General features: G+C 35.7%; 17 protein-coding genes across 22 annotated transcripts; 13 read left to right on the forward strand and 4 right to left on the reverse strand.

Annotated features, from left to right (window-relative positions):
* The first annotated feature begins 366 nt into the window (after positions 1–366).
* On the forward strand, positions 367–11,332 carry LOC148181764 (uncharacterized). Of its 4 annotated transcripts, none has more exons than XM_088035971.1 (4): positions 367–485; positions 3,628–3,866; positions 3,929–4,862; positions 11,029–11,332. In XM_088035971.1, the coding sequence occupies exons 2-4, from the start codon at positions 3,658–3,660 to the stop codon at positions 11,230–11,232; spliced, it is 1,347 nt and encodes a 448-aa protein (XP_087892097.1). In that variant the 5' UTR covers positions 367–485; positions 3,628–3,657; the 3' UTR covers positions 11,233–11,332. The 4 variants fall into 4 exon arrangements, with proteins under 4 accessions (XP_087892097.1, XP_087892079.1, XP_087892088.1 ...); XM_088035953.1 differs by having other exon boundaries at positions 451–588; XM_088035962.1 differs by having other exon boundaries at positions 451–588; positions 3,628–3,812.
* Positions 11,333–14,297: 2,965 nt separating this feature from the next.
* Positions 14,298–14,875, forward strand: LOC148181765 (uncharacterized). Its single transcript, XM_088037312.1, has 2 exons — positions 14,298–14,502; positions 14,552–14,875. Exons 1-2 carry the CDS (start codon positions 14,321–14,323, stop codon positions 14,781–14,783), a joined length of 414 nt encoding a protein of 137 aa, XP_087893438.1. The 5' UTR covers positions 14,298–14,320; the 3' UTR covers positions 14,784–14,875.
* A 1,035-nt stretch (positions 14,876–15,910) lies between these two features.
* LOC148181766 (uncharacterized) lies at positions 15,911–16,547 on the forward strand. Its single transcript, XM_088037323.1, has 2 exons — positions 15,911–16,169; positions 16,220–16,547. Exons 1-2 carry the CDS (start codon positions 16,000–16,002, stop codon positions 16,449–16,451), a joined length of 402 nt encoding a protein of 133 aa, XP_087893449.1. The 5' UTR covers positions 15,911–15,999; the 3' UTR covers positions 16,452–16,547.
* A 3,833-nt stretch (positions 16,548–20,380) lies between these two features.
* On the forward strand, positions 20,381–20,880 carry LOC148181767 (uncharacterized). The gene is made up of 2 exons (XM_088049648.1): positions 20,381–20,603; positions 20,655–20,880. Exons 1-2 carry the CDS (start codon positions 20,428–20,430, stop codon positions 20,878–20,880), a joined length of 402 nt encoding a protein of 133 aa, XP_087905774.1. The 5' UTR covers positions 20,381–20,427.
* A 649-nt stretch (positions 20,881–21,529) lies between these two features.
* LOC148181768 (uncharacterized) lies at positions 21,530–22,241 on the forward strand. The gene is made up of 2 exons (XM_088048477.1): positions 21,530–21,885; positions 21,941–22,241. Exons 1-2 carry the CDS (start codon positions 21,590–21,592, stop codon positions 22,170–22,172), a joined length of 528 nt encoding a protein of 175 aa, XP_087904603.1. The 5' UTR covers positions 21,530–21,589; the 3' UTR covers positions 22,173–22,241.
* Positions 22,242–22,262: 21 nt separating this feature from the next.
* On the forward strand, positions 22,263–23,286 carry LOC148181769 (uncharacterized). The gene is made up of 4 exons (XM_088050368.1): positions 22,263–22,326; positions 22,378–22,404; positions 22,444–22,867; positions 22,921–23,286. Exons 1-4 carry the CDS (start codon positions 22,263–22,265, stop codon positions 23,150–23,152), a joined length of 747 nt encoding a protein of 248 aa, XP_087906494.1. The 3' UTR covers positions 23,153–23,286.
* A 745-nt stretch (positions 23,287–24,031) lies between these two features.
* Positions 24,032–24,644, forward strand: LOC148181770 (uncharacterized). Its single transcript, XM_088039778.1, has 2 exons — positions 24,032–24,299; positions 24,351–24,644. Exons 1-2 carry the CDS (start codon positions 24,094–24,096, stop codon positions 24,580–24,582), a joined length of 438 nt encoding a protein of 145 aa, XP_087895904.1. The 5' UTR covers positions 24,032–24,093; the 3' UTR covers positions 24,583–24,644.
* Positions 24,645–24,650: 6 nt separating this feature from the next.
* On the forward strand, positions 24,651–25,395 carry LOC148181771 (uncharacterized). The gene is made up of 3 exons (XM_088039789.1): positions 24,651–24,776; positions 24,830–25,034; positions 25,085–25,395. The coding sequence occupies exons 2-3, from the start codon at positions 24,847–24,849 to the stop codon at positions 25,314–25,316; spliced, it is 420 nt and encodes a 139-aa protein (XP_087895915.1). The 5' UTR covers positions 24,651–24,776; positions 24,830–24,846; the 3' UTR covers positions 25,317–25,395.
* Positions 25,396–25,432: 37 nt separating this feature from the next.
* LOC148181772 (uncharacterized) lies at positions 25,433–25,978 on the reverse strand. Its single transcript, XM_088039798.1, has 2 exons — positions 25,803–25,978; positions 25,433–25,750 (listed from the first exon to the last, which is right to left on the reverse strand). Exons 1-2 carry the CDS (start codon positions 25,976–25,978, stop codon positions 25,486–25,488), a joined length of 441 nt encoding a protein of 146 aa, XP_087895924.1. The 3' UTR covers positions 25,433–25,485.
* A 496-nt stretch (positions 25,979–26,474) lies between these two features.
* On the forward strand, positions 26,475–27,195 carry LOC148181773 (uncharacterized). Its single transcript, XM_088047488.1, has 2 exons — positions 26,475–26,766; positions 26,823–27,195. The coding sequence occupies exons 1-2, from the start codon at positions 26,579–26,581 to the stop codon at positions 27,052–27,054; spliced, it is 420 nt and encodes a 139-aa protein (XP_087903614.1). The 5' UTR covers positions 26,475–26,578; the 3' UTR covers positions 27,055–27,195.
* A 298-nt stretch (positions 27,196–27,493) lies between these two features.
* LOC148181774 (uncharacterized) lies at positions 27,494–29,052 on the forward strand. 2 transcript variants are annotated; one of them, XM_088044144.1, is made up of 3 exons: positions 27,494–28,221; positions 28,274–28,499; positions 28,920–29,045. In XM_088044144.1, the coding sequence occupies exons 1-3, from the start codon at positions 28,040–28,042 to the stop codon at positions 29,001–29,003; spliced, it is 492 nt and encodes a 163-aa protein (XP_087900270.1). In that variant the 5' UTR covers positions 27,494–28,039; the 3' UTR covers positions 29,004–29,045. The 2 variants fall into 2 exon arrangements, with proteins under 2 accessions (XP_087900270.1, XP_087900272.1); XM_088044146.1 differs by having other exon boundaries at positions 27,496–28,221; positions 28,274–28,495; positions 28,920–29,052.
* A 14-nt stretch (positions 29,053–29,066) lies between these two features.
* On the forward strand, positions 29,067–29,907 carry LOC148181775 (uncharacterized). The gene is made up of 2 exons (XM_088044150.1): positions 29,067–29,427; positions 29,477–29,907. Exons 1-2 carry the CDS (start codon positions 29,243–29,245, stop codon positions 29,706–29,708), a joined length of 417 nt encoding a protein of 138 aa, XP_087900276.1. The 5' UTR covers positions 29,067–29,242; the 3' UTR covers positions 29,709–29,907.
* Positions 29,908–30,103: 196 nt separating this feature from the next.
* Positions 30,104–31,367, forward strand: LOC148181776 (beta/gamma crystallin domain-containing protein 3-like). The gene is made up of 3 exons (XM_088044138.1): positions 30,104–30,215; positions 30,267–30,636; positions 30,686–31,367. The coding sequence occupies exons 2-3, from the start codon at positions 30,371–30,373 to the stop codon at positions 30,915–30,917; spliced, it is 498 nt and encodes a 165-aa protein (XP_087900264.1). The 5' UTR covers positions 30,104–30,215; positions 30,267–30,370; the 3' UTR covers positions 30,918–31,367.
* A 310-nt stretch (positions 31,368–31,677) lies between these two features.
* Positions 31,678–35,003, forward strand: Fem-1 (protein fem-1 homolog B). Its single transcript, XM_088040429.1, has 8 exons — positions 31,678–31,930; positions 31,985–32,168; positions 32,336–32,547; positions 32,595–32,935; positions 33,388–33,853; positions 33,901–34,118; positions 34,170–34,396; positions 34,447–35,003. Exons 1-8 carry the CDS (start codon positions 31,805–31,807, stop codon positions 34,605–34,607), a joined length of 1,935 nt encoding a protein of 644 aa, XP_087896555.1. The 5' UTR covers positions 31,678–31,804; the 3' UTR covers positions 34,608–35,003.
* galla-1 (cytosolic iron-sulfur assembly component galla-1) lies at positions 34,940–35,946 on the reverse strand. Of its 2 annotated transcripts, XM_088040447.1 has the most exons (5): positions 35,716–35,946; positions 35,575–35,640; positions 35,449–35,528; positions 35,222–35,405; positions 34,940–35,174 (listed from the first exon to the last, which is right to left on the reverse strand). In XM_088040447.1, the coding sequence occupies exons 1-5, from the start codon at positions 35,735–35,737 to the stop codon at positions 35,077–35,079; spliced, it is 450 nt and encodes a 149-aa protein (XP_087896573.1). In that variant the 5' UTR covers positions 35,738–35,946; the 3' UTR covers positions 34,940–35,076. The 2 variants fall into 2 exon arrangements, with proteins under 2 accessions (XP_087896573.1, XP_087896565.1); XM_088040439.1 differs by having other exon boundaries at positions 35,575–35,946.
* Positions 35,947–36,182: 236 nt separating this feature from the next.
* LOC148181779 (uncharacterized) lies at positions 36,183–36,899 on the reverse strand. The gene is made up of 3 exons (XM_088050377.1): positions 36,766–36,899; positions 36,506–36,715; positions 36,183–36,461 (listed from the first exon to the last, which is right to left on the reverse strand). Exons 1-3 carry the CDS (start codon positions 36,897–36,899, stop codon positions 36,239–36,241), a joined length of 567 nt encoding a protein of 188 aa, XP_087906503.1. The 3' UTR covers positions 36,183–36,238.
* A 628-nt stretch (positions 36,900–37,527) lies between these two features.
* LOC148181780 (uncharacterized) lies at positions 37,528–38,454 on the reverse strand. Its single transcript, XM_088050389.1, has 5 exons — positions 38,386–38,454; positions 38,245–38,250; positions 37,984–38,195; positions 37,601–37,932; positions 37,528–37,541 (listed from the first exon to the last, which is right to left on the reverse strand). Exons 1-5 carry the CDS (start codon positions 38,452–38,454, stop codon positions 37,528–37,530), a joined length of 633 nt encoding a protein of 210 aa, XP_087906515.1.
* Between the last annotated feature and the right edge of the window lie 15,137 nt (positions 38,455–53,591).

The raw sequence follows: 53,591 nt of genomic DNA on the forward strand, positions 1-53,591 counted from the left end.
CACCAATTACAACAGTCTTATCACCGCGTTTTTATTGGCCCATTTTTATTCCCTCCCACAAATGATTGGGCCGCTAACAATTCGTGATTGATAGATAATGGACGTGACCACGCAAAAAACTCCAAAACTCGCTCGAATTACGTAAACTCCCTTTTCCTCTCGAATTGCCAATAGCAAATAAATTAAAATCAACAGCTAATATTTGCAGCCCGTCTATTCTTGTGCAAATCATCTCGAACAATGCACCATGCATAAAGTGCATCGTCTGCATTTTTTCCCGTTTATGCACCGGCATTCTGACGGATTACCACATGAACTCTGATAAAAGCACTCCCCACTCTTGGAGACTCCGGCCACTGACCACTTCGAGACTCCGGGCTCCACTTTCAGTTTCGTTGGCGGTTTGATGCCGTCCTCACGCGCGAGCTCTTCGCCGACGAACGAGTTATGTGTAAAGTGTTCGACAGAGGAGAGAGCTTTTGAGGGTAAATATCGTGCACACTTCGAGTGTTTATAATTTTATAATGACCCGACCATATGTGCTCATCACATCTGTGTGTAACGAAGCGATTTACTCGACGTTATTATGTAAGTGGCCCGATTTGAAGATTCATCAGTTTTGCAGATAAGACTATCTTTGTCCGCTTCCGTTGCGGGGCTTTTACAAGAAGTCGATGATAAATTGAGGATTGTGTGGTTTTTAATTGGTTAATTTTTTTGAATGGCAGTGGTATTAACAGTACAATAGAAGTGGAATTGCGATCAATACGAAGAGAAACTTATGGGTTTTGTGACGAGTTCATTAATAATAAATTTTTACATCATCACTGTCATAAATTAATTGCATATTTTAACTAGCTAATCACGTTTTTTTATCTGAGAATTTTGCTTGTCAAATATCACGAAGCTTCGGTGTTTTATTGACCTAATTACGTGCAGAAATATTATATAGGCGCATAGTTAAAAATAGATTGTTGTAGTTGAGTAGTGCAATAACTGTAAAACAACACAATTCGGTCTAAATTAAGCTTGAAATTGCAAAGTCATGGGTTGTGAGCTTTTTGTGAGAAAACAGAGCATTCAGTTCAAAAATTGATGCAATCAAAAATGGAAATTTTTCTATTAAATTACTTATCTAGATATCCTGGAAAATTTCAGTATAATTCTATTAACTGTTTAATTGGGTTTGATGAGAAAATTAAAAATTACATTACGAATTGGCAACTAATAATTATCATTCTCGAGTGTTTTAAAGAAAATTTTAAAAAGTCCCTAAAATAACGTAAAATTCTCAAATTTTAATTTTAAAGAAAATTTTTGTAAACGTTTTAAAAAGACTAAAAGACAATTCAATAAGATAAGTTTACTTAACGCTAACATTTTTTTTTATGTTGGTCTGACAAATTTTGAGAAAAGTAAAAAAAATTGACGCTATAAACAAGTCTGGCAGTTTCTTTAATAATTTTAATATTTAATTAAATAAATGACAAACCGATTTTAAAGAGACAATTTGTTGAGATAAATTTCTGAAATTTTAATTTAATTTAAAATTAAATCAAATGTAGCCAGTCAACAAATTCAGTTTTCTAAAGTCAATTCTAAAGTTTAAACTGTTTTTGTTGACATTTATCTAAAAACATGTTTACACATTTATTAAGAGACATTTAGAAAAAATAACAAAAAGGTTATAGATTTTTAATTTTAATTTTATTTTGAATTTAATTTTCAAATTGCATAGTTTGACTTTTTTTTTTAATTTTTGACATCAATTGCTATCATCAATTAAAATTAAACATCATTTTCAAATTTTTGGTGAACCGAATGAAGAATAACAAAAATGTCATTAAGAAGAAAAATTTCTGTAATTTTAAATTAAAAAAAAAATGAAAAATATAATTTTATTATTTTTGTTAAAAGTTAAAACAAAAGTCAACGTTTCTTAGTTTTTATGTCAAATTTTATTGTGATTTGTCATATTTTTAAACAATTATTTTATAAAAAAAATGTAAGAAGATTAAAAATTCTTATACATTAAAAAATATTAAATATCTGCAATTTTAAAAATACCAAAAAAATCGATTTGCTCAAACGGTCTTTACGAAACAAAATATAGAAAAAGCTGCGAATATAATTTATGAATGGTCAAGAAAAAAAAAACAAAATAAAACAGAATCAATCTGCAAAAAAAAAAACGTGGCGATGCAGTTTCTAATATCACAAACCAAAGAAGAAAATAATTCAAAGAAACATGGAAGTACCAATTGTTCGATAAACTGTCCAAGTAAAAGTTTTGATAAAAAGTCGAAAAAATATAATGAAATTGTTAGTCACTCCTGCGTTTAATGAAAAAGAGAACAAAACGACTACAAATCAGTTATTTAATTAAATAGTGTTCTAAACAAAACAAGATTAATTAAAACATCAATTGAATTCAATTAAAGAAATGCATAATTCATTGGCAAAAAGACTACAGAATTAGCGTACGACAATAAAAAAAGTTTGCGAAATACAACATAAACGTGGAAATGTGACCTAAACCGGAAATAAAAAAAAAACAAAATTTGAACGGTTATCACCGGTTAAATATGATCCCTCAGGCGCACCAATTCCGCCTCATTTCCAAATTAAAACCAAACTTACAACTTACTTAAAAACCAATTATGAAATTAGAAAACAACAAAATATAACATCGAAGCATGTAGAAATAAAAACGAATTTCGCCCGTTAATCGTCGACTCTCCAATTCTCGCAAGAAAAACCATAATCATATCCGTTCTTCGTGATAACAACAATCTCCATTACAAAGTCGTTGACTTTGGTACTTGAAATTCACGACCACGCGTAGATTTGTCCATTTTTAAAAAAATTGGAATTAGGAAAAACCTGAAGCAACGAAAGACAATAGGAAAATGTCACAATTGTGATGAAACGTCATACGTGTACCCACGTGGAGATTGCTATTGTGTTTTAATTAATTTAAATGGGATTTAAATATAATAAGAAGAGAGAGTAGTTGTTGGCGTAATGTTAATATTAATGTCTGTTTGGAAATTAGAATTGGAGAGAACTCGAAGATTCTTTAATTGGTATGCAAAGCATGGGAGCACAAGTACCGTTGATAGATACGCGGTTGGTGACCTCTGGATCGCCAGATTTAGCCCTGGGTGAGTTTTAAAAGACTTTCATTCCAATTAAAGAAATGAGATTGGTTTCTGCTCGTTAGAACTTAGAGTTTACGTAAAACGCAGTATCGTTTAAAGAAAACGGAAATTAGCTACTTGTTTTGACAGCAAACGCGTGCGGTATTGTCGAAACGCTCGATTTTTATTGAAGAGCAAACATTGCGCCAAGCGCGAATTAAGAACGCGATAAATTCCATGGTAAATCTTTCAAAATTGTCATTACGTCGCAACAACAATAGTCTGCGGATGTTGCGTCCTTTATCGGCAAAGGAGTGAAGAAACCCGAGCGACTCACCTCGCAGCAATGCATCTTTGTACATCAAAGCGGTGATATTTCTGTAATTAAGTGCAATTTAACGTGTGATGAAAACATAAGGTTAGCAATGTTTCGCAAGCGTTTACAATGCTTTCCATTTCGCAAAACGAAATCGTTCGATTTTTGCAGTCATGCTGGGAAGCTAAACCTCGCCCCGAAATGTTAAGATGGCTTGGACCGAGGAAGGCGACGATGCCGAACGACGGTCAAGCAGATCCCATACCGAGTATTCTACAAGACGAAGACGTCACCGACGACCCCCTCGCCACGCTGAACGCGCACCGGAAGGGACAGCAGATCTACTCTGTCAGCAGGTCAGTCTTCTTGCCCAGAGTCACCCTCAAGAACACTAACACTGACTGTCAAGGGTGAGTTTGGTGTAACATCCTTCAAGGTTGAAAGCGGACGTGACAACTAAACTCTTTTCTAGAGTCAACCCGCTGTTCCGCGAAGGCTCCCAGAAGCCCCAACGCAGCCCTGTGGAAAAATCCAGTTCTTCGGGTTACGGGAGCAGTTTATACGCCGACTCGAAGCTCCGTGATGATGTCGTCACCATCCTTGAGCAAAACCCTGCGTTTGTCAAGAGTATCAAAGTACCATCGAGGACCATCCGCAACAATCGATCTCTACCATCCTCAGGGTCGTCCGGCGCCGGGACGCTGACAACGATTCCAGAAGGTCGCGTGGATCTCCCTGTTCCAAAACCCATTTGGCCGGAAGGCAAACCCCACGATTCCCTCGTCGACGATGCTCTCCTCCTCTACACCAGCCTTAACAACAATCCTTCGGATTCTCTCTCTTTTGACCATCGCATGGAGCTCTCCGTCAGAGAAGTCCTAATGGAACTCCTCCACGGTATCAACTCTACCATGGACGGCAACGCGGATCTAACACCCGAAGAGATCCTCAAGATCGTCAACGAGAAGATCGCCGCAAGTATTGAAACTTTACGTTTAAGCACTGAGGACGAAATGAAGAGGTTGTGCGTGAATCTCAGCAACTGCAGAAAGATTAACTCGGTGTTGAGAGCGTTCAGTCCGGAGAGGACGATCAGTGACAACGATGAGTTCTATCAGACTCCTTCAGGGTCTTCGAGTAGTGGGTTCAGTGATTTGAATGCTCTTCCAGTGTTCATCCACGAGGATCTGGGGAGTGTGCCGAATGGTCTTCGGAACGCGATGATCTACGGGACGCTGTATCGAGGGAAAGCGGGAACCAAGCCCAAGGAAACTACACAGAAGAAGATGTCTTTGAGGGATGTCAACGACAACAAGCCGAGCGTGTGGGAGCAGTATTATGGCGTTAGGGCGGTGCAGGAAGGCCAGACGAAGTATGTGCCTAAACCAACAGACGTCCCACTTTTCGTAAGTCCTAATAACCGCAAGCATGTTTTTTCTTCTGTGAAAGTTATGAATGACGGCATCGCGGATTTTAATCCTTACGTAAAAACAATAAATTGGTCATAAAAATTGAACTACTGTCACTTCGCGTTCACCTTTCATGTACAGGGTGGTCAAAAATTTTGGCATTGGCGTAAACTCGTGACCTAGAAACTTGCCGATAAGTCCGTTTCCTATCTTCCCGCGGACAAGGTCGATGGATGCTGAGGATGTTCCTAAATTGGTAATTAGCAACGGTTAATGTCACGCAATGATGAAATATCACCGTGAAATTATATGATTTTATCGGATTTTCATTCAAATTTTATATTAATTAGTGGAATGTATTTAGCGGTTGTTTGACATTTTGGTAGCCGAGTATTTGAGATTTTATTTTACACACTTGTCACTACAAGGATCACCATAGAAAGTCATTTTTTCGCACACCCATGCTGATAAGACCGTTCTTGTAACCAAACATATGTAAATTCGGCCGTTTCTAATCTTCGTCCTCAAAATGAAACAATAGCTACAGTGTCACTACTTCCAATTTTTGCCTTTTTAATTTTCCTTTATTGTTTATTATAAAGTTCGACCCACTTTCTGGGCCCCAAATCCTCATTAGGTCAGAAAATTAACCATAATAGAACAATTAGCAGTTTAGTGCTTAATTGGGGGCTACTGTCTGTAATTTTTTCATAAAGAAAGGTCACCTGTCAAATTAAGAGATTTTTTTTGACAATTTCCGTTTCTTAAAATAGCATTATCTCAAAAACCATAAACCACAGAATTATGACTAAAAACAATCGATTCGAATCAGATTCGCCATGGCCCACTTAAAACCACTCACGCTCGAGTGGACAAGAAATTGGCGGGAAATAAAAAAAGTGTGAGAAACGCGAAGTGGTTGCTCTATGATTTCAATGAACAGATTTGTCCCATGGTTCGAATTGTTCCAATTTATAAATTTGACAAGTTTGAATGGAAATTTCCGAGTTTTATTCAATGTCATTTCGTTATCTTATCAGTGGTCAATTTCACATTGTCGAACCAGCTTTTTGTAATAAAATACAACCTTCATAGGCTCGCTTCGCTCGCCGTTTGATTAAAATTTAGATTTTTTGGTACTTTAATTAGAAGTTAGCGAGAATTAATTAAATTATTCCATACTCGGCGGCGGTAATAATTAGCAATTACAGTAATTGATTCTTACAGACTGTGATGACTTGGTGAAGAAACTAGAGTTTCTTAAGTTAATTTAAAATGAATGAAATGCAATCCTGCTCAAATTATCCATTGCTTAATTGCTTTGTCAGAATGTAAGAAAAAAGATAGCGAAGACCTCGTTACTCAAAGAAAGAGTCTTTTAAAGTGCATCTAAGGCATAAAATCTCGTCTTCCTGAAGAGAAACGGAAGATCTGATAACTCTTACAAAACCGCGAAACCTCCAGATCTACGTGCCGGCTAACAACTCGCAAATCTTCCGGAAGATCTAACCGGAAATCTTTTCATTTTAAGATGTCACATCTCCTTAGTCGTCGTAAATCAAAATCACTTTCTCCGAATTCAATGTCCAGTTAAATTTATGTACGTGCTAACGGGAGCAGTCCCGTGTAATTGAAAATTACCATTACCTAACAGTTAACCTCAAATTTGTAGCCGGTTAGAATGTGAATACCACATCGGTCTTAAACCAACACGGAAACGCTTCTCCTCTCTTTGCACTCACAGTCCAACGTTGCGCAACCCGTACTTCCCTTCCGAGGGTGTTCTTGCACAAGTGCTCCGAGTCATCTTCAACCTTTTGAACAATAAGTTGGGCGTGAAGAAGGCGCCACGACTCTCCCTCGAAGCCATCTTGCGCCATGGCAATTAACCAACGGCCTTCGAAGGCCGTCGACCAGTTTTTCGCTGACGATGACGACAGCTTTAGCACAATTCACACCCTCGGTGGGGCCTTACGTAAGTTGGCGAATTTTGGAGAAATTTCCAACTGGAGCTAACCTAAATTCCGAAGAGGCACTTTCCCTGGCACTTGGAGATGCGCGGACGTGATCGAGACGACGTTTTGGTTGTTTTGGAGTACGTGGTTTGTTTTATTTTCACTTTCAACGAGCGCTTGGCCTACTACCCTACATTGTTGGCTATAGCATCTGAATTGGAAAGTCGTTCACGTTGCAATATCTGTCTAGCGTATTAGCGGATTTTTTCGATGGTGGACCCTTTGCGCTGCTGCCAGTGCTAGAGTTAGATGGCCTCAATTGACGATTGCAAGACGTGGACGTTGGGCAATTTCTTGTTTGGTTGTGTTTGTTTTGGTTGGTGACGTCGAAGGATAATTGAGTTGTTATTGGGCTAATTTAGCGAGCGAAGTGAGCGCAGTAAAAGAAAAGGGCAAACAATAGACCCCTGAGGTGCTCACTTCGCGAAATGAGATTAGCGTATCCGGACAATTCGAACCGAGTTAACGATTGTAATTATCTTTTCTTAACAGCGTGTAAGCTGTCGAAATAGTGAAAATAAGGAAACTTAACGAGCATCCTCGGCGAAAATTCCATTCGTTTTCATCTTATTTACGGTCTGCCTGTGCTAAACGGTTGGAACAGGTCGATTTAAATTTATATCAAACATTTGCATATTTTTTACCCATTATGAAACCACTTAGCATTTATCTCCATATCGGCTCTTTATTTAATTTGTGTTGTTCAGATGTAAAAAGAAAGTGGATTAATAAAGTTCGTGTCGATTTCGACCTATTTATCTGAAATATAAACGTCATTAAATCAATCTCTGTCACCATTTAACTGTGTGAGAAAAACCCGCAAATGTTGGAATTTTTCGAAAGTGATGTTATTTTTTAATGTAAAGTTGTTTGAACTTTAAATACCGACAAAACTCAATTAACAATGCGTTACATAAGCAAAGAAAGTGACACGAAAATTTCTCTAAATCTGAAAATTCGCTATTTTCCACTCAAAGCGGCCTTGCTATTGTCGAAAATTTCGCAACACGAACCGGTTGGGCGAAAATTTTTTCGAGGATTAGCGATAAGATCTTGTCGAGTTTGATGGGTATTGGGTTTGTGCATTAGAGATGTTTGGATTTTTTTTAGAGGTGGGTTTTAAATCTCGGTCATCGGGTCAGTTGTTTTGCCTAAGGATTCTGTTATTATTTATAAATACAAACTACATCTGGTTTCGATTATTTCAAGGTTGATAAATAAATAAATTTTTGGGAAATGTTGCGACGGGGTGGGGGCCATGTTGGGTGGTTTCCAGCAATGGCACGATGAGTCATATGGCATCATTTTTGCAATCGGGCGGTCGTGGGCTCGATCAGTTTTCCTCATGTTGCTCAAATGACATTCACGCCAAACCGAACAGTAGAACCGATTTCAGAACTCCTACTCATCGGTTGATTTCTGGAGATTTACAAATTTTCAAAAATTTTGACGTCAAATCGAAATTTTTAGTCTCTTAACCTTGTCGTCATTTTTAAACTTGTTTGTTTGCCGTTCCTTAATTTTTGTTAGATTCTGAGTTTCTCGATTAAGAAATCGATTAAGAGAACCACAAACAGCTGCGATGACAGGCCATGACTTTGTTCCTAATTTTGGTACAACCAATATCTCGCTCAAATTCGCAAATTTTTCTTTGGTGCGGAGCCACGCATTGTCCACCTAATGAATCGTGACCCTTTTAGAGCCTCCAATTACGAAACGAAGTAAACAAACAATTGAAGAAAGTCCCATTGTGGCAAAGTTGACATTACCATTGCGCGAAATATTGTAATTGAACTCCGATACTTTCTCCAATCGTCATTACGTCACCGTGCGGCAAATCCTCACGCATTTCATACAAAATTGACGAAAAATCACGAACCGCACGTGCAAAATGCACAGAACTTTTCCGCTTTCTCTCGAGACCTTAAAATCTGGAACACTGGGAACATCCGTTTTTTGTGCGTTACGCAATAAAACAAAAAACTGTCGCCCAACCACGCATTGTGTGCATTTCGGCACTTTCTCCAGTGCGTAACGGTTAAATAATGGGCGGTGGAATGGCCCATTGTTCGCGGAATCCGGTTTTTAGGGCGGGGAAGGAAAACGACCCAGAGATGGCGCCAGAGGTTAGCGGTGACGCGAGGGATGAGTCCGGCTGAGGGTTAACTGCAGAGCACTCGACGTGGGAGTTAGTTCATGTAAATTTTTCCACAGCTCATTTTAAATTGAAGCGCATTGTGTCTTCACTTTCAATCACGCCAACGTCCAATTAACGAAGTGTAACAATCTCCGCTCATAATCCCATCATTATCATAATCTCTCTTACGCTCATCTCGATCTAATCGGGCAATCGCGTGAATTATCTCGATTTATTGTCCACATTTTTCACTTTCTCAAGGCCGCTTTTGTAATCCACTATTTGCAAGGAAGTGTCACGTCGGGTCGATCAAACATTTCGTCACTTATTCACGTCTTCCCGTCCAATTGCACCTGCAAATTGTTGGAAGATGCTCATTGCGACATTTGATCGATTGGCCAACGAGTTCAAGACTGCTAACATTTACCGCCCACCGAATCAAGAAATGTCAACACCTGTCAACGATCATTGTTCCTAATAGTCTATATTAGGATTTGATGTCATCGGTGGGAAATTGCGGAGAAAGTAAACCGACGCGAGATGGAACGAGACCACTCTCACTGCAACCGGTGGCCGTGAATTTTCGATTTGACCGTCACAGTTATGGATGATGGTGCAGGCAAGAACGGATGATTTATTCTCGATTATCTCTTTTCTAAACTAGGCGGAGCGCCTCAAGGGTCCTCATGCGGGCCCGTACTATTCCCAGAGTAATCAAAAATTAATTTAAAGTAGAGAGTCGGTATTAAAAGGATCTTATTTCATAAACCACACCATCCTTGGAACATTTTTCCATTTAAATTTCTCTTTGAAAGTTCCTTTCAGGTGGAGACCTCAAAACTACACCACCGCGTTGTAACTCCAGGAAAATGGTTATAAATTCAAAGCTAGCGTGCACATTGTTAATTCCTGGTTATAACACCCAGAAACAAAAATTTCCACTTTCTTCCTCCACTTTGCTTCTCTGTTTTAATTGCTTCCATGATCTTCGGCTTGTCATCGTCAGACAAAAAGCTTAAAACAAAAATTCCCATGTAAACATTGTCACGCTACGTCTTCATTTATAATTGTGGTCACGCTGATGGTTTTGTCATTTTCACGCCTTTTGATCGTGCCACGCTTCAGTAACGTTTGAAAAAATCCCGATCCGGAAAACTCCCGGAAAATCGACGTAACAAAACGACGCGTTCTGCACTAGTAACGTCAGTAATTTGTAATTTGTAGTCGTGACACATATTACGTTTGTTTAGGGTGTTACGAGGGCTCTTCTTGTAACGAGTGATAGTTACAAAATTACGGGCGTAGCGTGAATAATTGAACACGTTACATAAGATGGCATCGTTATTATTTATTGAGGACGATTGTTTAGTTATTACCGTTATTATCATATGAAATTGCGCTCGAATTATCTTGTTATCCAACAACGTGACAACACTGACGCTAATACGAGCAAAATACAAAAATCCGGAATTTGCGCCACCAAGTTCATCGTCCGGTGTGTTGTCGGTAGTAATTTAGACATCTCCATGTCTAGACGCTAATCATTACAAGTGTCATCATGATCATTTATGATTTCTCTTTGATTTCCTAAGACGATAACTCTTCCGTCATCAGATTCTGACACACCTGCACATCGTCCAAGTACCGACCTCAAAGGTCGATACAATTGCACAATGTTACCATACTAAGACGAGTAACGAGCTTTCTTCGCAAATATTGACGATTGTGAAGAAATGCGGGTCGATGGTTATGTTTACCGAGTTTCGGAAAATCGATTATGTAAGAGAAACGATGAAACATTAGGAAGCCACAGATAACATTTATTAAAGAGAAATCCTCGTGGTGAGAAAAATTGAAGAGGAACTGAGTACAGCTTATACGTGCGGAGAGTAGGCAGCCAACAATCCAATCCCAGTTCCTCCTAATCTTATCGTCAAAACTTCATATAGAATAAGACTGATCCTAAAGGAAACCTTTGCGGGACCCCTCACTGACGCATTTTCTGTTTTAGCCCGGCGGGCGCCCTGAGGCCGACTTCACCCTCGACGTCCCCAGGTCGGAGCTCCTGTCCAAACGAATGAAGCAAGACAAAAAGTGGCGTTGTCGATGCCGCCTCCTCACCTCTTTCCTCGGTCTCATCTTCTTTCTTCTGTCTGTGATGGCGGTGAGTTTGATGCTCACCAGAGGCAAGAGGATGTTTGGTTCGATGATGTGAACTCAGCCAAAAAGCAACGATTCGATATTCTTAAGCACCCAAAATACTGCCATAACATTGCTCATTCTTGCTGGTGCCAAATTTTAGTTACCACAATAATGCAGTATTGGTCCCCACGGACTGTAGTTGTGATAAAAACGATTGTGTCATTTTGAGATGTTGTGTCCGAAGGACGGTTTTGTTTACAAGGATAACTTATTGATTCAGGTATTTTTAGATGTAGAGTATTTAAGAGATGAGTGTAAGTTAATGAGTGAGTGTCTGGAGATGTATATATTGTATTAAATAAAGATTTAAATAAAACGTTGGAGGTTTTATTTTGACGATTTTAGTTACGAGAAAACTAAATGGAAATCCCGAACCTAAAGTTAGATAAGATAAGTAAATATAAATATCGAAACTATTATTGAACATTTTATAATAAAGGATTAGAGAAAAGATTAACAATAAGTGTAAGATTATCAGGAAGTAGTTGAAAATAATTAATCATAAAGAAAAACACTTGTATACTTTTAATTGGCCTACTTCAATAAATTTTATCCCGGCGCATCCACCATTTTCTACTTTTTTGATACCCGGTTTAATGACACTTTATCTATTTCTTAAGTAAAATAATTATTATCACTGCTATTCCTACAGATGTTTTAATTCAAATACCACGAATAGGCTTATCTGTATATTTGCAAACAGTAATTAAGCCTTTAAGTTATTTGGTGCCAAACCCACTTACGCCAAAATTTACACTGTAAACAAGATTAGATCCATTTAGATATCTAATATTAAGCAATTTAATAAGAAAAATTATTTCACATGTTATAATAAAAAAAAAATTAAAATTTAAATTTATTTTTAAATACTTAATTCAAAAAATTAATTAAATAGTGTAGCAACTATAAATTTTAGGTAAATATTTGGAGTATAGCTATTTTCGTGGTAAGCAATAAACGATGAATAATCCCTTTTATCTTTCCTTTATCGGCTGTCACAAAAACTATATAACCCGCGACCGCTTTGAAGTTATCACAACGTCTCGTCTATCACCCAGCAAAATGACTCAGTTTTTCAAAAACAAAAATGCCGTCATCCGGCACCAAGAAAGTGGTTTGGTCCTGGACGGAAGTGAAGACGCCGTGAAGTTTCAACATTTTACAGGATTTGCACCTCAGTTGTGGAAATTCGAGGAACACTCCACAGGAAAATACATTATCATCAATCAAGGGAGCAAGTAATGATCAAATTTTTACCTTTGATACACAAATAACTCTTTTTTATTAGGAAGGCACTGGATATCGAAGGCGGGATTGCGAATGGAAACAATTTGATTACTTTTAAGAAACACGGAGAGACGAATCAACAGTGGTATATCAATTCCGATGGGTCTATTATCAGTGCTGGTGGAAATTTCGGTGTGAATGCAAAATTTGGAAAATTCAAGGCAGGGAACAACGCTATCGCATATCAGACGCACGGGAAGGAAAATCAAATTTTTTATTTCCAGTTTCAATAAGAATATTTACTTATATTGACTTTTTTATAATTTAAAATTAAAATAAAGAAGTGTACTTCAAGCAATAATGTCTTTATTCTGCTTTATTAAATCTAATAATCATTTTATATTATTATTCATTAGTGCTAATTTTGAACATTTATCAATTGGAAGTTAAGAAAAATCCTTTATCGAAACATGAACATTAAGATGTATCTAATACGTTTCTATGCTTACATGTAAAGTACATCATAATAGTGATGATACAAATAATTCATAATAACATAGTTACTGTTTCATAATAGCATAGTTGCCGTTTCATAACAGCATAGTTGCTCTTAATCCATAATATTCAATGTGTTTTTGAAAATGAAAGCAACTGCGAAGACCAAAATCTGAAAATTTCCATTTATTTATATTAAATGTAACATAAAATATCTTAAAAATTGGAAATTTGCAGAACTGTTGGGTGGTAGCATTGCCTCATTCGTACATGTTTCGATAAAGCTTTGTATTTACTACGGATATTAACTAATTCATAAAAAAAACTCAGACGTTAACAAGTAACGTCCTCGTTCATTATGAATTACTTAATATCCTTCTCAAATAAATAGCTAATGATTCACATCAGGAGATAAGACAGATAAGAATAATGTTTTTATCAGTGTCATATTTATTCAGAAAGACCACAAATATTTATTATAAACAGTAAAAAACCGCTTTTTGTTGACATAAGTAGAAATATAAATAAATGCACATTTTCTTTTTTTTCCGTTTTAACACCTACATTTTGTAAAAAAAATTGTTGGAAAATTTTTAGTCAACAAACAAATAAACTCTTTATCAGATCAAATACGCCGCGAAAGTAAGGATAATAAAAGTCAAGTTGATACCTAAAAATATTGATTATAAATAGTTGTAAAATCCAAGAAACACTCAAAAAATAACGGAAAAACCTTATTTTACTGGTCAATAAATTAATTTTCCAACAGTCTTAAACATTTTCATTAAATTAAAGAATATTGAAGAAAATAAATCAATTCTCCAACACAATTTTATTAGAAAATTTGTAAAGTAATGTAATGTATCATAATTTTGGGCAGGGCTGTCATAATACTAAAATAAACAATCGATTTTGAAAATAGAAAATTCAATTTTAGAAAATAATTTTTACAGTGATTATTCAGATTTTATCACTTTGAAAATTTACAACTAAACTATTTATCTAATTTGAGTCACAGTTGATGACTTCTCAGACAAAACTTATTAAACTAAATTATTTTCTGTTAATCAACTTTAATTTAGACAACGTCGACTTGTAAATCCGTGAACATAAACTGGGAAATTTCGAATTAGTGACTCAGGTTTAAAGGTTTAAATCCTTCAAATTTTCCAAAACGAAAGAAGTTTCTTATCAGTGACCCTCAAATTCAAGTATTATAAAACATGGTAAATATATCATTAAAAGATTTCTGATAACATATAAGAAAGAGCTTGGTTTATACAACAGGAAAATCCGGAGTTAAATCATCACTTCCTCTTATCACATAGTATAAATTTGACTACTTCAATCAACTAAATTCAGTCTGCATCATTGCGAAAATGAGCCACCATCACTGCCACCAAGGCCGCAACGCCATCATCAGAAACCCAAGAAGTGGTTTAGTGCTTGATGCAAGCGACAACGTCGTAAAACTCCAACACTTCAACGGAGGACCGTCGCAATTATGGCAATTTGAAGAAATTACTCCAGGGAGATATTACATTGTCAATCAATGCAATAGGTAATGGATTTTATTTATATTGTACTTGATAATTATTATTTGTATACAGAAAAGTGATAGATGTAGAAGGGGGAGCAAGAAATGGACACAGCATCATTACTTATGAGAAACATGGAGGAGAGAACCAACAGTGGTTCATTAATTCTGATAGTACCATCGCTAGTGTTGGAGGAGGTTTGGTTCTGGATATTGTTAGCGAAAGGTATTGTGCTGGAAACAACTTGATAGCGTATAAAAAGCATGGCGGAGACAACCAAAAGTTTCATCTTGAATACATATAAACTTTTTATTTTCATAAAATAAGTATTACCGTACAACCATCACTTTTCAGATTTCCATTGTATTTCTACCAAGCAATAAAAATTAAATGTGCTTCATAATGTAGGTAACAATTATTTTTTTAAACCATGTCCACATCAAAGAAACACAAATTATCATGAGATACCACAATGTTGACATTTGTTGTTTGTTTTACTGGTCTATTGTTTTTTAATCTCATTAATAAAAATATGATAAAATGAAAATGAGAATAGTATATTATGAAACGCGTTTTGAGGTTATCGGAACGCAAGGGAGCCAAGAGAGCGAAGATGTTGATCATGATCATGATGGTTCTCTTGCATCCAAAGAGTTTTTTTCCGATGAATTATTAAGCCAAGTACAACAAGAAATAATAGTGTATTGATCGATTTATCATGGTTTATTAAAACCAAAATCTAAATTGTCAACGTTGATGGCAGGTTGACGGTTTGTCTGCTGCAAAAATATATGCTCCTGGACATATTAGCACGAGATTGGTCCATTACGATACCGAAATACGCTCAAACGCGTATCGAAATATCTTCATTATGAACGCGAAATAGAAAAAGTAGTGTAGTGTATCAGAATTTTTGGTTAGTCTGTCGTAATAATAAACAATCGAATTTTAAATTAGAAAATTTAATTTTAGAAAATAAGTTTTAAAGTAATTATTCAGATTTTTTCACTTTAAAAATTTCCAACTTAACTATTTAACTAATTTAAGTCACAATTAATGACTTCTCAGACAAAATTCATTAAACTGAATTATCTTCTCTTAATCAACTTTAATTTTGACAACGCCGACGTGTAAATCCGTGAACATAAACTGGGACATTTTGAATTAGGAGTCAATTTCAAGTTATTTAGCGACGTCTACCTTAGTAGTACCTTAGTTAGCAACGTCGCTAAATAGCAACGTCGCAAACAAACTTGAAATTGACCCCTTATGACCCAAGTTTAAAGGTTTAAACCCTTCAAATTTCCCAAAATAAAAGATGTATCTTATCAGTGACCCTCAAATTCAAGTATATCAAAACATGGTAAATATATACATAATATAAAGTTTCTGATAACATATAAGAAAGAGGTTGGTTTATACAAAAAGAAAATCTGTAGTAGGTACTTTCTTTTATCTTTATCACATACTATAAATTTGTATACTTCAAACAACCAAATTCAGTCTGCACCATCGCGAAAATGAGCCACCAAGACCGCAACGCCGTCATCAGAAACCCAAAAAGTGGTTTAGTGCTTGATGCAAGCGAGTATGTCGTAAAACTCCAACACTTCAACGGAGGACCGTCGCAATTATGGCAATTTGAGGAAATTACACCAGGGAGATATTACATTGTCAATCAATGCAATAGGTAATGGATTTTACTTCCTTTGTACTTAAATAATTATTATTATTATACAGAAAAGTGATAGATGTAGAAGGGGGAGCAAAAAATGAACACAACATCATCACGTATGGGAAACATGGAGGAGAGAACCAACAGTGGTTCATTAATTCTGATGGTACCATCGCTTGTGTTGGAGAAGGTTTGGTTCTGGATATTTTTAGCGGAAAGTATTGTGCTGGAAATAACTTGATCGCGTTTAAAAAGCATGGCGGAGACAACCAAAAGTTTCATCTTGAATATATATAAACTTTTTATTTTTATAAAATAAGTATGTAGGACTACAGTTCAACCATCACTTGTACTTGTACTTTAACCAAGCAATAAAAATAATAAGTACTTAAATGTAATAATAATAATGTAAAGATTATTTTTTGAGACCATGTCCACATATCAAAGTATCACAAATTATCGTGAGATATAGCAATGTTGACATTTGTTCTTTGTTTTACTTGTTTATTGTTTTTTAATCTAATGAATAGAAATATGATAAAATGACAAAGAAAAACAATTATGATCAGATCAATAATAAAAACCTTGACGTAGGTCAGCAAAATCGCAAAATGCGATGTAATTCAAGATCTAAAGAAGGTTTCGTTTAAAGCTTAAAATAGATAACTATAAAATGACGCAATTAAATAACACACTGTATGTGATCTTTCATCTCTCAATGTTTCTGTTTCCGGTCTTTCATGGCGTCATCGGCTTCGCCATTTAAAACAAGTAAACAATCCTCTGAACAATTAACAAAGAAAAATTCAAAAACAAAAAAGTCACGATCTTATCTGAATTTTTCAATAAATCATTTCATCTCACACTATAAATAAGTTTTAAAGCAAAACAACGAACAACTGAATTCAATTTAGATCTGCGAAAATAACCACAATCAAATTCATGTCGCCCGAAACCCGAAACATCATCATGATGAGAGAGAGTAGGTGGGGTATTCCATACCAAATCGACCAGTTTTAACCCCGACCCATTTCGATTTGACTGAAAGTTTTTCATCTTTTTCTACCCTATAAAGTTCTCAGATTTTTTTCAAATTTATGTTCCCAACCAAAAAAAAAAATTCTGAATTTTTCCTAAAATAGCTTTTATATTTTCAAATGGCTATAACTTTCTCAAAAATTAACTTATAGAAACGTTTTATCCTTCAAAATTTTTGTTTCAAAAAAAAAAGATTAAATAAAATTAAGATAATAAATCTAATTAAATTTGTGCCTTTTTTGAGCAAAACCGTTATCATCTCGAAGTTCGTCATTTTTAATTCAATTTTCTCAAAAAAAATTCATTAATTCTGCGATAATTCCCGCATATTCCAAAGACCAATTTATTTAATTTTAATTTAAAAAATAATAAATAATTTAAAGTTAATAAATAAAATAAAAACACTTATGCTTGTTAACAAATTAATATTGTCATATGTAACTTTACCTTTTTATTGCAATTGATAAGAAGAACAGATTATAATCAATAAAAACAAGTTAAACAAAGGAAACAGATTTAACTTGACATCAAAAATTAAAATATTCATTAAAAAATATCAATTAAAAAATCTAAACAAACAGCAACACTTTTGAAAACACTAAAAATATTCGTACCCTAAAATAGTTATTTATTATACAAGACGATAAAGGACCACTTTAACCATCGAGTGAAGACAGTTAATACACGAGTGGCGCAGCCACGAGTGGATTAACTTCACGAGATGGTTAAAGATCCTTTATCGTCGTGTATAATACACTATTTTTTCTATAGAGCAACTTTTAAAGAAAAACTAATATTAATTAAAAGAATGTATCATGATACCCAATGTTGGTTGTTATGGAACTGCTGCTGTAAACAAATTTTTCATTTTCAAAAATCGCGAAAACCATCATGTGCGAGATCGATTTAGAACTTCCTGCAGACGTAGAAGAAGAAGCTGCAACTGCTGTACGTAAGCTGCTGCCTGAAAAATCTCGCCTAATATACGAGAAAGAATACAACACTTTTGAAAGATGGAGAAGTGAAAAAAATATCAGTGGTGTTAGCGAGAAAGTGCTCCTCGCATATTTTTTTCAAAAGTCTAAAAAAGTCAAACCTTCAAGTTTATGGTCTTATTACTCAATGCTAAAAAGCACATTGTTGGTAAATGAAAACTGCGACATTTCAAGGTAAGAGGTTTTAAAAATAGTGTCAACGTAATGTCATAATAATTTTCAGATATAGCAAACTAATTTCACTATTAAAGAAGCAAAGTGAAGGCTATGAGCTCAAGAAATCCAAGATCTTTGAGCCAAACGAGATAATTAAATTCTTGGTAAATGCGTCAGATGATGACTATTTATTAGCAAAGGTAGGAGATTTATTGAATAGGATAATATGTAAAATTAGGTTTTAACTTACAGGTTGTTGCTGTAATGGCTTTGCACGGGGCTTGCAGATCAGATGAATTGTACAAGTTACAAGTTTCCAACATTGAGGATCGACAGACAGTAATTATTGTTTCACTTATTGACACTAAAACCAAGAAAGATCGATCGTTTTGTGTAACCGATAAAGAATGTGGAGTTAGTTTTTTGGAAATCGTACGAAAATATTCAAGCTTGCGTCCTAAAAACGTTCCTCACAGCAAATTCTTCGTCAACTACAGACCGAAAAAGTGTACCGTTCAGCCTGTAGGAATCAATACATTATACAAGATTCCGAAGATGATTGCCAATTTTCTAAAGCGGTCAGACCCTGAAGCATATACTGGCCATTGCTTTCGCCGTTCGGCCGCTACGATGTTAGCTAACAAGGGTGCTGATCTCATCACCGTTAAAAGAATCGGCGGATGGAAATCATCCTCGGTAGCAGAAAACTATATAGAAGAGTCCGTATCCAGAAAAATTGCAGTTTCAAATCAGATACTTTGCGAAGATTTGGTCACAAATTCAGCCACGACTTCGTCAGCTGTAGAGATAAATCACGACGAAGCCATGAATGCAAGTTGTGTTCCAAAAATAAACGTCTGTGGAAACGAGAATTGTACCATTAATGTTACCGTTACTTTAAAATAATGTGAAAATTAAATAAATAAAATTTAAAACACTTTATCTACCCTTGATGTTAAAGTAGCACTTTATCTACTCTTGATGTTAAAACGCAAGTTAGCCTTGCATTTTTTGAGAAATAAAGCACACTTTAAAAGCTACTATAGAAAAAAAGTCTTAAACTTCTGCAAAAAAATCAAAATTTACGAATTTTCATTTTTTCTTTACAAGCTAAGAATTTACAAGTTAATTAAAATTTTAGGTCACTAGAAAAGCAAAATTCTTATAAAAAGATTATAAAGGTTAAAAAAAATAATCATTAAAAAAACAATCACAACAATTATCAAAGAAAAAATCCAAAACGTGATAAAAAGCTCTCGAATTTATCTGCATTTTGATCAATTATCTCACGCTATAAATATGGAACAAAACTTTGAATAACCAGACAGTCTACATCTCTGCAAAAATGAACAACATTCAGATCCAGACCGGCAAAAACGTCATCATTAGAAATCCAACAGGTGGTTTGGTGCTTGACGCAAGCGAGTACCTCGTCAAAATCCAAAATTACAACAAAGGTGTTGCTGCTCAAATGTGGCAGCTTGAAGAATTCAGTCCTGGGAAGTACTACATCGTCAATCAAGCAAATGGGTAATATAAATACGTAGTTATTTTGTCTCTTTAGAAGTTAACAACTGTTTATTTAAACTACCTACAGGAAGATACTTGATATAGAGAATGGTGCAGTTTCTGAAAATAACATTATCACGTATCCCAACTATGGTACTGAGAACCAGCAATGGTCGTTTCATTCTAATGGTACCATTGTCAGTCTTGGAGGAAACTTAGTAGTGGATATTCTCAAAGGACAACTTAACGCTGGTAATAAAGTGATCGCTTATCCAAACAATGGCACTTTTAACCAGATATTTGAGATTGAATATGTATAAACATATTTGCATATTAACACGTGTTACTTTATTATTAGTACACTTATGATAAAAATTATGTAAAAAGCAATAAAAATAAAAAATGTTTCAATACCTATATATAGATGATTACATGTTTTTGAAATCATGTGGCAAATCATACTGTGGTACAGAAAAGTCAATTTATCTTATCTGTTCATTATCACCTGTCACAGAACCATATAAATCACGACCCGCTCTACATTAACAATAGCTTTAGTCTGTCATCCAAACAAAATGAACCAACTCTTCAAAAACAAGAACGCCATCATCAGACACCAAGAAAGTGGTCTGGTTCTTGATGGAAGTGAGGAGATTGTAAAATTACAACATTATACAGGATTTTCATCTCAGTTGTGGAAATTCGAGGAACACTCCACAGGAAAATACATTATCATCAACCAGGGGAGCAAGTAAGAGACAGTTTTACACCTTTGATGCATAAATAACTCTTTTTTAATAAGGAAGGCACTGGATATCGAAGGAGGGATCGCAAACGGAAACAACTTGATCACTTTTAAGAAACATGGAGGAGTGAATCAACAGTGGTATATCAACTCCGATGGGTCTATTATCAGTGCTGGTGCAAATTTGGGTGTGAACGCAAGAGAGTTTAAAGCAGGAAAAAATACGATCGCGTTTCAAGCGCAAGAGAATGAAAACCAAATTTTTCATTTTCAATATCAATAGGAATAGTTTTACGATTTGTCTTTTTATGATTTAATAATAAAATAAAAAATAATATTACATACAATGAAAATATTTATTTGAGTATCGTGTGGCCAATAAGCAGTCATTAGAAAACAAAGAAAAATTTGTATGTGCAACCTGTTATGCTTTTTAAACATCATTATGCGGTAAGATAACGACGTCTTTTTACTTTCGCTTTTTATTGTATTTGACGAAATACACGAAGATAAAAGAGAATGTTAATTGCATATTTACACAAAGTGGGAAAAGTACATAAAAGTCATCATTGCAAATAATAACATTAATCTTTTGAAAAGCAAAGAAAAAATATATCACAAATTAAATAAAACGCAATGAAAGCAAGTAACTTTTTATAAAAATTAATATTTATCAGTAAATTTAAAATCCAAGATGTATTAAAACTCAATCAATCTTTTTGGTACTTATAAAAAAAGTCGAGTACACAAAGCGAAAAATTTTACTCAAGTTACTTATCCCAAAAACAAATAACACGAAATACTTTTGTCAGAAATAAAGAAATCTATCTTTCCCATAAACTATAAAATTTCATAGGTGGATTACGTCGAAAGATATTTTTAATGCCTGTTTGTGAACTGAAAATCCCTCTTTAAATCTTCGTTTATCTATATTACTCGATTATCTCAAGCTATAAATTGTATCCACCAAGTTAGTTTACATCATCGCGAAAATGAGCCACCACCATCACCACGGTCCTCCTGGTCACCACCATGGCCCCCCTGGTCACCACCACGGTCCTCCGAGCCACCACGGCCCCCCTGGTCATCACGGGCCCCCGGGTCACCACGGCCCCCCCGGTCCCCACTGCCACCGAAGCGCCATCATCAGAAACCCAAGAAGTGGCCTAGTGCTTGATGCCCACGACTACACAGTAAAACTCCAACATTGCAATAAAAGTCCAGCTCAGTTATGGAAATTGGAAGCGGCTAGTCCGGGAAGGTACTTCATCGTCAATCAAGGCAATAGGTAATTGAATAATTTTATTTTCCTTGGCCGATAAACAACTGTTTTTATTATACAGCAAAGTGCTTGATATAAAAGGAGGTGCAAAAAGTGAACACGACTTGATCACGTTTCCGAAACACGGTGGAGAGAACCAACAGTGGTTCATCAACGCTGATGGTACCATCTCGAGTGTTGCTGGAGGTTTGGCTGTAGATATTTGCAAGGAACGATTTTCCGCTGGAAATCACCTGATAGCGTTTAGAAATCATGGAGGAGATAACCAGAAGTTTCATTTTGAGTACCTGTAGGGTGCGGTCGGTATGTTTCTCGTAATAGATATTTGAACCAGTCATTCTAAAAATAATAAAGTATACTTGTTTAAATACCTTGTTTTATCTATGACGCATTTTTTCGTTTTGAAGAATCAGAAGAGATTATCTTGTCGACTTGGGAAAATCCGAAGTATCAATAATAACTAATTTATTGGAATCTGTTGTAACAATAAAAAACTAGAAAAACATGTTTCTTTTCCAACTAATTGTTACCCTGGAAACTTTGGAATTGGGTACTTCAATTAAGTACCTGAAAAACAAACAAAAATTTTTTTTGCAGAACAAACAAACCACTTTCTTCGTCGAAAGAAGATTACGAAACATATTTCTAATCAATCAGTAATTCTGAAATTGTCAGAATCAAGTGCTTTTATCTGTATTATGTCAGACTATATAAATTCAGACCAAAAACAATCAATCACAGTTCACATCGCGAAAATGAGCCATCATCACCACCACGATCATCACGACCACCACGGCCACCACGGCGACCATCACCACCACCATCAACATGGCCGCAGCGCCATCATCAAAAACCCAAGAAGTAATTTAGTGCTTGATGCATGCGACTACGAAGTAAAACTCCAACATCACCATGGAGGTCCATCTCAATTATGGCAATTTGAAGAAGTTTGCCCTGGTAAATACATCGTCGTCAATCAAGGCAATGGGTAAGAAATTTGACTCCCTCAGTCAATAGAATAACTGTTTTTTTTTTTAACAGAAAGGTATTAGATATCCAAGGAGGTGTAAAGAGCGGACACAACGTGATCACATACGGAAAACATGGTGGAGAAAACCAGCAATGGTTCATCAATGCAGATAACACCATTTCGAGTGTTGGTGGAGGTTTGGCTATTGATATTTACGAAGAACATTATCACCCTGGAGCTCACTTAATCGCGTTTAAACATCATGGCGGAGATAACCAGAGGTTTCATGTTGAGTACCTGTAAGGTGTGGACCGAGTGTTTTTAGTAAAAGATTGACTATTACACCACTAGTGACGTAATATCTTTGAGGACAGCAACTAACAGAAATTTAGTTTTCTTTTGAGCTGTTGTAAAAATTAATAAAAAAGTCTCGAAAATTTTGTTTTTGTTCTTACAATTGTTTATTGTACATACGTACAAACACTTTTAATTTTTTTTTCTCATTTCAAATAATATAAGGTGAACTGGGGCAAGTTCGAATTTATTTTCGCAACAGAAAAAACAACAAAATATTAATTCTAACGCAAAGAACTTTCCAGTTGAATAGCAGTTAAGAGGGTAACTGCCAAAAACAATTTCAGATATGAACACCCCGCTACAACTCTGTTGCTGTCTGCATGTGGCTGCAACTAGCCTTGTTCGATCTTACCCCACGGTTGGACTTACCCCAAGTCACCTTAGCACAAATAAACTACACCTACCAATTAAATTATAAAATTTCAAAAGTTGACTACGACACCACGAAAGATATTTTTAATAAGTACACTTGAAATAATCATCAAATATGCTAAATTACATATTTTGAAAATTAAGGGCCGGTTTGCAGAAACTAAATTAAATCTTTATTTTCGATTCTTTACTTAACATCGACTTATTATGACAGGTGACCGTTTTTCCGCCAATCAAATGTCAGTAACTGTCAAATTAATTGCGTGATTGACTTAATTTCAATTAAATTATTGTGAAAACCGACCCCAAAGACATTCATTTCTATTTGACAATGATTGCTATTCGTTTATTAATTAATTATTATGGTTACTGTCAAGTCAGGATAACATGATAAAAATTATTATCTTATCCCATTTTTTAGAAACCCAATTGAAGATACTTTTATCTGTTTAATATCACCATACGCATTTTATATCAAAACATCAAACAATCGATTTCGGTCGACGTGAACGAAAATGAATCACCACCACCACCATCATTACTGCGACCATCACCATCAACATGGCCGAAGCGCCATCATAAAAAACCCACGAAGTGGTTTAGTGCTCGATGCAAGCGACGACAAAGTAAAACTCCAACATTACGACGGATGTCCAGCTCAATTATGGCAATTTGAAGAATTTACTCCAGGGAGATACATCATCTTAAATCAAGGCAATGGGTAAAAGATTTGTTTCACTTGGTACATAAGAAAACAATTTTTGTTGTACAGGAATGTGTTGGATATAAAAGGAGGTGCAAAAAGTGGACACAAGTTGATAACATTCAGGAGACACGGCGGGGAGAACCAACAATGGTTTATCAACGCCGATAATACCATTTCGAGCGTTGGTGGAGGTTTGGCTATTGATATTTGTAAAGAACATTATAAGCCTGGACATCACTTGATAGCCTTTAAAAATCATGGCGGAGATAACCAGAGATTTAATATCGAATACATCTAATGAGTCACTAATATTTTAGTTCTGTCATTCTAAAAATAATAAATTAGGATTGTTGATTTAGATTTGGAAGTATTAATTTATTATTCACCTACACGATTACTAATAATTGTGGTTATGAAAAAAATGGACTTATCTAGTAATTTTGGCACCCTCCTATCAACGTATAAAATTTCGAAAGTCTGATAACAGACGACGTTTGTACTCAATACTTTTATCAACCTTATCAGCTTATCACAACCCATTTCAGTCAACAAAATCGCGAAAATGAGACGACACCACCACCGGCCCCAACCCAGCCGAAACGCCATTATCCGAAACTTAAGAAGTGGTTTAGTGCTTGATGCAAGCGATTACGTTGTAAAAATCCAGCATTTCAATAGAACTCCATTTCAATTGTGGAAATTTGAAGAATTTAGCCCAGGGAGATACATCATCGTCAATCAAGGCAACGGGTAATTGATTTCTGTTCCTCGGTAGATAAATATCTGATATTGTTACACAGAAAAGTACTAGACATCGAAGAAGGTGCAAAAATAGGACACAAGCTAATCACGTTTCCGAGACATGGTAGAGAAAACCAGCAGTGGTTCTTCAATGCTGATAATACCATCTCGTGTGTTGGTGGAGGTTTAGCTGTGGATATTTGTAAGGAATATTATTCTCCCGGAAATCACTTGATCGCGTTTAGTAATCATGGCGGAGATAACCAGAAGTTTCGCGTTGAGTACTTATAAAATGATTCACTTTTAGATTTAGTTCTACCACTTTTGCATCTGTCATTCTAAAAATAAAAATTACTTTTTTTTAGTTTGATTTCTACAATTTTTAATCGCAATTTTACACATTTGGTACAATTAAAATAGGTAAGTAACAGTAGTATATTGCGGTAGTACCATAAAATATTTATTGCTTGACTTTGCTGATAGCGTTCTTATCAACATACTCGAACTCAAAAAGTTGGTTGGAAGTATTAGCTTGCTCATTAACAACCAACGGAGTACCAGGAGTAAACTCCGAACCATCTGCCTCAACAGTATAATAAGAGTCAGCATTGAGCATGCTTCCATCTGTATAAAACCGCCATTGTTGCGATGCTTCCCCATGTTTTATACCATATACGGTCACCCGAGCTCCCGGGCTCGCTCCATATTCCACATCAATTATAGATCTGACATACAAAGATTTATAAAAAATCATTCAAAAGTACAAGCAAAAATTACTTATTTCCAACATTGGTAATGACAAATTTACCACCATTAATACACTCCATCGTCCAATACTGGGTCGCATCGCCCGTGAATTTTTGAAGAGTTATTTGAAACTCGGAACCGTCAAAAACAAGACCACTTGCGGTGTTTTTGATCAAAAACTGGACTTGATGCTGTTCACAACTCATTTTTGCACTCAATAAATATTTTCAAAAAGTGTTTACCTTTTTATAGGTTTGTGGATAAAGGTTCATTAATTAATTAATTTTTTGAGAAGTGGTTAAAAATAAAAAACGATTAGATCTGGTCCTTTGTTCATTGCATTGTTGCACTTTACTTATCATTAATCTGCCACTTAGGCACCACCTAAATTGAAAAAGATCAAAAAACCTGTCTGATTTTGATCGTTGATGATAATGATAATAATAAAAATGAGTCAAACAAAAATAAATTTGAAGAAAATTAAAACATAAAGAAATACTTTCAGTAATAAGTAGAAGTACGGCTTTTTTACCATTTTTCAACACTGTTTTTAACCACTTATTATTATTATGTTTACAAAGATGATAAATTAAAACAAAAATTGAGATAAGAAATAGAAAAAAGATCTTGGAAATTTTCATGTGTATCGCTAATGTCATGACATTTGTCCTTAGTAATTTCATTTAAATAGATTTATATCGCTTGGACTTACCATCCCTATTTATGTCATTAATCGGCGTGTTATATAAAGCAAGACATTCGCTAAATTGATCAGATTCAGCTAAATTGACTTCTATCCTTCGAAAATGAGTTGTTGTTGTTGTTGTTGCACCAAAAGGAACAACTTCATTATTAGAAACCCAAAAAGTAATCTAGTTCTGGACGCTAAAGGTAATATTGTAAAATTACAACATTATAATGAATGTGCAACTCAGCTATGGCAGTTTGAAGAATTTGTTCCCGGAAAATACCTCATTGTTAATAAGAGTAACGGGTAAGAACTTTATAACCTTGGTGTATAAATAACTGTCATCGTTTTTTGTTATCCAGAGAAGCGCTAGATATAGAAGGAGGTTCTGGTCATGGAAAAACCTTGATCACTTATCCGAAACATGGTAGAATAAACCAACTATGGTGGATCCATGATGATAATACTATTGGCAATGTTGGTGGAAACCTCGTTGTGGATATTTTTGGCAAAATATATAATACTGGAAATCGCCTGATAGCGTTTGAGAAACATGGGAAAGATAACCAAAAGTTTTATATTCAGTGCACATAGTTATCGTACAATTATTAAATTACAAAGCCTGGTTACACTCTGATTCAGTCATTACAAATTTGAAATTTCAATTTTAGTTAAGTAGGTATACAAATGTGTTTTGGTATATTTTAATTATTAATAAACTCGCATTGATTTGAATGACTGTGTTTTCTAAAAATGCTAGTTTTGAATCGTCGTTTTAAATCACCTTTAGAATTCGTCCTCAAATGTCAAAAATTCGATAATAGTTATTTTCGCGAACAAAAAAAATCCGACTCAAACGAAGAAAATTTTTCAATTTTTGATTTTTGACCATAACTCGTAAACTATTTGTCTGATAGATCTCAAATTTGGCCACTAGATAGATTTTGAGCTCCTCTTTCGACTGATGTATCTATAATTCAATGCTATTAAACGTCGTTTTCATTTTGAAAACATTGATTGAAAATCACCCTAAAATGATGTTTTCAAAACAGTTTTGGCCAATACCTCGTTTTTTCATTAAGCAAACAAATTTGGGTCTCATTTTACGCAGAATTCAAAAACATGATACTTTTTTAACATTTGTCAATAAATAACCGAGTTATGGCCGTTTGAAATTTTGGATTGTCGCCAGAGGGTTTTTGACGGTTCAAAACAATTCGTGCTCGATATCTCGGAAACTATTTCAGATATTGAGATGCCGTGTACGCCGTCGTTTTTCTCGCGATTTTTTACATAAAAATATTTCTTTGATTTTTCTAAAACTATGCCAAACTTCCGATATCTCGCTTATTTTTTAGAGTAAACTTGCATAATTAAGGCTAATTTTACGCAAAAGTTTAGTTTCTATATACGGGCCCCAATTCCATGTACATATAAGGCTGTTTTAAAGAAGACCGTCCGTTTTCATTCGAAAAAACTTTAATAAAATTTGCAAAGTGAAATTACCTATGCAACCCAATATACAACATAAATCTGCACAAACTTTCTTCATGCTAAATTCAACATTAGCTCTCCAACAATGAGTTATTGTGGTTCTCCCAGAAGAAAAACCTTTGTTATTAGAAACCCAAAAACCAGTATGGTTCTTGATAGCAGTGACTATGTCGTAAAACTCCAACATTACAACGGACGCCCAACTCAATTTTGGCAACTGGAAGAAATGGCTCCCGGCAAATATTTCATTGTCAATCAGAGCAATGGGTAATCAATTGACCTTAGATGCACAAAAAACTGTCGTTTTTTTCTTTTTCAGGAATGTGCTAGATATAGAAGGAGGTGTAGGAAACGGACACAAGTTGATCACGTATCCGAAACATGGAGGAGAGAATCAACTGTGGTGGTTCGATCCTGATGGTACTATCAGTATTGCTAGCAGAAATCTAGTTGTGGACATCCACGCAGGAAAAATTTTTGTTGGAAACCACGTAATCGCGTATGAGAAACACGGCGGAGATAACCAGAAGTTTTGTGTTGAGTATGTGAGTCTAAAAAAAAATTATGTCAAGAAAGCTTTAATTTTTTTTTCATGTGGCTTAGCCTGTTGTCTATAGATTTTGACATTTGATGTATAAAAAAATGTTTTTCTGAGCAACCAGATTCTTGAAAATGTTAGATTTTGCCTGTTTTACCAGTGGCGGCTCATGATTTTGGGGGGCATACCCATCAGCCAGTATTGTATGTTTATTTATTAAGTAAAGTAGAATCACTTTCAACGTCTCTATACCCAGATAAACAGTGCGTCTGTAACATTAGATTTTTGTATCTTTTTGAAATGTATATTTTAGTAAATATAGGTATAACACAGCAATAAAAAAATGTAAAATCAATAATAAAATATTAATAATAATAAACTATTGCAGACATGCCTATCAAATGCATCCTCCATTAATTTTTTTCAGTGTACTTTCACCTTGGCTGCGGCGCCAATTGTAACGCCACTGCTTCCGGGCATCTGCGTATTGGACACAATATTAATTATCTAATTCATTACCACACACCACACGTAGCCTTCAACTTTAAATAGTAAAATACAAGTGTTTCCAAGTGCCTAAACTTCTATTTAACCCCCGAAATTCCACAAAAATCCACTTGCACTTTTGGCAAGTGCGCCAAATTCCAAGTCCCCTCCTTCAGCGAAAACCTTGAAATTGCGATTCACATAAAGATACAAATACACTAAACAAGGTCGTAGTGCCAGTTATAGTTACATAACACTACAACGATGAGCAACGCGTTCCATCATCAACCGGGAAGAAGAGCAACAATCAGAAATATCCGGACTGGAATGTGCTTGGATGGTTCCGGTGAAGACGTCACTTTGGAGTACTACACCGGCGCTCCGGCTCAGTTATGGACATTCGAACCAGTTGGAGGAAATAAGTATATGATAAAGAATTGTGATCACGGGTAAAGTCAATCTATTGGTAATTGAACTGTATTGATTGGTTGATTGCAGGGACGTGTTGGATATAGAAGGAGGAGCTGATTCTGGAGCTCCTATAATCACGTATGAAGCACATGGGGGTATCAACCAACAATGGCAAATTAATCCAGACCATACCATCACGAGTGCTGCTGGGAATATAGCGATCGATATTTTTGAAGGGAAAGTCTTTCCAGGGCAGGTTTTCATTGCGTATGAACGGCATGGACGCCACAACCAGCAATTCACGATTCAGTACCAGTAGATATTAGGAAGTTAATTGATATTTTCCTGCACTGTGCCTCACGTGGAAAGCATTAAATTTGTGCCTAGTCGCTTCCGGTGGTATTTAACTGTATATTTGATTTTTTATATTTTTATATTTACATGTAATTGTTAACACGTTTTGCTGCTAATATTTTTATTTTTGTATTTTACGCAATATATCCAGTTTTTAATATGTGCTTATTGCATTATTATTTGTCTATTCCCCAAACCATAAATAATAACATAAAACAATGGTTTTTGAATTATAATTTAGTTGGTAGCTCTGATAATTTATACTTGAGAGAGTTACCAACTTAAAATAATCCAAAGATATGCCTCTTTCAGCTCAAAAACTGGCTCGAATGGTTTCGAGACAGTTTTCAAACTGAATCCCTTCCACCGCCGCCACTGTCTCTGGACGTCTGCGTACTATTTATCACAGTTTAATTCGTCAACCACTTCCATTAGCCAAATTCCACATAATTGTTCCTAGACCAGTGTCCACGTAAGTAAACACGACGTCCTCCCTATTGCATAACAATAACTTTTTTTACAGCCACACCTACACCCCATTTTTACCAAAACCGTGCCTTATAGCCTGGCCTTGAAGTGTCGGTTAACCAAAAAACAAGGTCAATAGTGCCATTTTATTCCGTTAAAATGAACTACGGATTTCAACAGCCGCCGCCGTACCAACCGGGGGCTTTAGATGGTGGGTACCAACCATCTGCGCCGCCCCCGTACCATCCTCAGCAACCACCACCAGGGGGGCAGTGCGCTATTATAAGAAACGCCACAACTGGGCTGTGTATGGATGCGACTGAGTATGATGTTAAAGTACAGCAGTATAATGGGTCTCCTTGTCAGCAGTGGATTTTGGAGCCCATTGGAGGGAATAAGTTTATTTTGAGAAACAGAGGCAATGGGTAAGATGGTGGTTAATGAAGTGATGAGTCATTATTCTGTGGTTGTTAGAGCCGTGCTGGATATAGAGGGAGGCCCCGATTGTGGCGCCCATTTGATCACTTATGAGGGACATGGAGGTATCAATCAGCAGTGGTACATCAACCCAGACCGTACCATCACCAGTGCAGCTGGAGACTTAGCTATCGATATTAATGACGGGAATTGCTACCCTGGACAATTTCTAATAGCTTACGATAGACATGGGGGCCCTAACCAGCAGTTCACACTACAGTACCAATAAGGAGCAAGTACATCAAGTTGGCGTTCAAAGATTATTAATATTTGATATTAAATTTATACATGTTATAGCTAGGTTTGTGTCAAGTGGAAAATAATTAACTGCGTACTTACCGTTTGCTTTCCCGGGGCAGATTTCACTGTTTATTTCACTACTTTTCACATTTTTTCAACAATAGCACGCACTAATGTCATTTGTTTAAAATTCGCGTTCGCGTACTACCAACCTTTGGTGATTTTTTCATCGATTTCCCTAGATTTGACGCAAACCGTAGAGGAAGTTGCACTGATATGCCTTAAATACGCGTTTTTTGTAAGTCTATGTAAAGTGTTGCGCTATTAAATATTTTGTTATTGTTAGTTGTAAGGAAAACGCCGCCACCGGGGCTGTGGGCGGCTATATTTTTCCCTGTGTATTTGGGGATTTTCCATAATAAAGTGTTCAAATATTTTACACGTGGTTTAAATAAATCCCATCGTTAAATTGATTTATTGCCAAAAATTATTTAAATATACAAATGTGGCGGTCATGTGACTTTCTGCGTCGGAGCTTCAGATTCCACTGGACTTCTTCGTCAGTGAACGGCCGCTTCCCATTGGTGCAATTTTTTAAAATACTCCGGGAATAAATTTAGAAGCTTTTTCGCCAGAATTTAAAAGACGTTTCGCGGAAATACTCCAACATTTGATTTGAATACGGAAGCAGATAGAGGCACTTGACTGATTACGATAAGAAAACAAAACTTGTTTGCGATGCAAGTCAAGTGGGATCCGGAGTTTCACTCTCTCGTGAAGATAGCTGACAGCAGACCCGTGCTCCTACGTCAAACCCGAGTCGCAGTCTCGTCAGTTCAAAATAGAACTTCGCGAACAATGTGTTGAAAGTGTACAATGCAAGAACCTCGCGAACACATGAAAAATCGCGTTTATTTTGCCGCAAAGGACGGCATGCCCATTGTCCTCTACGCTCTTCTCGTGGGGGCCAACAAACAAGAAGTCGAAGAAATCCTGAATGAGGTAAACTTTCATAGTCTCCCCCATGGAAACTGGATAAATTTAACTCGTTTATAGAAATTCGTGGAGGACGACGGACAGGAGTGTACCCCCTTGATTGCGGCGGCCCGTCAGGGACAAGACAGGGTCTTACGGATGCTCCTCGCCAAGTTTCAACCCGACTTAGAAACAGAAGGAACTGTCAAGTTTGATGGATTTGTGATCGAGGGGGCGAGCGCTCTATGGTGCGCCGCGTGTGCAGGTAAAAAGGGCCCCCCATAGTTGTGTGCAAGTCATGGAGTCCAAAGAGCTGAGTTGAGTCTGATTCATTCATAACCTCAATCTTTGACAGTTCAAGTCATTGGCCAAAAATAGCTAAAATGGGGCGCCAGTCATGGTGTTGTTTATACAGTCATGTTTTCCATTTAGGTCACCTCAACGTGGTAAAAACACTGGTCAAAGCGGGGGCTGATGTCAACCACCCCACGAAATCGAATTCTACTCCCTTGCGCGCCGCCTGTTTCGACGGCCGTTTGGACATCGTCAAGTACCTGACTTTTCACCGCGCTGATATCAATATAGCTAATAAGTACAACAACACCTGTCTCATGATTGCCGCCTACAAAGGCCACCTGGACGTCGTAAGTCACTGGAGCCCCCTTTTCATAACCGTTCAGTGTGGTTTTAGGTGAGTTTCCTCCTCGAAAACGGTGCTAACCTCAACGAGAAAGCCTTATGCGGCGCCACCGCCCTCCACTTCGCCGCCGAGTGCGGCCACCTCCCCGTAGTCAAAGAATTACTCAAATACAACGCCGCCTTCACCACCAACGACGCGGGGATGACGCCCATCAAAGCCGCCGCCGAAAGAACCAGATGCGAAGTCGTTGAGTTCCTCGTAGAACAACCTGATATCAGTAAAGAAGAACAAATTGAAGCCCTGGAATTGTTGGGGGCGTCGTATGCCAACGATAAGGAGAATTACGACGTCGTCATGGCTTATAAGTATTTGCACAGATCTATGGCACTGAGGTGAGTCAAACAAAGAAAATTCCGCATCGGAAATAAAATTTATGAAATAAACAGAGCCGGCGCTATTTTTGGGACACAAGGTGAATGTTAGAGGTTTGAAAGAAATTGAGCGTTTTGCGTTTAATGGAATACTAAAAATAGGAATTTCGTATGGGTTAAAATAAGTGGGATAGTTTTGGCAGTGGCGTAACGGGAGAGTGGGCGGCGGGGTGGGAAACGATGAACCCGGAAGACCGAATATTTTGCGAATATTGACGCAGTACCATGTAAAAAAATAAAAAGGAATTTTCGCATTGTTGCGCCACTGGTGCCCCCTTGCCCCGATCGCTTTTTCATTACACGCGTCCCACGTGGCCACGTGTCCCCGCCGTTGTGCAATAAATTCCAAAAGTAGTATTGACATCCTGCCAATCTCCTTTCAATCGAAACTAAGAATATCTTTTCCTTTGCAGGTACAGTGACCCCGACAGCCCCATTAGGAAAAAACTCATCACCCCCATCCCAGCTTACGAGCATTGGGTCGAAACTCAAACCCTTTACGAGTTGGAGGCGATCCAGCACAACCACAACTCCATCCACATGGAAGCGTTGACTATAAGAGAAAGGATCTTAGGGGCGCAGAACCCCGAGGTCCCCCATCCTGTGATATACCGAGGGGCGGTGTTCGCCGACAACGCTCGCTTTGAAAGATGTCTAGAACTGTGGTTGCACGCCTTGCGACTCCGGCAAAAGAACCACATTTCGGTGGTTAAAGACTTGCTGAGATTCGCTCAGGTGTTTTCTCAGATGTTGCACGTAAATGTCAAGGTCACCTACGACCACGTGGTGCAGGTGTTGTCGGCGGCCATCACGGAGTTGGAGAGGAATAAGTTTAAGTTAACGAAACCGGGGCCGAAGGACGATCCAGAGACTGTGATGGTAAATACTGAGCTTTTGAAATGCAGAAACTATCAGTGACGTTTCAGGAAGAAATGGAGAGCAACTTGACCACCACGCTATATCTCATTACTATTCTAACAAAGTTTATTAAAGACTGCTCGGAAGAGGAACGTTTCAACGTGAATCGGATGGTGTTCACGCTGACTCAGCTCCAGGTCACTCTCAGAGACGGTCAAACGCTGCTTCATCTAGCGTGCAATGCCGAGACTCCAGTCGATGACTTCCACACCAACGACGTCTGCAAGTAAGCTGTGGAAACAAAACATTCCGACAGCCGTCACTTTAAAAATTTTAGATTTCCGTGTGCAGAGACGACTCGTCTCCTCATAAAATGTGGGGCCGACGTCAACGCCATGGATTATGACAGAAACACGCCCCTGCACGTAATTGTCAATTATCACAAATCAATCTCAGATTTCTTGACGATACACTCGATAATCACGGATCTGACAGAAGCAGGGGCGCACTTAGACTGTGTTAATAAGCGAGGCGAGACGCCGCTCGAGTCGTCCGCAACAGGTAGTAAGTGATCGTTGTTCACTTGTCTCCCAATCACTCATTGTTGCCAACAGGTGTAGCCGAAATCATCCTCAAGACTCAGATGAAACTAAGTCTGAAATGCATCGCTGCCAACGCCGTCAAACATCACAGACTCACTTATCAAGGACAAGTTCCCGAAGCGCTCGAATCGTTTATCGAGTTGCACGGGCCGGGGATTGTCAAAAAAGCCTAGTCATTTGTTTTGATGTTTAGTGTAAGGTCTTATTTACGAGTGGGCGTGAGTGATTTTCCACAGCCTAGCCGAATGTGGAAATTTTTCGTCCACTCAATAATTTTAAGCAAATTATTTTTGCGATTTGCCAATTGGTTTTTGAGACTGCTAAATAGGATTTTTTATGGGAGGGTCCAACCTCGAATTTGTTATTTTTGTAAGGAATTTAGCCGAACGTCTCTGCTTGCAATTTAACTAACTTTGTGATTTCTAAATTATGGCTCTCTGATTGAGAAATTGTATAATATTGTAGATACGACAAGATGGTGCATAATGGAGTAGAAAAAGAGATATTTATATTTTAAATTATGTATTTTTTCTATTTTTTAAATAAACGAAAGTGTGATAACTGTTTTACCGACCGTTTCAAGGCCGCCGTAGGCGGCATATTCAAAATCTATCTCCTGCTACTAAAATCAGTTTTTCGAATTCAGTCTTCTTCAGTAATACAAGTCTCGACCATCTCCTTCAAATTGGGGTTTTCCATGGCCGCTGCTATCCTCTCCTTGTCATTGATCTGTTTATTAACTACAACAGCCCTTTTTATCCCACGCCACCCCAATTTCTGACCTTACTTTCATGCTCTGTGGTGTGGGCCCCCTCTTTGATATAAATATCCAATTTAATTTGATACGGAATAGATCTCTCTAATTTTATCCTAATACAAAGTCCAATTAACGTAGCTAAAGAGCAATGGGGCACAGTTGGATTAAATTCGACCCGCACCACGCTAACATCCCCTGAAGTGCGTTCCCTAACCTAAAACACCCTCAAATTTTGTCTTTCAAACAGTAAAAGTCACCTCCACGCCGTCTTCATACACAACATTAAGCTCCTCCAAAGTGTTGGGCTTCTCTGGGTCTCTAATCGTACGAATTAAATCTAAAACTTTGAAATGACAATGGGGGTTATTTCGGACACGACCTACCATAAACAGTGTACTTTAACTCAGTGTCATCCTGACTCAGCTCTTTGGTTTCCCTCTTGGGACTGTCTGTTTGTTTTTTCCGGAAAAGTGATAAAAACATGTTAGGAACAAGAATTGTAGGTTAGGATCAGCTGTTCTAACCTTCATAATCCGGATTTGGCATTTCGATGGGGGCACCAGTAAAACCTTAATTTGTCACTGTTTTAATTACGAAATCACCTTTGATATGTGCGAGGTCATCGCTGCCAACAACGAAGTGTGCTATCAAGACTTTCTTTCATTTTGATAAATCTGAGAGTTTATCGATTTTTACGATAAGGGGACGAAAATTTTAGATGAGTAAATAAAAAATCTGTGTTATCTGTTGTTTTAAGAGTATGAAATTCGAAAAACAAAGTGTGCGGTTTTGGCGTTTGGAACAGGGTTGAAAGAAACCAGTAAATATTTCCAGGGTTGTATCTTAAACTATGGGGGCCCCACCTATCACAGGGAACGAAATTTGAAGAAAAAAAGATGTTTGGGCTATTTTAAAAAAATGCGCTCTTGTGGCGCCCTCTGTTGCTTTGATGCGCCTTGCCAAGCGCGCTATTTTCTAATAATCCACACTGTAATATCAAACAAATCTAATTTATTTACTCGAACACCCAAAATAAAACATTTTCTTCTAACGCCCGTAACAAAAACTACAACAGTGACAACTCAGTTGGAATTTTTCCTCTCCGCCTTCCTCCACCACGAGTCTTCTGTCCTCAGCACCGAGCGTCAAGTTTTTGGCACCACCAGCACTTACAATGGTCCCATCAGAGTTGATGTACCATTTATAGGTCGCATTTTTGCCAATGAACCTCGACACCGTGACATTGTGCCCTTCCTCCACCAAGAAACACCTGCAAAAAAGTTATATTTGGCAGACAGTAATATCGTTACTTGCCTATTAAAGGAGATTATGGAAAAAGTCCCATCGCAATGATGGTTGAGAGTCCAGAGCTGAGTTTCGCTTCGGGTGAAATTCTGCAGGACCACCTCTGTGTTGTTAACGGTGAGGGCCAAATCGGAAAACTTTACGACTGTGTAGGGGTTGTAACAATAGGAGGAGTAAGCTTGAGCGTATAACACTGCTCCGAGTGTTACGAAAAAGAAGCTGAAAGAGTTTTTTTCGGTTATGTAATAGAGAAGAATTGGAAAACTTACAAGAAAAGTGTGTTTGTACAAGTCATGGTGACAAATGTGGAGGCCAAGTCCTTGCAAGAGTCACATTTCAGAAAAATTGAGGCGATAAACTTGTTATTAATAAGTTTATCAATTTGAATTTGCGAAATTAGCATGTAAAAAGATCAAATAAGCAGATTGAGGCAGTTTGGAGTAGTAGCAAAGATTTTTGAAAAAACTGAGTTTGGTAGGCCTTGAATTTAACCACATGTTGGTAGTCTTGTAATAATGACATCACTGATTAACCTCAAAGTGTTAAAAAGATGTTTTAAAAGACAGGCAAGGTCTACCAACGTATCGATCCAACACCTAGCAACTTTTTTTTGTGTATTTTAAACATTAAACTAATAAATTGCTTATTTCTATCGATATCTAATCAAACAATGACTTATTGTGGACTGAATTTGACAAAAGATGTGACTAATTGGGATTTGATTAGTTAAATTAGAACAATAGTAAGGTGGAGGCAACAATAATATGAAATTCGTTTATAAGCCTCAGGGAAAAAATAAGAAAAAAAATTGTAATTTTTGGGAGGTAGCGGAGACAGCGTAGGCATAAAAAATTAATTGTAAAGACCGGGAGCAAAAAATGTATATTTTTAACACCTTCGTTTGCGTTTATAACACTTGTAACAGAACGTAAAAAGACTTATTATTCTTCTTCGTACGTTTGACTTCTTAAATTGTTTAATTTAGCTCAAAATCGTGCTTAATATTTAAAGAAAAAAAAAGGTTTTCGTTATTATGTTGTATAATCTTTATTAATGCCAAATTATAAGTATTTTTTCATTGTGAAACCTTTAAAATTTACTAACACAAATTATCGTCATCCTGAGCAGCAGGTGCGGATCTAGGTCTGGCTTGTTCTTCAGCTTCAGGCTTCTTTACTGGAGCTTCGTGTTCAAGATCGTCATCGTCACCCCAGAAGCTCTCCTTTTTGATCTTGATGAACTGGAAATTTTGGTTGACGTGGCCAGTCCACGTCGTCAACTTCAAGGAGTCGTCAGTCGCTTGAAGACTCATTACTGGGTTACTAGCTGTAATGACAGACCCACTTCCGTAAAGGAAGAACCGTTGCTTGCTATCACGGAAGTCTTCTCTCGGTTGAAGAGCGACCGCTGATTCTCCTACTCTGGTCAACGCGAGTCTAAAAAAATCATCTCAGTCATAAAAATAGAAAAAAACGATGGCCTCAAACCCTGAATTGGAGTCCTCCAGGACAAATTGTCCGTTGTGGTACTCGATAAGTCTCCACGAACGACTGGGGCGAGTTACAAAGGCGATAGTTCCATCTTTGGGCTCAATGTAAAGACCTCTTTGGTGTTGTTCGATGAGGTAAGTTCCGGTTAAAGGTTTAGAACGAATCGCGGCCTCGATGGTCACAGAAACGGCCGTGAGAAGAAGAAGACACTGCAATCTTAAATAGAATTAATTTGGGTCGTTTCTGGAAAAGACGTACCTGTGACTGGACATTCTTACAACAAATTAGACCCACCACTTCGACTGTTGTTTATATAAACGCGCACCCATGAAAATTGTTATTAATTCAGACCCACGTAAACTGTTATAGGGAAATCATTAAATTCATTAAATTGGATACTATTGTAAAATCTAGTTTTTCGGCCCATTGGTAATCAATAATCGGTGTCATAGTAATTACAGGATGCATGGGTGAGTCAATATAAATCTCTTTTTGTTTCTTCGCACTAGAGAAGAAAATTAACACAAACTTTATGATATGTGTAATAAAGTATTCAAGTCGATTTTCAGGGCATTTGGCAAGTTGTAAATCCGATTCTACGGTCGTAGAAATTTCCACACTTTTTAATTTTTATTTTATCGGATAATAAATTCTGGGCATTTTGCACTGTTTAAAGATACTATGTTGGGAAATTATGGTCCTTAGAGACACAGTTGTAATGGTTTATGGGAAACCCCAAACCACAAATCCACAAATGTAGGTAAAGATCTACGTATTTAAACAATTGGTTACGAGCCTACACAAACTAGTGCGGCCCTGGAATACATAAATATACCAGTTTATGGTCTAAACTTATTTACCTTAACTGTTCAAAAAGCTAATCAAAAGAATTTATAGATTTTGGAAATTTTGGAAAACATACGTTGAGTTTAACTATACGTCAGTTTTACTGCAGAGAATTTTCTGAAAAGGGTAAGTTAGATATCTGTAGTGGATACATGTTAATTTTGTTTAATAGATGGCTCTACAAGTAACTGCCAAATTTTTTATTAATCGAAAAATATCATGATAAATAGTTATAATAAAATAGGAGTACATACTTGCTAAATTATCATGATGAAAAACATAAAGTTATAATAAAATAGAAGTACTTGCTAATTTGCACTGAAAATAGCAAAAACAAGTTTTTTATTGATACTCCCACCATTTTGTAATAATTTGACAAATGAGACAAATGTGACAGAGAGTTTTAAAAAATTAGCTTTGAGCAGCATTTTAAATTAGGCGCCTACAAAAAATGTCTGCAGGAAAAATGATGTATAGAGCATTGTACCATTTCCAATTTAGTACTGGTAATAAATCAATTTTTAATGCGAATTATTGCAACAACAATAGAACTGATGTAATCGAGTCGATGAAGAGTGAAATTGATTAATTGTTTAATTAATTTTAGTTTAAATTTTGATTAAATTATTTAATTTATTATAATTATTAAAGTAGGTTATGTTTGTGTTTTCATTTAGAACAAGTATTTAAAAAGCTTTATTCTCAATAGTGTTTTGCTTACTTTTTAACAAAAAAATAGAATTTGAAAAGATTTTATGATGGATTTTACAGAATCTGGCCAATCTTGGAGAATCCTAAAACAGCCAAAGAAATTTAAAGTAGGTACCATATTATCTTCAAAAGTTCGAATAGCTCTCATGCTAAAGTTAAAATAAAAAAATGCAAAAAACTCTTAAAAAAAACATTGTTACTTCGGCAATTTTGGCATTACTAGAATGAAATTTAAAGAAGTTTCTATTTTTGATACATTTATTAATTTGATTATATTGCATACTCTTAGAACAAAAAAAAATTAAATTTTATTTTCTGAATGAGCAAAATTTTGACAATATTACAACGAAATTTAGAGACGTTACTATTCTTAATATATTTATTACTTCTGGTAAGTTGCATAGTTCCAGACCAGGAAGGAACAATGTAAGAAATTTTTATTTTGAGAACGAATCAAAAGTTTTAAAAAGTTTCTATTAAATATCTTAACTTCGACAACGTTGACATTATTAGAACAAATTTATACACCTTACCATTTTTGCCATGTTTTTGTTATGCTTAATTGCATAATTCTAGAAGTAAAAAAAAATATTTTAGAAATTTTTATTTATACGATAAACAATTTTTTTTTAAAAGTTTTTATTAAACGTTGTAACTAGCAAGTTTAGCAAAATTAGAACAAAATTTCGAGACGTTACTATTTTTGGCACATTCAATAATTTTGGTGAATTGCAAAGTTCTAAACCAAGAAAAAAAAATTTTAGAAATTTTTATTTCGGGAACGAATTAAATGTTTTAAAAAATTTATATTAAACGTTGTAACTTCCGCAATTATAGCATTGTTAGAACAAAATTTGAAGATTTTTGAATCGATTTTTGATTAATTTATTAATGTTGTTAAATTGCATAACTTTAAAAACAGAAGAAAAAATAATATAGAAATTTTTAATTTCAGTATGAAACATAAGTTTCGAAAATCTTTTAGGAATTTCAACCGAGATGAATAAATATCAAGGCATCCTCTCCAAAGAATCTTGGCAGGAACAAAATCCTTTTGCATCCTGAGGAATAGTAGTATATTTTGAAAATCCGCAGAAATCGAAGAAAATCGAAGAATCGAAAGAAATCGAAGAAAATGGTATGTATAATCGAAAACGTTTGCAAGAAGATGGTCGCAGAAAGTAGTAATAAGCCCCCTTCAGGACATTTTGTTTTTTTTAATAATTTTGTTCTGTTTTTAAAGGTTTATTTAAAAAGCAAATACTTGAATGATTTACCCCTAATTTTATAAGGTAGAAACTTATGTATGCAGATAACACATATTAAAGAAAACTAGGTGGCCCTCGAAATTCTGTAGACTCGCTTTTTTCGTGGACCTCGCTTTTCCGTGGCGTTGCATATTAATTTGAAATTGTTTATTTGTTAGATTAAGAAACAAAAAAGGCGAGTTTTACAGAATTCCGAGGGCCATTTTGTAAAATTTTAATTGTATTTTGTCATTTAACATTTAGCAAAGAAAGTTTTAAAAATATTTTTTGTTTTTTGATTTTTGAAACTCTGATACAAATAACTACGCATGGCAAAATGAAGAATTTTCTGAAAATATTAGAGAAAAAACAGACTGAAAGGTTTAAAAAAAATAACCAACGGACTTTGCTATTAAAAATTTAACAGTACTACGCTGTTGATAATTTTTGTTTATGACGACAGTTCAATTCATAGAATTCCACAGTAATTAAGGCGATTTCTAAGTTAGTGTCCGCTAAGTCATAAAATGGTTGGAACCCATGACAGGTCTCACACCTTCTCAAACGCAAAACCGACAGCAAAAAATTGAACAAATTTTGTAACTTCAATTATCCCCGATAACATCATTGCTACTTCAATATTCTATTTATTTTGTATTATTTTATTTCTATGTTTATATGAAAATGTAGGCAGAAGGCGAATTCTGTTATTCTTGACAACCTTTTTTGGATAAGTTTTGTTACTGCTGTTCTATTATCAATACCGTTTAGGTGGTTTATTGTTTTCCTTTTCCAACCCCTGTTATCATAAGTTATGAACGAAGATGAAAAACACTTAATCGAGAGTCGTACCCGTACCACATTCACAAAAGAAAAGGGTAAATAGGATGTGATTATTACTGATTTACAGCAGCTCCATTTTATGGTTTAGAGGACACCAACTCAGAAATCGCCTGTACCTTCCAAAATATTCTTTTTTTTTACCGAAATAAGGACCTAAAGAACTCATTTAGCACACCCAAAGCAAATAATTGTATCCGAAACATGCATGAAAAATCGTATTTTCTTGTAAATTGAGAGTACGGTTTCGTAATTAATTAATGTCAAATTATGTTTTTTTCAGAGCTCGGACTGATTTTAATAAGTGGAGATTCTTTCAAAGAAAAGAAGCCGCTACCGTAAACTATATTTTATGTATTTAAACATTTTGTATAAACATCGTGTAATTGTAGATGTACGGTTTGGGGTTTGTCCAAAGGTTCTGTTTTTTTTTTGTTGAACTACAATAAAACGACCATCAAGATGGTCAGTTTTTTCTGGTGAGAAAGGGTGTGGAGTGATCTCGATACTTGTCGTAAATAACAAAACTAATTAAGAATCATGTAGTGTGATGGTTTACTCTTTTTGTGTAATGAGTACCCCAATTAAGCCATACATACTTGCATTTTTAGTCTCCCTAATATCTACTGCTTTAGAACGATTAAAAATCGGCCGAGTCGTAAATAGTACTTAGTTTTGGGGTATTTATGTTCAACGATTCTGTTTTTTTTAAACTAAAATAAAACGACTATCAGGACGTCCGATCGCATTTTTTATATAGGTTTAGCATTCTTTATCTCTTGTTATTTTATTGTTTTCTTGGAGTTCATATTTGTTTACCAGTTCAATCGTAATGAACATTATTTTATTCGATCGTACATCATTAATTCCATCAGTTCCTCTCAAATTACTACAGACCCCGCGAAAGAATCGAACAACATTCGAAGCTCGGCTATGAACTTCTAGTTGTCGGTACCAAATAATGATTTTATGGCTTAATTGGGGTAGTCACTACCCAATAGAACAAAACCACCAAATAGCAGATTCTAAAATTTTCTCATTGTTAAAGACATCGGTAAAATTCGCATAATTTGTTTAATCCCTCTAATATCTGCTGTCTCACAACGATTAAAAATTTGACCGAATCGTAAATGTTCACCAAAATTTGAACTCGTCGCGTCAATTTAATTTATCTATTGAAATATTGTTAACTGCAAGTATATAGTATCCTTTTTACGTCTGCTTTGACTTTCGATAAGATTGTGCAAATCTGTTTGTTGATATTTAGTCGGAATTGACACTTTGAAAAAAATAGCTTGCTACTTGGCATTGAAAATGTATCAATATTGTGTACTACATATTAAAAATAAGCGCCGAACAGGCTCCTTGAGAATTTTTTGTTTTCTTCGAGTTGTTTATCCGTTCATTCATTATTATACAATGAAGAATATTTTTTTATATCATCAGAACAGAATAAGTTAGGATTCATTTGAAGATTTTTTTTTGTAACTTCTCCTCGTACCAAAATCACACGCTTGCAATAAAATTTCCATCGGTAACTGTTTCGAGAAATATCCCAATATGCGAAAAATGAATGAAAAATCGTATTTGTCTCGATACGCTACGGTTTCCAGAGATAATAAAGTACGACTTTGTTGTAGTGGGTCGGGAATGGATTAAAATTTAGAAAAACGAAATTCACTACAGGTTCGGTTCTTTGATTATGCTTTAAGTAATAAAGTCTTCGTCACCGAGAAAGGGCGGTCAAGTTTGTTTATACCACTTCAAATCCCAAGAAAAGAGGTAAAAAATACTGGTCATAATACTCGGGCAACACTTGAAGCTCCGCTGTCAAGTTACAGTTACAGCAGGTACCAAATAGTGATTTTATGGCTTAATTAGAGTACTCACTTCACAAAAGCATTAAACCGGTAAATTAGCAAATTCGGTAAAATTCACCAGTCGCTTGTCTGATGGTCGTTTTTTCAGGTGAGGATGGGTGTGGACCGTGGAGATCTGCCTTGACTTTCGATAAAATCACGGCAATCTATTTTTTGATAGTCGAAATTTCAAAAAAGACCTGGTTAGATACTTGCTATCTATGCAAATTTTTTATACAGAGTGTCGACAAATGTTTGTTCATCAAATGAACAATTAATTCGCGCTTGTAAAGAGGAGTTTCGAAACATGCTTTCAGATGTTCAAGTGTAAGATACACATACATACCTTGACGGTCAAAAAGATTCTGTATTAAAAATAAGCCGAACTCGATTAATAAATCAATCTCCGCCGATGTTTTCTTCGTTGCTCGGACCGATTGAAATAAGTGCCGAGAAAAAAAGCAGCTACCGTACTTGTTATGTATACAAAAAATCAGACCCTTTTTTGGAACGGTGATAGATCTTTATGACTCTCTCCACATTATGGTTATGGTTTTGTCCCCGCGACGACCGACGTACCGCGATATTTAAAAATTGATTTTGCTAAAATCAAACGGCCGAAGAGGACGAAAACCCGCCACTTTGTTAGTTTGGAAACTCGTCGGCAAAAGGGCAAAAGGAGCGAGAATAGTATAGAATAGAATAGTTCGGTCGTGAAAACTGTCAAATTTTTGACGTTTGAAAAAATAGATTTTTTTAGACGGCAGAAAAGTGCTACTTTTTGTCGAGCAATTAAATTGTAGTAGCAAGGCGAAGCGTAGCGTATGCAAAATTGCGAACAGCAAAGTCACTTTTATTTATCCAATTCTCATATACCTCCTTCTTATCTCCGCTTGAACAGTTGTCGGCATTACTTTAAAACTCACTACACAATAGTACCAATTTACCGAATAGCAGATTTTGTTATTGATGAAAAACATCGGTAAAATGTGCCACCCGACTATCCCTGTCTGATGGTCGTTTTTTTTCTGGTGACAAAGGGTGTGGAGTGGATGTCGGTACTTATAAATACTCATAAATAACAAAACTAACTCAGATGATGTACTCTTTTTGTGTAATAAGTACCTTATTAAGTCATACAGTTTTGCAGATAGAAATTGGATTTATGGCAGCGAAATAAAAATTATCTAGTCATTACCACAGCCCTCCGAGAGCTGACCGTACCCACAATAAATCATATTGTTCCGATATTCCACAGGGCCGGGATTGTTTACACGCTGAGAGTACTACCTGCGAGCTACGTTGTAATAGTAAGGGTTGGTACCATCATTCAACAGATAAAAGTGAAACGGCAAAAATTTGTCACAATAAATTCTGCTACAGATTAATGACGACAATATTTAATATTTCTAAATGCATTATCAGATCATTAAGAACCAATAATAAATATAAGTAGGTAGTCTAAAGTAGCTACATATCACATATCCAAAGATCAGACTGTATGAATGATCCAAGATTACAAAAAGTTACTTATTTTTTCAAAGTAGGTGAATTTTAAAATTTTGCGTTAATATTACGCTTCAGCATATTATTTATGACAGGGTAATATTTGCGGTATTGCTCCATTGTTGGCATACTTAACTGCGGCACAATGGGACCCTACCATAAAAACCAATTTCTATCTGCAAAACTTTACACACTTGCACTTTTAGTCTCGTCTAATATCTATTTACTGCTTTAGAACGATTATAAGTTGGCCGAGTCGTAAATGGTACTTGCGTTTTGGGGTACCTATTTATGATGAACGGTTCCCTTTTCTTTTTTTGTTAAACTACAATAAAACGACCATCAGGACTTCTTAATCCCTTGTTAATTTATTGTTTTCGTCCAGTTCATATTTGTTTATCGCGACTATCGCTGTGTGATGGTCGTTGTTTTAGTTGTGTGAACAGGAATGCAGTGATGTCGATTTAGAATTAAGAATTAAATTATAAAGAATATTTTATTTATATCGTCAGAACAGAATAAGTTAGGATTTATTTGTAGATATGTTTTTTTTGTAACTTCTCCCCGTACCAAATTCACACGCTTGGAATAAAATTTCCATCGGTAACTGTTTCGAGAAATATCCCAATATGCGAAAAATTAATGAAAAATGATACGCTACGGTTTCGAGAGATAATAAAGTACGACTTTGTAGGTCGGGAATGGATTAAAATTTAAAAAAACGAAATTGATTACACGTTCGTTTCTTTGATTATGCTTTAAGTAATAAAGTCTTCGTCACCCGAAAGCGGCGGTCCAGTTTGTTTACCACTTCAGATCCCAACAGAGGAGGTAAAAAATACAGTAGTATTTGAAGCTTCGCTGTCAAGTTACAGCAGGTACCAAATAGTGATTTCATGGCTTAATTGCAGAACTCACTATACAAAAGCATTAAACCAGTAAATTAGCAGATTCTGAAATTTTCTTATTTTTTACTCCTTTTGTGTAAAGATTTCCCGCATTTTTAGTCTCTCTAATATCAACGATTAAAAATCGACGGAGTCGTAATAAAATTCGATAATCGTCACGTTCATTTCATTTATCTGTTGAACTTTCGCATAAGTATCCTTAAAAATAGCCTCTTAGATACTTGGTATTTATGCAAATTTTTTATACAGAGTATCAAGAAATGTTTGTCCATCAAATGATAATAATCTGTGATTAAATAATGAATTCGCGCTTGTAAATTGAAGTTTTGAAATATGCTTAAAGATTTTCATGTGTAAGTTACGCATACATACCCAAAACACACCTTGATGGTCAAAGAGATCCTGTATTAAAAATAAGTCGAATTCGATTAATAAATCAATCTCCGCTAATGTTTCCTACCGTACATGTTGTGTGTACAAAAAATCAGACCCTTTTGAGATGTTTATAACTGAGTCTCTCGACTTAATGGTTATGGTTTTGTCCCCACGAACATTATAGCATTTTGAAACATCTACCACGTCAGCAAAGGCGGACGAACGAAAACGACTTTCAAAAGTCTCTCACGCGAAAAGCAAAAATCGGAAAAGGACCAAACCACAACCACCGGAATCTCGGGAAAGTGTACGTTTGGGAAAGCTCGGCGAAAGTGTCGAGAAAAAATCGGTGAATGAAGGTACTCGCGCAAAACTACGTAACTCGTTCGCCGGTATTAGAAGCGTTCCGCCTGTACACGTTTTATATATATAGTAATTGTTAGATCTCCTCCAGAAACCTTGGTGACCCATCTACGTACCGACGTACCAAACAAGGAAAAAGGCCACTAAACCACTCTCAAAACTCAAAAAGTTGGAAAACTCTGGAGTACCGTATGACTCAAAGACTAGACTGTAAGTGATCCACCGGAACCAGAATGGCTGCTATCGCTTCTTCGGCTCTACGTCACATTTCGTCATCAAGAAGGTGACCCCTTGTCAGGTGAAAATTTGGGGTTATCCCAAGACTAGCAAAAGGAAGCAAACGTTAAGTAAACAGATGGAAAATCATCCAAAAAAAATCAACCGTAGACCTCAATGCACAAGATGGACAGAAGAACAGATCGCAAGAAGGAAGAATATCGAAGGGTTAGCACCGTTGAGGTTGTGGTCAAAAAGAGAACCGAATCAGAACACGCTCAACACTAAGCAAGCTAACGTGGTTGCGAAATTCTCTTACTCCCAATGAATTTTGAAGATTCTTGAAAGCGTTTAAAAACGGTATAAAATCTCCAAAAGTCTTCAATCTTGCTAACGAATCTTCAAGAGGATACTGAAGAATCTTACGAAATCTTTAAATATGATAGTTAATCTTAAATATTTTCCAGAATTTTTGGAAAATCTGCAGTAGACAAAAAATACTGAAGAATTTTGAACAATCTAAACATTTCAAAAAATCATAAAAAATGTTTAATTTTAATCTAATCTAAACAGAAGAATTTTTAGGAAAAAATATATAAGAATACTTGCTAAAAAAATCCTAAGACAAAATCTTAAAGGATTGTGAAGAAAGGGTTAAAAAAAATGCTTAGGAATTCTCAAAGAGTTGTGAAAACTTTTAAGAATTTCCAAAAAATCTTCTAAATACATAGTTCTGAAGAATGACTTAAGATTTACCTTAAATATTCAAACAAAACGGATCAATTTATACAAATTCCCAGTCTCGACGCGATGTTAAGCAGACTGAAAAATTTTGAAAGATTTTTGAAAAAATCATCTAAAACTAATTTTTAAATTCACATTTTCTTTATGATTTGTTTTTAGCTTATTTAGGCGATACACTTTTGATGTTTTACGATTTGGTTTGGTTTAAGACAATTTGGTGAGTTCTCTTCTACTCCTGTTTTTTATCCATTTATTCTTATTTTGGTATCATAAAAGTATATTCTTAAAATTCCTTTTTCACATTTTAATTCTCCCGCTTATAGTTGTCGGCTTTTCTATTAATAAAATTAAGTACATTTTTCAACAATTCTTTCCCTATTATGTTTTGTCCATTGTGCATTTCTTTAATGTAATTAATAATAGTGGTCTAGTTTAGCTTTTGGTCCCAATTCACGCATCCATCTTTAATAGGCAAGAAGTAAGTAAACTTGCGCTCTATCCGCCTATTCATAAGTTACGGAATGATTTGCATACAAAATCCCGATGCTTTCAGCAACATACATAATGGATTAACCACTTCCGGAGATTCACCTGGAACTCAGGAGTATGTTTTGTGGCGCGGTCAAACAAAATGCAGCCAATCCTCGACTTTAACAAGAAGGAAACAGGAACTATAAAGAACTTTAGCCGACCAGGGACGGTTCGTCGGGGTAAGTAAGTAAACAGTAGAGTTAAGAACGACGGGGTGAGCAGCCAGCGGCATTTTCGAGATTAAAATGGTGGATGCGCCAGTTTCGAATTCCCGCGCCGCCGCTGGTTTTTCGGTCAAGCTCTCTTCACGCCGAATTAGCCATGTTTGCATGTGCCCGAGCGAACGACTCTGATTCGATCGACACAACTCGAAAACATCAATCTTACTAATGACGTGATATTCCGAGAACGAAATGAACCCAAACGCTGCTTTGAACCGATAAATCATTTTTTTGCCCAACAAAAGTCTCGATAGAGTCGAAGGAGAATTTTATTTATTTGTCTGTTTATTGTCTGCAAGGCGAATAAAAATCTGATTTATTCCAGGCGATTTGTTCATCATCATCCGATCATATTTCCATGCGCGGATTTCTTGTAACTTTCTGTTTTAACGACACCCTGTAGAGACGGCACAAACCGATTACGGAACTTTCTCGATCAGATAATAAAAGAAACCGGTGCTTACCGCCTCGGTTGCATGTTGGATGTTTCGCTGAAAAAGCAGAATTGCGCCAACTTTTGTCTATTTGAATTGGAAATTATGCGCAGAGTTGTTCTTGCATAGTCTTATTGCTTTTTAAAGTTGATTGTGTTTAATTAAGCTGATGGGATTTCAAGGAATGTTTTTCGAGATGATGGAAGTGCCGTTGGTTTATCGCGTTTTTCAACTTTAACAAGTTTTATTTTCAAGAAATTGGAAAGTTTGAGGTAAATTTTAAATGAGGCTATTTATTATATGAATGGGCGAAATCAAAGCTATAACGCTCGGAAAATCGTTTAAAGCGTAGATTGTGTACCCATAGATTAAGACGAGATTATCGCTATTATTTCGGGTTAGTTTAGGATATAAACGAACGGATTAACCATATTTGGGATTTATGGGACCAAACTCGCTGGAGACTCCGTAAACTTCCAAGGGAAAAAATTGAAATTCGCCCGGCGCATCCACCATTGTGAGTAATAAGTTTTAGAAGCAAAATCAGAGCGTCGCTAATCTTTCGTCTTTGTGTCCAAACTGGCGTATTTCTTTGTCCAAATTTCGTTAACAAAGCGGCGTTCCATATATCAAACTTCCCAGCAAACGTAGGTCCTGTTAACAAGAAACAAGAAAAAAAATCCTCTTTGAATAGGTAGAGGGTTAAACAAGACATTTGCGGCCATCTGAAACATCCTCTCTCCGTCCAAACTCATTCTGACTAGTTCATATAACTGTCAGCAGAGAGCGACATCGCTTCATCATGGTCAACTGTGATGAATGATACGGTCAGCAAGGAGGCGCCACTGTCGCCGGCCGACTCCTCACAATTTTCCTTCCACCTTCCACATATGATCAACACACAAAGACATCAAATCACGAAAAGAACGCCACGTGCTCAACGTAAATTACTTCGCTTCGGATCCCATAAAGCCGAGTACAAGTTTTAATGGTCTTTTCACATCAGCGATGACGCGGCGCCCCGGGATTCCCCGGCGGAACGTATGGCCAACACGCAATATAAAATAATCACTTTATTGGTTTATTAACTTGAACACAGGCGATCGGGATCGTTTTTTATGGGGCTTAATATCTCTCTGCCTTTTTAAACTACAAAATTAAACTCTTCGGGAGTATACAAGCTGCACGACCGCAGCCGACACGAGGACATTAATTCGATGGCCACCAGAGGGCGATACAAATTATTCCGATTCTCGTTAACGCCCGGGGGCGCGGTTTTGGGCGATTTGTTTGCTTGATGAAAAATTGACTTCGAGCTCAGGGAAATGCACAGTCGAATGTATCAAATGCGAGCGGCGGCAATAAAATACAAAGCCGATCATAACAATAGGAATAACAATTCCTTGCAGGATCCAGAAATTTGGTTTTTAGAAAAAATTATTTAGATATTTTTTTTAGTGTTTTACAATATTATTATGTACCAACAAAAAAAAAATATTTTTACAACGTACCTACCAACTATTTCGAAAAACTTTCGGCGTAACTTTGGCAATTTTGACATTATTTGAACGAAATTTGGAAATCTTGTATGTTAGATACATTTATTAATTCTGCTAAATTAAATAATTCTAGAACAATAATAAAAAAATTTAAAAAATTTTATTTCTATAACAAACCTAAAGTTTTTAAAAGTTTCTCTTAAACGTTCTAATTTCCACAATTTTGGCATAATAACAACGAAATTAGAAGAATTAATAGTTTTTGACACATTTATTAATTGTGTTAAATTGCAAAATTTTAGAAGTACATATAGAAAAAAAATTTTGTGGAAATTTTTATTTCTAAAGTAAACAAAAAATTTAGAAAAGACTTTATTAAACGCAGCAAATGCGGTAATTTTGGCATTATTAAAACGAAATTTTTAGATGTCAGTTAATTTGTTAGACTTATTATTTCTGCTGAACTGCATAACTCTAGAACAAGATGAAACATTTTTAGAAAGTTTCATATTTAGGACAAACCAAAATTGTTAAAAAGTTACTATAAAATTCTGTAACTTCGGCAATTTTGGAATTATTAGAACAAAATTTGGAGATCTTACTATTTTTGATACACTTATCAATTCACTTAAGTTGCATAATTGTAAGACAAAAAAAATTTTTTTTAGAAATTTTTATTTCTAGAACGAACCAAATATTTCAAAAAGATTTGATTAAATGTCGTAATTCTGGCAATTTTGGCGGTATTACAACAAACTTTGGAAATTTTACAGTTCTTGATATACCTACTTATTAATTCTCATAATTTGCATAATCTTAGAATAATAACAAAAATTGTTAAAAACTTTTATTTCTACAATAAAACAAAGGTTTTCAATAGTTTGTTTCTATTAAACGTTCTTGTTCTTGCAATTTCGGCGTAATTAGAACAAAATTTGGAAAATTGATAATCTTTGACGCATTTTTTGATTGTGTTAAATTGCACAATTTTAAAAAAGACAGAAGTTTTTTAGAAACTTTTATTTCTAAAGTAAAAAAAAAAATTCGATTAAACGCTGTAAGTTCAGTAATTTTGGCATTATTGGAACAAAATTAAAATTTGTTGGTCTGTTTGTTGGATTACTTAGTTCTGCTAAATTTTATAATTTTAGAACAACAAGAAAACATTTTAGAAATTTTCAGTTCTATAGCAAACCAAAAATTAAATTTTTTTTTTATTAAACTCTAACTTTGATAATTTTGGCGTTATTAGAAGAAATTTTGGAAATTTTACTATTTTTTAATATACTTACATATTATTTCTGATACATAATAGTAGAACAAAATCGAAAAATTTAAAAAAAATTTATTTCTACAATAACCAAAAGTTTTAAAAATATTAAACCTTCTATTATTTCTATTTTATTTTTCGCAATTTTAGCATAATTAGAACGAAATTTGGAAAATTATTAATTTTTGCCACATTTATTAATTGTAAACACAATTTTAAAAGAAAAAAAAATTCTTTAGAAATTTTTAATTCCAATACAAAAATAGTTTGATAATATTGGCATTGTTAGAACGAAATTAGGTTATGTTAGTTTTTTTGTTAATTGTGCTAAATTGCATAATTCTGGAAAAAAAAATGTTTAGATTCTAGTTTTTATTCAACTTGTAACTTTAGCCGAATTGGTATTATTGGAAAAAAAATTGGAAATTTACTATTTTGATACTTTTATTATTTTGCTAAATTGCTTAAAAAAAGTCAACATTTATGAAGATCTAATTTGTCAAAAGTGCCAATACCCAGAATAAACATAAAATGTATTTAAAATTTCGCTGCAAATTAATTTTTTGTTGTCCGACGTCCTCAACTGTAATTAACCCCGCGATTCCACCATTTTGATTCATACATTGAACATAAAAAATTTGCCAATAAATGTTTATTTTCGTTCAATCCACTCAAAAATTTCAACCCCTATTTTACGAGAGATGATTCCGGCGTTTAATCCTTCAATAAAACCTTTCATCTCCCTTAAAGAAAGATTGTAAAATTGGTTTCTTTTCATCCACATTAATTTTTAATTCAAGATTGATTATGTCCGTCTTTCATCTCTTGTTATTAATAATAGTGATGATAGGTGATGATCGCGAAGCAACCCCTAATTAAAATTAATGGCGGCGTTGTTGTTATTGCTGATATACTGCGTGGCTGAACAAATGTTTTCGTGGCAGCCTCGACTAATTGATCTGTGTTGGGATCATCCCTCGCGATTATGTTACTCGGAACCTCCCCTAATTACACGCATTAAATTTTTGCGATAACCCGTCGATTTTACTCCACGATAAAACAATGCAATATAAAGATAATAAAACAGAATGAAAGCGGGGAATATTTTTTATTGCGCCTTTCGTTCTAGGTGAAAATCCCGAATAAGTAAAAGAAGTAGGTGTTAACTTTTTAGTGGATGTGCGATTTCACGTGAAGACATTACGGGAGAGATTTTTATTAGGGCGTTCGTCGACGGTTTCATTTATGAGTCTGTTGACAAAAATTGCTATCTTTCGACGTATTATGATGGCGATGTTTCGTTCGTAGTTTCTAACTTTTTTATTGCTTTCGTGAGTTTTTATTGGGAGGGGCGAGGTGCAGATTTATGCACGAGGGCATTATTACTATTATTACCGAGCTGGCGCTACTACCGAAAACATCCAATAAATATTTATTGACGATGGTTGGCGTCTTGCTTGGAGATGCTCAAAGGGGGTCGAGAACAGCTGCTGGGGTGCTCGAGACGCTATTATTTTATATTTAGGAGTTGCAAGTCGGAAGTCGACCAAGAAAAATTAACTAAGGATGCGGAGAAAAGGCATTATCAAACTTTAAAGATTTGATATAAAATACATGTCTTATTGGCACAAATCTTCCTTAAATAAAGAAAACTCATTTCACGAAAATGGTGGAGGCGCCGGGTAAGCAACAATATTTTTTCTTTGTTGCAGCAACAATAAGTTCTTTACGTGAGTGTAATTTTCCGCCCAATTTCCCTCTATAATTACCTCCGACATGTTCCTCCCATGTTTGCACAATCCAAGACAAACACACATGTATCAAGCAACAGCAACATGCAAGTGCAAGGACGTAGAAGACCAAACAAGCTCCCCCGGCTCATTTCCTAAGCAAAGTCCTACTTCTGTTTCTCCCCAAAAACGCGTGCGGCTGCTTCGGGCAAATGTTCTTGAGTTGAGTAAATCTGTGATGTCAGTGTATTAGGTGAAATGGCGTCGTTTGAGAGGCTTTGTGTAAAATTAGGCGGTCGTTTGTT

This window comes from Gnatocerus cornutus, chromosome 1 (assembly GCF_029298725.1).
Source record: "Gnatocerus cornutus isolate USDA-ARS CGAHR chromosome 1, icGnaCorn1.1, whole genome shotgun sequence".
NCBI classification, from domain to species: Eukaryota; Metazoa; Arthropoda; class Insecta; order Coleoptera; family Tenebrionidae; genus Gnatocerus; species Gnatocerus cornutus.

Bases quoted from the DNA above. Each gene is read 5' to 3' on its own strand.
- LOC148181769 (XM_088050368.1), top strand. From the start codon at position 22,263: ATGACGCATTTTTTCGTTTTGAAGAATCAGAAGAGATTATCTTGTCGA. The intron at 22,327-22,377 runs GTATCAATAATA...ATAAAAAACTAG, and splicing joins TCGACTTGGGAAAATCCGAA to AAAAACATGTTTCTTTTCCA. The intron at 22,405-22,443 runs GTTACCCTGGAA...ACTTCAATTAAG, and splicing joins TGTTTCTTTTCCAACTAATT to TACCTGAAAAACAAACAAAA.
- LOC148181765 (XM_088037312.1), top strand. From the start codon at position 14,321: ATGAGCCACCATCACTGCCACCAAGGCCGCAACGCCATCATCAGAAAC. The intron at 14,503-14,551 runs GTAATGGATTTT...ATTTGTATACAG, and splicing joins ATTGTCAATCAATGCAATAG to AAAAGTGATAGATGTAGAAG.
- LOC148181770 (XM_088039778.1), top strand. From the start codon at position 24,094: ATGAATCACCACCACCACCATCATTACTGCGACCATCACCATCAACAT. The intron at 24,300-24,350 runs GTAAAAGATTTG...TTTGTTGTACAG, and splicing joins ATCTTAAATCAAGGCAATGG to GAATGTGTTGGATATAAAAG.
- LOC148181772 (XM_088039798.1), bottom strand. From the start codon at position 25,978: ATGAGTTGTGAACAGCATCAAGTCCAGTTTTTGATCAAAAACACCGCA. The intron at 25,751-25,802 runs GTAATTTTTGCT...TTTGTATGTCAG, and splicing joins ATTACCAATGTTGGAAATAA to ATCTATAATTGATGTGGAAT.
- LOC148181771 (XM_088039789.1), top strand. From the start codon at position 24,847: ATGAGACGACACCACCACCGGCCCCAACCCAGCCGAAACGCCATTATC. The intron at 25,035-25,084 runs GTAATTGATTTC...ATTGTTACACAG, and splicing joins ATCGTCAATCAAGGCAACGG to AAAAGTACTAGACATCGAAG.
- LOC148181779 (XM_088050377.1), bottom strand. From the start codon at position 36,899: ATGCTAATTTCGCAAATTCAAATTGATAAACTTATTAATAACAAGTTT. The intron at 36,716-36,765 runs GTAAGTTTTCCA...AAACTCTTTCAG, and splicing joins TGTACAAACACACTTTTCTT to CTTCTTTTTCGTAACACTCG. The intron at 36,462-36,505 runs GCAAGTAACGAT...ACTTTTTTGCAG, and splicing joins TCCATAATCTCCTTTAATAG to GTGTTTCTTGGTGGAGGAAG.
- LOC148181776 (XM_088044138.1), top strand. From the start codon at position 30,371: ATGAACTACGGATTTCAACAGCCGCCGCCGTACCAACCGGGGGCTTTA. The intron at 30,637-30,685 runs GTAAGATGGTGG...TGTGGTTGTTAG, and splicing joins TTGAGAAACAGAGGCAATGG to AGCCGTGCTGGATATAGAGG.
- LOC148181774 (XM_088044144.1), top strand. From the start codon at position 28,040: ATGAGTTATTGTGGTTCTCCCAGAAGAAAAACCTTTGTTATTAGAAAC. The intron at 28,222-28,273 runs GTAATCAATTGA...TTTCTTTTTCAG, and splicing joins ATTGTCAATCAGAGCAATGG to GAATGTGCTAGATATAGAAG. The intron at 28,500-28,919 runs GTGAGTCTAAAA...AATTTTTTTCAG, and splicing joins AGAAGTTTTGTGTTGAGTAT to TGTACTTTCACCTTGGCTGC.
- LOC148181768 (XM_088048477.1), top strand. From the start codon at position 21,590: ATGAGCCACCACCATCACCACGGTCCTCCTGGTCACCACCATGGCCCC. The intron at 21,886-21,940 runs GTAATTGAATAA...TTTATTATACAG, and splicing joins ATCGTCAATCAAGGCAATAG to CAAAGTGCTTGATATAAAAG.
- LOC148181780 (XM_088050389.1), bottom strand. From the start codon at position 38,454: ATGCATCCTGTAATTACTATGACACCGATTATTGATTACCAATGGGCC. The intron at 37,933-37,983 runs GTTTGAGGCCAT...TGATTTTTTTAG, and splicing joins CTGGAGGACTCCAATTCAGG to ACTCGCGTTGACCAGAGTAG.
- LOC148181775 (XM_088044150.1), top strand. From the start codon at position 29,243: ATGAGCAACGCGTTCCATCATCAACCGGGAAGAAGAGCAACAATCAGA. The intron at 29,428-29,476 runs GTAAAGTCAATC...GGTTGATTGCAG, and splicing joins ATAAAGAATTGTGATCACGG to GGACGTGTTGGATATAGAAG.
- LOC148181767 (XM_088049648.1), top strand. From the start codon at position 20,428: ATGAACCAACTCTTCAAAAACAAGAACGCCATCATCAGACACCAAGAA. The intron at 20,604-20,654 runs GTAAGAGACAGT...TTTTTTAATAAG, and splicing joins ATCATCAACCAGGGGAGCAA to GAAGGCACTGGATATCGAAG.
- galla-1 (XM_088040439.1), bottom strand. From the start codon at position 35,674: ATGTTTTTATCACTTTTCCGGAAAAAACAAACAGACAGTCCCAAGAGG. The intron at 35,406-35,448 runs GTGACTTTTACT...AGGGTGTTTTAG, and splicing joins TGTATGAAGACGGCGTGGAG to GTTAGGGAACGCACTTCAGG. The intron at 35,175-35,221 runs GTAAGGTCAGAA...GGGCTGTTGTAG, and splicing joins CCACACCACAGAGCATGAAA to TTAATAAACAGATCAATGAC.
- LOC148181773 (XM_088047488.1), top strand. From the start codon at position 26,579: ATGAGTTGTTGTTGTTGTTGTTGCACCAAAAGGAACAACTTCATTATT. The intron at 26,767-26,822 runs GTAAGAACTTTA...TTTGTTATCCAG, and splicing joins ATTGTTAATAAGAGTAACGG to AGAAGCGCTAGATATAGAAG.
- LOC148181766 (XM_088037323.1), top strand. From the start codon at position 16,000: ATGAGCCACCAAGACCGCAACGCCGTCATCAGAAACCCAAAAAGTGGT. The intron at 16,170-16,219 runs GTAATGGATTTT...ATTATTATACAG, and splicing joins ATTGTCAATCAATGCAATAG to AAAAGTGATAGATGTAGAAG.
- LOC148181764 (XM_088035953.1), top strand. From the start codon at position 538: ATGTGCTCATCACATCTGTGTGTAACGAAGCGATTTACTCGACGTTAT. The intron at 3,867-3,928 runs GTGAGTTTGGTG...ACTCTTTTCTAG, and splicing joins ACTAACACTGACTGTCAAGG to AGTCAACCCGCTGTTCCGCG. The intron at 4,863-11,028 runs GTAAGTCCTAAT...TTTCTGTTTTAG, and splicing joins CAACAGACGTCCCACTTTTC to CCCGGCGGGCGCCCTGAGGC.
- Fem-1 (XM_088040429.1), top strand. From the start codon at position 31,805: ATGCAAGAACCTCGCGAACACATGAAAAATCGCGTTTATTTTGCCGCA. The intron at 32,548-32,594 runs GTAAGTCACTGG...GTGTGGTTTTAG, and splicing joins ACAAAGGCCACCTGGACGTC to GTGAGTTTCCTCCTCGAAAA. The intron at 34,119-34,169 runs GTAAGCTGTGGA...TAAAAATTTTAG, and splicing joins CACACCAACGACGTCTGCAA to ATTTCCGTGTGCAGAGACGA.